Here is a 72,089-nt window from a genome sequence, read left to right as displayed (position 1 = left end):
AATCGGCTTTTGTGATCCCAATGCCAAAGCCGGGGGAGCCGCCGACAGACTTTGGTAATTGCCGGCCTGTGACCCTTACGCCAACATTGTGCAAGCTTACAGAAAAAAGGGCTTGCTACACGACTGTCGTGGTTGCTTCAGCACCGTGGTTTCTACCTCCCCGCCGAACTGCCTTTCGTACTTCCCTGGTATACAGAAGATGGACTGGCTGTATTGGCGTCAGCAGTTTTGGCGTCAACTCGCAGACAAATGTACGTACTGTACTGGCCCTGGAGGATGAAAAAGCGTACAATAATATCAGTCACACTGCCATCATGGAGCCGCTTGGCACGCTGCATTTCCCCGTTGGAGTGCGCAATTTTGATAAATCCTTCCTTGAAAACCGACACTTTCATATACGCCTGTGTGGTGAGGCCGTAGGATCATTTGTGCCTTTTCGTGGCTTACCCCAGAGATCGGTATTACCGAAAACATTCTTTATTATTCCTTTTATCCCCTTCACTTGGTGCTTACATGATGTCTCTGAGATTAAGTTCATATTGTACACTGATGACATAACGTTGCGCAGCACATACAACGAGCTGATGATTTAAGCAACAGCCCTACAATGAGCCATAGATATTACGTCAACTTATGCTTCTGCAATTGGTCTTGAGCTTTCAGTGAGAAAAACCACTTTCGTGTCAGTCGCCAACCGCTGAGGGCTCTCTAAACTCGGTCAAACTCCAACTCGTCTCCATGTATCCAGAACTCGAATTCAAGGAAGTTCGACCGTAAAAATCTTGTCCTTGACATTAGACAAGTCAGGAACAGAAACTGCTTGGCTTTCTCAGTATAAAAAACAGTTTATTGAAGCGTTGCGTCTGATTAGACGCATTGCTCCTAAAACTGGTGGAGCCCGCTCTGATTTTGCACAACAGTTGGTGTCGCCTGTTGTGCAACCGCTCCTCGTTTACCAAGTCAAATTCCAGCATTTGACCTGTCCCCTCACCTCTTTCATTTCATTTCTCCATTCTGCCTGCTATCTTTTATTTCCGCTGCCCCAGCTCAGGTGCTTCAGTATCGATGGCAGATGCCGGGGCTAGCAAAAATCTTTTCCTTCCTTTTTGCTAATATTTTTAATAAAACCACTACCACCACCACCACCAGGGCTCAAACGGATCGCCTTGCAGCTGTTATTCGAAAGGCAATGAGGGTCATCACTTGCCTTCCCGGCATCAACCCGATCGTGGCGCTCCAAGAACATGTGCAGCTGAATACACTAGATGAGCGGGTGCTGCAACGACGAGATGCTCGCCGGCTTAAGTCTAACCTTACACACACAATGTGTGCACTCAGAGCATATGCTTCATCGCACTCCATTCCACAGCCGCTCCCGCCAGTTCACTCTCCCTGGAATTTTGTGCAGCTAAGCGATAACAAACCAACTGATCTGCGTCGGCCATCATCTACCCGTGCAGCATCGTCGTTTCGCGACCGAATTAGAGAACAAGACGCCAATATGCCGTATGGCTCCATCGTTATATACGTTTACGCAAGCATCCACGCCTTAGAAACAACGACAATTTACTATCCTTGCAAGCCTGCGCTGAACAAAACGCTAAGTGTCCGCCTCCAAAACCTTCTTCCTCCTTCTGTGCGAAGGTGCTTCAGGCTTAAGATGCACTTTGCTGTGTGGGCGCCGTTCCAATGCTACCTAGGCCCGTAATTGTCATTCGCACCGACGACCTTCACGTCATATGCCTACTACGACGCGTCAGTCGCACCTCAAAAATCTGTCAAGGCATCCATCGTCTAGCGAAACGCATCCCGCAGCAATCCGTATTGATTGGGTCCCTCTTGGGCTACAAAGCCATGCAGATTTTTCGACATACCTTTCGACCCAAACCTCGTCCTTGCCTCGAGTCTTCACTCTGCAAGACACCACCCTCATTTTAACAAGAAAAGAACACCTTTCACGCTGCACACGTGCTCTAATACTTCCGTGTGCGTTAACCGTCCCCCGTGGGCTTACATTGCAGAGGAGACAGCGCACCGGAGTATACTGGTCGGGTTTGTCCTAACTGCAGCCGTGACACGCAAGTGGCCGCAATCCTAAGATTGATATCCCCGCCCCGGGTGTCCAGTCTGCAAGATCAGAGATAGTGAGGGGAATACTCACCACCTGCGGTGGGTTGGCCCGGGGCTGAAGCCCACGAGAATTCGACCCCTGGTTGCAGAGGGTCTCTCACAGAACCCGGATTCATATATCGCTTGAACACAGGAACCACTTCATCGTTACCTCCTGGATTTTATCGAATCAGCCAATCTTTTTTCTTTTATTTGAGCATCCTCATCAATCCTCAGTAGAATTCTTTATGCCCTGTGGCAACAAACATCGCGTTAGAAAAAAAACAAGTCCGAAGACCAAGAGATCGAAACCAAAAAAATGATAACGAAAACTGGTTTCGGAGGAAAGGTAATGACGCAGTAAGTCTCAAATATCTCAATGGACACCCGAACCGCACGGCAAAAAAAGGAATATAGGAGGGAATGAAAAAAGAAAGCGGTGCCGTAGTGGAGGGCTCCGGAATAATTTCAGTCACCTGGGGATCATTAACGTGCACTGATATCGCACAGCGCATGGGCGCCATTTGCTTTTCACGTGTATCGAAACTTGGCCGCCGCGGAAGGGTTCAAACCCAGGAACTAAATAAAGTCGAAACGTTGATCAGCGTATTAAGGAGTTTCCTCTTGCCGTTGTTATAGTTTGTGCAGTCGCCTCATTGTTGCTCGGCGTGCACTGGTGCATGAGTTATTATTATTAATACTGTACGGGTGCTCAGGCGAGAGACAATGGTTCATTTTTTTAGGCAGAAATTTTCCGACAATCGTCACATGGCGCGTAGCAAAGAGCGTGCCCAGTCTAAATATACAGGCACCCAGGCCTGTAACAAGAAAAATTATAATTGGCTTTTGGGGAATGGAAATGGCACCGTATCTCTCTCATATATCGTTGGAGACATGAACCGCGGCGTAAGAGAAGCAATAAAAGAGGGAGTGAAAGAAGAAAGGAAGAAAGAGGTGCCGCAGTGGAGAGCTTCGGAATAAATTCGACCACCTGGGGATCTCGAACGTGCACTGTCATCTCACAGCACATGGGTGCCTAAGCGCTTTCCCTCCAGAAAAATGCAGCCGCCGCAATCGGGTTCGAACCCGGGAACTCCAGATCAGTAGTCGGGCGCCCTAATCACTGAGCCAGCGCAGCGGGTCCAGGCCGGTAAGCAATAACTGATTTAAGAGATATAGCGTGCTAAAACACTATGCCTCCACTTAGTTAAAGTCTGGAAAGCGCTGAAAGAACATCCACAGGGACCATTTTACAATTTTCTTGATACGAGAGGCGTCAGATTATCTTAGCGTTCTGTAGACAAATTGCTTCTTTGATATATAATTGTAATTGTGACCTATTCAGAACATGTGAAGTAAGTGCTGAATATTTAGAAAATGCGCTACAACTTTGCAACAAATTGAGTATGTTGGCCATATTTATTTATTATGTTTGTTATTTAACCATACTGCAGGCCCTTTTGAGGCCCATGTAGGAGTGTTTCTAAATCATTCTTGTTTAAGGACAGCATTAAATACACATAAACAAAACAGTACATGTTCGAAAGCACATGTTTACCCTGGTTGGCTCATGATTTTTTTTTGCTGGGTCGTCGGCACGTATAGCGGCGATGATAGACTAAGGTTGAGCACTGATCGAGGTTAACTTACCTGAAATGTTCGCGCCGCTGATCGAAGTCGATGAAGACGACTTTGTGAAATGTAGTTTAACCGCAGCCAATACCCCGCCGTGGGCATGTGCCACAAAACTTGAGGTGATCATCATCGCAGTGAGGCGACACCGGCTCGGGCTATAGCATAGTGGCGATAGCATAGATAGCATAATGGCGACGATAGCACAGATAGCATAAAATCCTGAACACGAAGAGTCTGTGAAGGCAGCTCTAATAAAGTTGCGGCATGGCTGCGGTATCGAAGCACGCCTCTTCACGAATAGTGTCCAGCAAAGATTTTTTAATTGAGCTTTGTAGAAGCTGAGTTATCTGTAGTTAAAATTTGAACTTCAGCGTCTTCGCGCCTTTCCCTCTCCTCTTGTCACGTTTTGCACGCCTGAAGGTAGGCCATCCTTCGCCGAACCACTCTGGGAACGAAGATTCTAGACCCGCCGGAGCTAAGCGGCTTATTGGCCGCGGCCACAATAGCTGCCTGACGTCTGAAAGAATCTAACCAATGGCCACCTCTCGCCTTGTCTACGCAGATGCGGGGGACGGAGAAGGGTCCGATCATGAAAATGTTGCCGGGAAGGGAGTGACCCGCCGCGGTGGCTCAGTGGTTAGAGCGTTCGACTGCTAATCCGGAGTTCCCGTGTTCGAACCCGATCGCGGCGGCTGCGTTTTTATGGAGGAAAAACGCTAAGGCGCCCGTGTGCTGTGCGATGTTAGTGCACGTTGAAGATCCCCAGGTGGTAGAAATTATTCCGGAGCCCTCCACTACGGCACCTCTTTCTTACATTCTTCTTTCACTCCCTCCTTATCCTTTCCCTTACGGCGCGGTTCAGGCGCCAAAAGATGTATGAGACAGATACTGCGCCATTTCCTTTCCCCCCGAAACCAATCATTATTATTGTTAAGGGCTCACCAACTTTGAGGCGCAATTTTAAGTCGTCTGCTGGGCGTTGAAGAGTATTATTTGGCTCTGGGTTTCATGTCAACACAGTGAAGTGATTAAGTGAGTTAATATGCTTTTCTTCTGAAGGTGTTTCAGAGCTCCTTTAATTCAAAGCTACCTCAGTGACCGTCAACAGCATACAGTTAAAAATAAATTTACGTCTACGTCTCAAACTGTTTTAACTGGCGTGCCGCAGGGTTCAGTTCTTGGGCCCATATATTTTCACTTCACATAAATTATTTTTCTGCTCCGGCTCCGGCTATAGCATAGTGGGGATAGCATAGGTAGCATAATGGCGGCGACAGCACAGATAGCATAAAATCCTGAACACAAAACGGCTGTGAAGGGGTGCTCTAATAAAGTTGCGGCATGCCTGGGATATTGAAGCACGTCACTTCACAAATAGTGTCCAGCAACGATTTCTTAAATGAGCTTTGTAGAAGCTGAGCTATGTGTAGTTTATAATAATAATTGGTTTTGGGGGAAAGGAAATGGCGCAGTATCTCTCATATATTGCTGTAGTTAAAATTTGAATTTCAGCGTCTTTGCGCCTTTCTTCCTTCTCTTGTCACGTTTTGCACGCTTGAAGGTAAGCGCTCATTCCCCCCCTTCCCCCGAAAACGGAGCTTCTAGACCCGCCGGAGCTAAGCGGCTTATTCGCCGCGGACACAATATCTGCCTGACGTCTTAAAGAATCTAACCAATGGCCACCTCTCCGCTTGTCTACACAGATGCGGGGGACGAAGGACGGTGCGAGCATGAAAAAGTCGCTGGGAAGGGCTCGCCTACTATGAGGCGTAATTTTGAGCGTCTGCTGCACGTAGAAGAGTATTATTTCGTTCTGGTTTTTATGTCAACACAGTGCAATGATTAAGTGAGTTAATATGCTCTCCTGGGAAGGCGTTTCAGAGCCCCTTAATTCAAAGCTACCTCAGTGACCGTCAACAGCATACAGTTAAAAATAAATTTACCTCTACGTCTCAAACTATTTTAACTGGCGTGCCGCAGGGTTCAGTTCTTGGTCCCATATTCTTTTCACTTAACATAAATTATTTCTCTGCAATTTTAAAGAACAGTCAAAAGTTATTGCATGCTGACGACACCGCTCTAGTGTTCACTGCAGAGAATCTGCATGAAAGTCATGACAAAATCTCTGCTGAGTTAGAAAATGTTTTAGGTGGTTCGCATCTAATCAACTGAAACTAATTCTTAATAAAACGAAGTACACAATATTTCCTTCCTGGAAAAAACACTCGAAAATTAAAGAACTGAATGTATCATTACGCGGATCAAATATTCAACAAGTTGTCTCCAATATGTACTTAGTTGTATCTGATGAATTTGAGATGTACCTGAATAACACGCATTACATTTTTTTTTCTTCGAAGCTGGCTTACGGATGTTTTATTTTACTTACAGGACGTGAATGTTTACAGTACCCCGTCCTGCGCATTCTTTGCGTTTTCTTTATTCAATACCACCTCAGTTACTGCACTGAGCCATGGGGAAACCTTTACTGCTCACCTCGAACCTGCATTCCGCCTACAAAAACGCGCATTAAGAATTATAATTTTTTCAGGGAGCTCTCACTGTACACACTAAACACGAATGACACGAGATGGGAGGTTAATCCTTGTTCGTCCACTTTAAAACACCGGATCGTGGTGGCTCAGTGGTTAGGGCGCTCAACTACTGATCCGGAGTTCCCGGGTTCGAACCCGACCGCGGCGGCTGCGTTTTTATGGAGGAAAAACGCTAAGGCGCCCGTGTGCTGTGCGATGTCAGTGCACGTTAAAGATCCCCAGGTGGTCGAAATTATTCCGGAGCCCTCCACTACGGCACCTCTCTCTTCCTTTCTCCTTTCACTCCCTCCTTTACCCTTCCCTTACGGCGCGGTTCAGGTGTCCAACGATATATGAGACAGATACTGCGCCATTTCCTTTCCCCCCAAAAACCAATTATTATTATTATTAGACGAGAACACCGGTAAAACGGTGCTCATGATATCATAAACACCGAAGCAACACCAGCTGGAACTGACGGTGTGCTAACGAGGTCCGCAATCGTTCATCAGCCGTCTCTAACGGAGTGGTTGTCGCCATTCGGAACCTTCCAAACGGTGTAGAAAAAAACACCGCACGGCAACTGATGGTGTCTTTGACTGGTCACTTTAGATCGCGCTCTAGAGCGCTCTGAGAGGCCACGGCACATTCGGTTGGTCGAAACCAGCCGCTCTGACTACATTCGGCTGGTTCTTTCTGAGCGCTCGCCTCCAGCTCAGAGTGCTCTGAGGCGCTCCGAGAAAAAAGTAGGAGCGGCTCCAAGATGAGTCCACGTGACAGAGCCACTTCCGCCATTTTGCGAAAGCAGTGCGAGGCCTCGGCGTCCCCTGCGCGTAGACAGAAGCAAGTGTAGGCTTTTGAAACAGTAGTAGCGTCCTTACTGTGTTGTGTTTTGCGGGTGCCGCGCTGTTTGAGGCAAAATGTCAGAGACGATGCTAGGAACGCGGTCTGTGTTGCTGTCGCATGACTACAGCGATTGCAGCAGCAGCTCAGACGAGGACGACAGTGCTTTCCACAAGGCGATGTTCGAAAAATGAGCGTCCCGTGGGACAGAAAGCCGGGGTAGCGATCGATACGGACTAAGTGGTGACCGCGAAGCGAACTGTGTGCGGCCACGTGCGGCTAAAGGCAATCAAGGGACCTTACGTGCGGCTACTGTTGACATCAGCAGCGGTGCCGCGTAGTGGTTCCGGAAGTTACGTCCTCCTTCTGCCTCCTGCGCTTCCACTGCTTCCTCTCTAAAAACTCGCTGACCATTTGGCTTGACTAGTCTCGCTATGCGCTCAGAGCGAGAGCAGCTCCCACTCTGCCAGATGCTAACCGGATCGCGCGAGCGACAAGTAGAAGACACCATGAGACGGAGCGAGGTCGAATTGTTGCTGCTGTTCAAAAGAAAGCGCCAGTGGAACTGTGTACTTTTGTCTTTTCGCTTAGTTCCGGAACGAAGCAGCAAGTTTTGGTTTCAGTAGAGATGCAATCCACAGCAGGCGGCGCAAAGGATCAGAAGACGGCGAGAGAGTCGCGACTCGTGAGTGAGGACGCTGTGACCGAAGCGGCTTAGGCGCTAGGCCTAGCAGCGCCAGCGGGGCCGCCTAGGATTGCGTCGCAGAATTGTGCGCGGCGGGATGTCTGGAGCCTCGCTTGGAACGGATATCGTGAGCGGTGACTGTGCGTTTGCCGCTGCTGCTTTTCGGTGCGTGACGGAGAAAGGAAAGATGGATACTTAACCGAGTTCACCGAAGTGGATATCGTAAACGACGGCTGAGCTTCCCCTCGCTCTGGTTTGCGAATGGCGGTGTGGCGCCGTTGTGAGCGAATTGAGACAAGCGCTGGCTTTGCCGCGCCCTTAGCCAGCGGGAAAGAAATTTCTACCTCGACACTGCTGCCCGGAAGGATATTTTTGAATCCCTGCCGTCTCACATCCGTCTCGCCGTCATGGTAAGTGATTTTGCGTCTTAAATATCGTTGTACGATAAAGACTTGAGCAGGCTTGCGTGGAGCGCTGAAGCACATTTGCGCAGTTTTCTTAACGACGCGCTACCAGTGTATGGGTTGTTTTACATGACTATGCGCCAGCGCTTCAGCTGCTGCATTGTCAGTCAATACCACTGCCTGCGTTATAAGTTCGACTTCATTCCGCAAAGCACCGCACGAGCGCTCTGTAGTACAAGTCTGCTTGCGTCTGCACTGAAGTACACCTTGCAAGCAGCTGTATGTTTTCGGCATTGTTAATTTATTGCCCTCCGAAGCATTTGTGTCAGTTTAGTTTGGATACGTGCAGCATTTTTGGCCACTCTTAATTTCATGCATGTTCGCAGAACGAGGTATGCGGCATCGCTATTAACATAAAAAAAATCAGGTCGGTTTTTCTAAAATGCCATGGTTCCCCACAAAAAACACAATTTTGCTCATTGTGCGCGTTGCAGCAAATTTATGAATGTGCTCAAAGCTTCTGAAGTGCATACTTGAATTCTGCCGTCATAGATTCGGCCGCCACATTTAGAATTCAAATCTGATTATTTGTTGCTTTCAGTCAACGGCGCAATCTCTTTGTCACTGGAACACGAGTGAAAGCGAGAAAGCATTGGCTGTCAGTTCTTGCCTTATGTCCTGCGGTTAGTTGCGGCATAACTTCGATGGGTGCAGTATAAACGTGCTGTCACTTTGTGAAAATATTACAGCTGCTTTAATTTCAAAGCATCACATACTTCATTGCCTTGCTCACCTATCACCATTTGAGTCAGTGATTCGAACGACATACATTTTATTCATAATGATTTGTTTGGTGTCAAACCTGACTGGACATTGTTCTATACAGGTTCTAATCTATGAAGAACTCCAAGGTTGCATCAGTTTAATCTACGAGCAGTACCAAACAGTTCAGAGTTAAGTCGCAAAGAAAGATGCCCCCTGCCACACTTGTAGGTATTTTTGTGCAAATGATTGGTGGATATAGGCAGGAACTGAAATTTTTGTACGAAAATAGCGGCTCAGTATTTATCTGAGCATCTGATGACTACCTTTTAGGCACACAATTGACTCAAATTTAGTCATTGATGTCACGAACCTGAGCAAAGCTTGGGTTTTGTGGTTATTTATTTTAGAATGAGGCTGGCACAAAGCTTTGGTGTTTCGTTATCTTGCAAAGGGGCGGGATGCAAACAGTGACAGTAAGAAGCTGCTGACCCCCAAGGGATGTTCGTTAAAATTCAGGCATAGTTACTTGCGCAATTAAAAAAAAGACAATAGCAGGAATAAGAAGCCAGTGTAACTGCTGCAAGTATGCTCAGTTCTTAAAATAGAGTAATTTCATGACTAAACCAGATACAGCGTACTGACTCGCTGCTATTTTGAGATTTGCATTCTACTGTCTCATTTTCACGCGTGTTCACTACCACTATTTTCAACTAACCAATAATCCAATGTTGAGACGGTTGCGGTTTCTTTAGACTTGAACAAAATTATGGAGAGGCGATCACCATTATTTGCTTTTGCGACTGCGTTTTTTTTTCATTTTATTGACAAATGGTAATGAGGTCTGGATACGGTGCAGCTATTTTTTATTTTCAGTTGGAAAAGAGTTTTGTGTTGTAGTCTTCGATGGCATCTAATCATTGTGGAGTGCTACTTCACAAGCTGTGTCTAATGGCGATATACACTTTGAACAACACCATACCAGTTTTGTATTTTTAGGTCTTCATTATACTCACGCAAATATGATTCATGGGGAGTACTGATTGTTGCATCCCGGGCTGTTATAGGTGCTCAAAATGTGATTCCCTAGAGAACATTGCTTCTATGATGCTCAGCAATAATTCCTGCAGTCGCCATATGTATCAAATGTCACGGATAAAGCAAGAGTGTTAACTTTCGTGTGCAGCTGTACCTTTCGAATACGCACTTTGTATCACGCTGCCTTATGAGCAGTGGCTCACCATTGTTTCTTTAGCCTCTAGTTCGATTACAGTTAGGCTGTTGCTGCACTGGTTGCAATTAGATGAGATTGAGCAGCTCAGTTGCCTTATAGCTAGAATATGGCTTTCAAATCTTTGGCAGGGAGGCCATTGCAGCATTTTGTTTAACTTTTGCATAGTTGTGGTGGCCCACTAAATGTGATCATGGCTCTAATGGACAAATCATATATACAGTCGCACCTCTGTAATATGGGCACTTTGGTTTCCGAGCAAAATTCTCTCAAAGTGATTCATCCTTACTAACGAATCATGAATGAAAAAGTTTTGATACAAAACTTGTCAGCAAGGTCTCCTGCACATAGTGGTGGGCAATGAAGTTGAAGCTAGACAGTGTTGATAGCTCCAAGTACATTAGCCTGGTTACCATTATCTTTAAAAATCGGTCAGTGACATGTTTGAACCTCGCATTTTTTTTACATTATTCTTGAAAAAATTGAGTTGAGCATGGTTTTTCTATGTAAACTTTCTCATTTTGAGGAGGGTAGACCACCCCCTCATGAATTCTTCCTAGGATATTGTAGTCATAATGTGCATTATACTGAAATGCGACAGTATTTTTTGCACATCTACAAGTGTTAGAAATGTCAGTGATATTTCGTTTTTAATTTTGCAGGACCAAGCACTTACAGCATGCCTCCTCACCTATCAAGGCGCAGTTTTCCTGTTTATTAGCCATCATCCTGTAGTGAAAACCTCATCGCTTCTGTGGGGATCCTGCTGCTTGCAGCCTTCTGGGTGTTCCGTTTGGAAATTCTAAAGAAGGCACTATGTCTGCTGACCTTTCTTGAGAGTGCTTTTAGATATTTGGCTTAAAATAAACCACGCTTCTATGGTTTTGAGCTCATCAGTTTTTAAAAGCCACTTCGTCTTTCCTTCACAGTTGCCTCTTTTATCTGCCTGTACATGTTTTACATGTCTAGTTTTTTAGTACTGTTTGGAATAGTGGTAGTGGAACCTTATCAATGTTAACATGATACAGTTGGCCAGAGTGAAGAAAAAGGAAAACAATATCAGCATGAATCTGTGAGAAAACTGATGTATAGCCTTTGTCAAAAAGTACAGAGCCAAAGGGTTTGGCTTCTGAGTCGTGTAATAAGGCCTCTGAACATCCATGGATGTCCAACATTCACGGTGGTCACGGCAAGATTTTCTGTACCTTCAAGAGATCTAGAATGCTAGCGATGCACAACAAGGCTCAGAAGCGAATTCTTTGGGCTCTAAACTTCGACAAATGCTGTACTCGCGTTATGTGACAGCATGCAAAAGACATGACAAACAGGAATACCAGCATTTCGTTGACCCTAATATTCATCACCCCACTGGTTTCTTTTCCCTACATGGGCTAGTCATGGTTTTTATCTTTTTGCATCTAGCTCGGACAGCTTTCTGGGAGCACTGTCAGCATTTTGTAATTTTTTGTTTTTAATAGACTTCCCGTTCTGCCACATGACACATTTGCTAGCATTTATACATATCCTTTAATTAAAAAAAATGATGGTAATAATGGATTTGGTGAACAATTAGGTTTTCAAGCAAATATGTGCTTAGACACAGGTCTTCAGAAATTCAATTACTTACTTAATCACAAAGTTACTAGTCCTTAGTCTGATCAGTTGCCAATGGAACTTTTCTGAAATTTTTCTTCACTGCGTCCTAACGTGAACGTCATTAATTCCTTTCTCGCGATCACAGAGAATGCCTGTGTCCTGAGCGCTTTGACATTAGCCCATGTGTTTTTGCTTTCCTTGTAGTGCGCACAGTCACGTAATACCAGGTTGACTAATTCCTTGTGTTTCAGCATTAGTCATTACTTGTTAGCTAGATTGAAAAGCATGTGTGTATGTGTTTCTGTATTCTAATTTTTTCCATATAAGTTATGAGTGTTGCATTTCATTTCCGTCAGGCTCCTTCAAATGGGTGGCTAACATATCTCTCAGGGCACATAAACTTTCTCTAGAGCATATGCCTCCATATATTGAGTGTAAAGTTTTGTGTTGTGTTCTTTTTATGTGATTGTGTTAAATTGAATGTATTGTATACGTTTTCTAAGGTTATGTTCATCCTATGTGTTTCTCAAGAACAAACACAAACATTAGAGGTTGGATACCTGTGATATTTTACTGTAGATTTAGTGGGCTGCTTTAGGATGTCTGTTTAGTATTTCTTTTACTGTAGTCTGTAATCTGCATCTTGAAGTCAGCCACTTGGAATTAGCCACTGGGAATTGTCTGGAGCATAACATTTTTTTAGCTAATCTTATCTGACAGCACCAGTTAGCCTGAAGTGTAGCGAAGAAGTTTTCATGTCAACTCTTCATTGTTTTTCAAGATTTGCTATTGCATCTTTTTGATTACTTTTAGGTGGTGATTTCAAGTTAGTCCCTATCTCTTATACCTGTCCAAGAAATCTGGTTCCAAATGTTGTTTATTGTCCTCCATTTAAAAAAATAAAATTTTAATGTACAGGTGTTTGTGACCTTTTCTTTACTTTACGCAGGCTCTTCAATTTCTTTTCAATTGAATAAGCTTGACATGTTAAGCAGCCTTTTAATGCTGTGGTGTTAATATTTCAGATATATGTGTAGGTTAGTAACTGACATTTGTGATAATCCAGTGCTATTTGTAGCGGTGGTCTGTGTAATTCAGTATTTTTGAACATTCAATGGAATGAATGTAAGTCGCATGCACAAGTTAAATTGCGAACAGTTTTTTCAGGACGTGCTAGTAACAATGTTCTGTAAAGTGCTTAAAACTACAGTCTCGAAAAAAAAATGTCTAACAAACTAGCTGAGCTACCTTGCACTGTGAAGGTAAAATCCAAGAACTATATTTTTGTTTGAAAATAAAACCACAGAGCACAAGCTATATGCAATGTTTTTGTGTACTCCTTACTGCGAATCCTGCTTTCATCGACTTTGAGGACTTATAGACTGAATGAAAATAGTGCTCGAAAAATATTTTCAATGCGCGAGTGGAGCACGGAATTCAAAATTTTCTTTAAAAAGGTCCATTATGGACTGCAAATTTAAGTAACAGTAATGAATGGATTTTAAGGATACAATATACAAAAGCATTGTTTTTAAAAACTTCTAAAGGCAGAGAGATGGCAAACATTATTTGTCCAATGTGGAGCTCCAGGCTGCCAGGAGGAGTTGAAGACAGCGGTCCGATGCACTTTGTATCTAGCGTTCTTGCCCTGTTCCTTACAGTACTACTTCGTGACGGCATGGACGGAACGGGGCTGGTTGTTATATCTCAAAATCGAAGTTCGATTAGGCTTTGTTCATGATTACAAAGCGCATTCGAACCTGCTTATTGTGATTAACCAGCACCGTTCTGCCTATATAATTAGCAGTTCTAGTAGCCCTGAAAGAAAGAGCAAAAGTGCAATATAGAAAAACGGACCGCTGTCATCACCGCCTCCTAGATGCCGGCGATGCAAAATCGGCGCCTGCATAAACACGACACCGCAGCCACCGCTCAGCGTATCGCCGAGGTTGAAACCTCCCATTGCAAACCGGAAGTGCATCTTATTTTTTGGTGTAAAAATTTACACCCAATCTGCTCCCTTCGCCAACCGTAAGTCCTCTGTATTTTTTGGTGCTGAAATCTACCCTAAGTATAACGGTGTATATCGAACCTCGATTTGGGAGGACAAGCCAAAAACACCCATCTGTGTTGATTTGTGTTTAGTGTGTAGCATGTACTTGTACAAATCTCTTCATGATTTGCCACTAAATGCACTGTACGAATTCAAAATTGCTGAGATCATTCACAGGATTATAGTGACTAAAGATCCACTTCCCATCACTGTTTAAAATTCCATCATTAAACACAAGAGCTGACACAAAGCAAAATTTTATTCTACCTCCATGTCAGAACCTGTTCAGAATAAGGATCTTGGAATTTAATGGCGCAATTTATCTTGAATTCTTTGCCACTGAACATAAATAAAGCCCGTAATTGTACTCCGGCTTTAAAGAGTTTTTTGTTTTAGAAATATGGTGAGTGATAAGAGACGTTATATTAATTATAGTATGAACTATACACGTTATGCGTTAATGTGTTATGTATTGTCATTATTGTTTCCTTTGTTCGCGTACTACATTTATTTTGTATACTGTATGTAATATGGGCCCGTTACAAGCCAATGGCTATGGGTACATATATTTTGTTTGTATTTCAAAAGATATGCAATAAAAAAATAATGAATTAATTCATGCCACCGCGGAGCCGAAACCCAGCCAAGCAAAATCTATTGCTCCACCGTCAAGGTCACAGACGCCATAAGATTCTTGGGTGGGTTTGGACCCTTCGAAACAGTGCTTTCGGCGTAAAGAGACATTTCTTAATTTCATTAGTAACACGAACTCCGATGTACAACTAACAATCATCGCCTATGAATTCTTCGAGACCATGGGACAAAATCCTATCTCGAAACCACTTATTGCTGTAAAACTCACACAAGCGCGATTCTGTTGCAGGTGGTTTATATTCCATGAAACACGCTTAAGAGGAATGCTTTCGCGTCCGATTATTTCTAAAAGACAGGGAAGAATATCTTGCCGTGCCAAAACAGCGAGCAATAATTTTACTTACGCAGCAGAGTGCATTAGAGCATTAAGCAAAGTCTCACGTTCAATGAACATTCGCTCTAGTGCATATGAACCATGGCTACAGACACACGTTCATTTTGGACTCACTTGGAAATATGACAATTGAAAAGGCTGTCTTATTTCTACGTGAACACCTCAATCGCACCCAGAGGCATGTTACGAATTGTAAATTCTAAATTTGTTTTTGGGGAAAGGATATGACGCAGTATCTCTCTCACATCTCGGCGGCACCTTAACGGCGTCGTAATGAAACCCGAACGCGGCGGCTGCGTTTTTATGGAGGAAAACGCTAAGGCGCCTTGTGCTGTGCGATGTCAGTGCACGGTAAAGATCCCCGGGTGGTGGAAATTATTCCGGAGCCCTCCACTACGGCACCTCTTCTCACCTTTCTTCATTCACTCCCTCCTTTATCCCTTTCATTACGGCGCGGTTCAGGTGTCCAATGATATATGAGACAGATACTGTGCCATTTCCTTTCCCCCAAAACTAATTCTTAATATTATCGCAATGGAAAGGATAAAGGAGAGACTGAAAAAAAGGAAGAAAAAGGTGCGGTAGTTGAAGGTTCCGGGAAAAATTCGACCGCATGGAGATCTTTAACGTGCACTGGCATCACACTGCCCACGGGGGCCTTTTGCGTTTTACGTCTATCGAAACGTGCCCGCCGCGGTAGGGTTCAAACCCAGGTACTAAATAAAATCGAAACGTTGATCAGCATAAGAAGGGCTTTCCTTTGCCGTTGGTAAAGTTTCTGCAGTCACCTCATTGTTGCTCGGCGTGCACTGGTGCATGAGTTATTATTATTAGTACTGTACGGGTGCTCAGACGAGAGATAATGGTTCATTTTTTAGGCAGAAATTTTCTGCCAATGTCACATGGTGGGTAGCAGAGAGCGTGCATAGTCTGAATAAACACGCACCCAGGCCTGTAACAATATTATTAATTCGTTTTTGGGGAAAGGAAATGGCACAGTATCTGTCTCATATATCGTTGGAGACCTGAACCGTGGCGTAAGGGAAGCGATAAAGGGTTGAGTGACAGAAGAAAGGAAGAAATAGGTGCCCCAGCGGAGAGGTCCGGAATAATTTCGACCACTTGGGGATCTTTAGAGGCACTGTCATCGCACAGCACATGGGCGCATTAGCGCTTTGCTTCCATAAAAACGCAGCCGCCGCGGTAGGATTCGGACTAGGGAACTCCAGATCAGTAGCAGAGCGCCCGGACCACTGAGCCCCCGCGGCGGGTCTAGGCCGGTAAGAAATAAGGGATTTCCGAGCTATAGCGAGCTAACACTATGCCTCCTATTAGTTAACGTCTGGAACGAGCTGAAAGCAAATCTACAGGAATGATTTTACAATTTCCTTGATACGAGAGGCGTCAGATTATCATAGCGATCTGTAGATAAATTACTCCCTAGATATGCGAATGAAATTGTGACCTATTCAGGACATGTGAATTTAGTGCTCAATAATTAGAAAATGTGTTCCAAGTTCGCTACAAATTGAGTATTTTGGCCATGCTTATTTATTATATTTGTTATTAACCCTATTGCAGGCCCTATTGAGGCCCATGTAGGAGAGTCTCGAAATCATTGTTGTAAGGGCAGCATTATATACACATAAACAAAACAGTACACGTGCGAAAGCTTATGTTGACCCTGGTTGGCTCATGATTTTGATTGCTGGGGTGTCGGCACGTATAGCGGCGATGTTAGACTAAGGTTGAGCTCTGATCGAGGTTAACTTGACCTGACATGTTCGCGCCGCATATCGAAGTTGATGAAGACGACTATGTGCAATACCGTTTAACCGTTTACAATACCCGCTGTGGATATGTGCGACAAAGCTTGAGGTCATCATCATCACAATGAGGCGACACCGGCTCCGGCTATAGCATAGTGGGGATAGCATATAGAGCATAATGGCGGCGATAGCATAGATAGCACAAAATCCTGAACACGAAGGGGCTGTGAAGGGGGCTCTAATAAAGTTGCGGCATGCCTGGGATATTGAAGAACGCCACTTCACGAATAGTGTTCAGCATAGATTTTCTAAATGAGCTTTGTAGAAGCTGTGTTATCTGTAGTTAAAATTTGAATTTCAGCGTCTTCGCGCCTCCTCTTTGGAAACGGAGCTTCTAGACCCGCCGGACATAAGCTGCTTATTTGTTGCGGCCACAATAGCTGCCTGACGTCTGAAAGAATCTAACCAATGGCCAACTCTCACCTTGTCTACGCAGATGCGGGGGACGGAGGTAGATGCGGTCATGAAAAAGTCGCCGGGAAGGGCTCGCCAACTTTGAGGCATAATTTTGAGTCGTCTGCTGCGTGTAGAAGAGTATTATTTCGCTCTGGTTTTCATGGCAACGCAGTGCAGTGATTAAGTGATTTAATATCCTCTACTCAGAAGGTGTTTCAGAGCCCCTTTAATTCAAAGCTACCTCAGTGACAGTCGACAGCATACAGTAATAAATAAATTTACCTAACGTCTCAAAATGTATTAACTGTCGTTCCGCAGGGTTCAGTTCTTGGGCACATATTCTTTTCACTTTACATAAATTATTTCCCCGCAGTCTTAAAGTACAGTCAACAGTTTTTGCATGCCGACGACACCGCTTTTAAGTTTACTGGAGAAAATCTGCCTGAAAGTCATGACAAAATTTCTGATGAGTTAGAAAATGTTTTATTTAGCTCACATCTAATGAACTGACATTTATTCTTAATGAAACGAAGTACACAATTTTTTCTTCCAGGAAAAAAATATTCGAATTTTAAAGAACTGAATGTATCAATACGCGGAACAAAATTTCAACAAGTTGTCTCCTACATGTACTTAGGTGTATCTCTTTAATCTGAGACGCACCGGAAAACACGCATTACACATGGTTCTTCGAAGCTGGCTTACGGATGTTTTATCTTACTTAAGGCACGTGAATGTTTACAGTCTCCATCCTACGCATTCTTTAGTTTTCCTTTATTCAGTCACCTCATTTACTGCACTGAGCCATGGGGAAACCTTTACTGCTCACCTCGAACCTGCAATCCGTCCAGAAGAATGCGCATTCAGAATTAAAATTTTTCAGGGAGCTCTGACTGTAGCATCTACTTCTACAATTCTCATGTTTTGCCACTAAATGCACTGTACGAATTCAAGATTGCTGAGATAATTCACAGAATCATAGTAACTAAAGATCCCCTTCCGATTACTTTGTTTACAATTCCATTATTAAACACAAGAGCTGCCATAAACCAAATTTTAATCTACCTCCATGTCAGAACCGGTACGGAAAAAAAATATCAGAATTGAACGGCACTCTTATCTTGAAATCTTTGCTACTAAACATAAAACAAGCCTGTAATTGTAGTCTGCTTTAAAGAGTTTCTTGTTTTAGAAATATTGTGTTTCATAAGTGACGTTATGTACATTTTAGTATAAACTATTCATGTTGTGCGTTATTGTGGTATGTATTGTAATTCTTTATACCTTTGTTCGCGTACTGCAGTTATTTTGTATACTATTTGGTTGTGTACCCGTTACTAGCAACTGGCTATGGGTGCATATATGTTTGTTTTATTTCGAAAGATATGCAATAAAAGAAATAATGAATGAATACACGCCGCCGTGGAGCCGAAACCCAGCCAAGGAAAATCGATTGCTCCACCGTCAAAGTAACAGATGCCACAAAATACTTGGGTGGGCTTGGACCCCGCGAAACTGCGCTTTCGGCGTGAAGAGACATTTCTTAATTGCATTATTAACACGAACTATGCATTGCATAAGACCATGGGTGAAGGCCGATCTTGAAGCCAGGTATTGCTGTAAACCTGACACGAGAGCAATGCTGTTGCAGGTGGTTTATATTCCTGAAACACGCTTAAGAGGAATGCTTTCGTGGCCGATTGTTTCAAAACGACAGGGCAGAATAATTTGCCGAGCTGAAACGGCGAGCAGTAACTTTACTTACGCAGCAGCCTGCAATAGAGCATTAAGCAGTCTCACATTCAATTAACATTCGGTCAAGGGTATATGAACCATGGCTTCATATCTGACACCATGATTCCAGACAGGTTCATGTTGGAGTCATGGGGAAATATGAGTCAAGAGAAAAGGCTGTCTCAAATTTATTGGAACACCTCAACCGTGCCCAGAAGCAGGATAGGAATTGTAAATTGTTACTTGGATTTGTAAATAGGAATTGTATTCTTCAGCGGACCCCACTCCAACAAGCTATACCGCCAGCAGTGGGCACCACTATGCCAAAGGATGGAGGAAGATAGTTCGTAGAGGCTGTTTGACACCCTGCGGCGCATCACCGAACCACAGATCGGCAGAGCGGTTTGCCGATCGATTCGCGCCGCCCAGCCCCGCAAACGCCTCTAACATAGCTGCTCATGAGAGCCCCAGAAGCGACGCCAGTCCCTCGCCCGTCGACTCGGAAGGTCCATGTGATGCGCCGTTCACCGCGGCGGAACTGAACAAAGCGCTGCAGCGCTGCCGTCGCCGCTCGGCGCCCGGACTGGAAGGGGTGACATACCAGATGCTGCGAAACCTGGATGCGCAGCAACGACAGATCCTCCTGCAGCAGATCAACCTGGTGTGAGAACGCGGGGAGCTACCGGAGGATTGGTGAACGGCGGTCGTTTGTCCCATCCGAAAGGCATTGCGCCTACCTACGGAGCTGAGCGGATACCGGCCAGTGGCAATAACATCGGTGGCAAGTAAGCTCATGGAGCCTATGGCGTTGCAGCGTCTGAACGAGCGGGCTGCGGAGGCTGATTTGTTTGACGAGCGGCAGACGGGTTTCCGTGGGATGCGGTGCACGGCTGATTCTATATGGGACGTTATCACAGCGCTGGAGCATGCCAGGACGGCAGGCCAGGTTGCGCTGCTGCTGCTACTGGATGTCTCGGGCGCTTTTGACAACGTTCACCGCGCACTTCTCGCGGAGCATGAGGGGGCTGGTGGGAGCGGGCGCCTTTTCCGATACGATCGTGGCTTCCTGAGCGGGCGAACCATGCGCGTACGAGTAGGGGGTAAGCTCTTCAAGCCTCGCCCGGTGGACGTGGGCGTGCCGCAGAACTCTGTCCTATCACGATTTCTGTTTAATGTGGCCATGTCGGTGGTGCCGGCCTCCCTCCCCACGAGCGGCCGACACCATGTGTACATGCCCACATATGCAGACGACATAGCTCTGTGGTGCCGGGGACCACCGGGGGTGCCTTCAGAGAGCTCTGACCGCAATCGATGCCAGCTTGCGCGGCCTTGGTCTGTCGCTGAGCGCGGACAAATCGGTGGCCATGGCCTGCGTTTCGCGCTCGCGCGCGCACCTTGAGCCACTGTCACTGGATGGGACTCCGATTCCTTGGCGTAAATCGGTGCGGTACCTTGGCCTGGACATCGACTGGCGCCTTTCCTTCCGCCCCGCGGCGACCAAGGCCTGTCTGCAGATGAAGAGGATCTCCGCCGCCGTGCACAAGCTCACCGCTCGAGGCCAGGGCGTCTCCCAGCAAGCCGCGCTGCGGCTGTACGATGCCGCAGCTTTGAGGGTGGTGCTCTATGCGCTGCCGCTCGTCACGGTGCTCAAGCCGTGCTGGAAGAAACTCGAGCTCCAGCACCGCAAGTCCCTGCGCGTGTGCCTAGGCCTGCCCAAAAACTCGCAGTGCGCCGCAACATTAGCCGAGGCAGGAGTGTGGTAAATTGAGCTCAAAACAGCGGCCAGGGCACTGAACCACATCGACCGGCTTCTCCGCGCACCGCACGGCGGCTCGTTGCTGCAGCATATGCGCTCGCACACGCGCTCACGAATGGGCGTGGCGCTGCTCGAGTATGAGCAGTTCACACAAGGCCCACCCCCCTACCGCTCCGGCGCGCCCTCGCCTGCTGCCTCGGAAGTACAGCGAGAGATCGTCGCCATTGCGAGAAAGCGGAGCACACCCCTTTGTGCTGTGCAGCAGCTGGCCAGAGCCATCATACACGAGGAGCTGCAGGATCATCTCCTCGTGTACACCGACGACTCAGTGGCCCGCGACAGCTGCTCGCTTGCTGCGGCAGCCACCATCCCCGCCGTGCGACTGCACAGCCAGCAACACGCAACCTTCCCGGGCTGCTCCACCACAGCGTAGTTGATGGGAATCCGGCTCGGGCTGGACCTGCTGCTCACCCTCGGTCCTCCGCCGCCCAGGAGTGCTCTGCTGTGCGACCTCCGCGCCGCCCTCAGCCGCCTGTAATCTAACGGCCGCGGTACCCCACTAGTGCGGGAAATTCGCTCGCGCATCGAGCTCCTCGCGCAAAGAGGATGTGCCGTGCGTTGACAGTGGGTGCCCGGTCACTGCGGCATCGCCGGCAACGAAGACGCTGACGACCCAGCGACCGCTGCACACCAACTACCTGCCAGCGATCTGCCTCTTGCGCTGGAGGACGTGCGTGCAGCCATCCAAGACCACCTACGAAAGCAGCACCCCGACCCACGCATCGCAGGAGGTGAGCGCATCGACAGTATCACCGGATGTCGCGCACTTACTTGGTCACAACGTGCAATGATCCTCCGCGCGCGCATTGGCTGCGTGTGGCCCGGGGAACGACGGGTGCGTCACGGAATCGCGACGAGTGATGTGTGTGACGGATGCGATGCTGTGGAAACGCTAGAAAACCTGCTTCATCACTGTGCCGCGTTCGCCGATTCTCGTCGCGATGTGCTGCAGGCATATAGGGCGCAGGGCGTACTACCAGACTACATCAAGACGCTATTGTGGCCGCAGGGCAGTGCGCGCCCTCGTGAGAGAACTTTGATGAGCCTCTGTGCATTCCTCTAACACACGGGCTTGACGTCCCGTCTGTTCTCCGTCAGGTAGTTACCGTCATGCAGTGACCGAATGCTCCGCGAGTTCCACCTTGAACGTTTGATAACTGGACGCCCCACTCCAGTTGTAGCCAACGCAGTGCTGTGCGCGTGTGTGATTTAATTCCTCTAAAATGAACTAATCACAGGCACAACCTGGACACATTTCTTATTTTGTAAATAGTTTGTACATATTACTTCTCCCCTATCCTCTCTTCCTGTCCTCTCACCTCTTTCATTTCATTTCTCCATTCTGCCGGCTATCCTTTATTTCCGCTTCCCCTGCTCAGGTGCTTCACTATCGACGGCAGATGCCGGGACTAGCAAAAATCTTTTCCTTTTTTTTACTATTATTTTAATAAAAAAACCACTACCACCACCATCTCCCTGGAAACGTTTGAGGTCGAGGGAGTGGCAGTTTCTATAGACAGATATACTGACACACACACTGTAGTAGGCATTATTTTATTTGTTAAACATCTTGATTTCTTTGAAACGACATCGCACGAGGCGTCTGGCAGTGAGCTGTTGTTGTTTTGTAGCTGAGGCATAACTAGACTATCAGTGGAGCGTTTCGCGGTACGCGCGAGAGGACAGTTGTGGGAATGGGCCGTTACTATGGCAACCGGGGAGAAGTGAGTGTGCCGCGCGTTTCGTCACCTCTTTCTTCCTGGGTCCTTCCTTTATACCTCACCTTAAAGGGCGATTCAGGTTTCAGCCGAAATGTCAGAAAGATACGGCGCCATTTCCTTTCCCCAAACACAGATTTAACCTTACGGCCGTGGTCCGCGGTGTCAGTCTCCGCGGATGGATGTATTGATGAAAAGAGCGTTTATTAGAAAAACGGAAAGAAAAAAGTCTTCAAGGGTGGTCTCCTACTGGTCCAGGAGTCCACGGATTTGTGCCTCACATATGGCCCGATCCACTCGCCATTTCTGGTCGTCGGGCTGAGCAGTCCGTAAAGCAGCCTCCCAGGAAGAATGAGTGGGATTGGGGATGGGTGGTACTGCCTGTGGGGAAGGACATTCCCAAAGGTAGTGAAATAGTGTTGATCTTGGCACGTCACAGGGTTTACAATGAGGAGGGAAGGTGGGGAGAAAGCATGAGAGACGGTAGGGTGAAGTAAAGCAGCCCTTCTGCAAATTTCGCTATGTAGCTGTGGATAAGGGCGACAAAGTACTATGGGGTGGTATAAATGTCATGCGGCTTAGTTTGTAGAATGCGGTGATTTGATGACATGTATAAAGGACCGATCGGGCCTCTTGCGCAGGGATGGGCGCCTGATCGTCCGGGGTCCGGGCGGAGAGATCTCGGGCCAGCGCAAGAACGCGCTCATTACCGGGGATCGAGGCATGCCCAGGGATCCACGACAGAGTCTCCAGGGCAGGCGTCGCATGGATAACACCTACCGTTCCGCTGAATGCATCAAAGTGCACCGGCTTGATAAAGGAGGGACTGAGAGAAGAAAGGAACGGGTGTCGTAGTGGAGGGCTCCTGAATAGTTTTAACCACCTGGGTGGTTATGGCGCTCGGCTATTATAATTGGCTTTTTGGGAAAGGAAATGGCGCAGTATCTGTCTCATATAACGTAGGACACCTGAACCGCGCCATAAGAAAAGGGGTGCAGGAGGGAGTGAAAGAAGAAGTAAAGATGATGATGGTTATAGATTTTATGGCGCAAGGGCACCTACGGCTTAAGAGCGCGATGACTTTGGGTATTTTCCATTTCTCAAGGTGGGATCAAAGACCCATTTGCCAAGCATTTCACCCTGAAGAAGCCGAGCACCAGACCAGGGGAAGCTTGTACCCATTTTTTCACCGGTGGGTACCCGGCGGCACTGGGGATCGAACCTCGCACCTCCCGCAAGCCAGGTGCGCATGCCGCCGGCTCCTGATCCGGAGTTCGCGGGTTCGAAGCCGACCGCGGCGGGTGCGTTTTTATGAAGGCAAAACGTTAAGGCGCCCGCGTGCTGTGCGATGTCAGTGCACGTTAAAGATCTCCAGGTGGTGGAAATTATCCCGGAGCCCTATCCGCTATGGCACCTCTTTCTTCCCTTCTTCTCTCTATCTCCATTCTTCATTCCTTCTATTACGGCGCGCTTCAGGTGTCCGCCCATATATGAAACAAACTGCGCCATGTCCTTTCCACAAAAACCAAAGATTATTATTATTATTAATATTATTATTATTATTATTATTTATATATTATTAATATTATTATCATTATTATTACTAACGTGCACTGACATCGCACAGTGCACCGGCGCCTTAGCGTTTGGCATGCATTGAAACGCAGCCGCCGTGGCCGGGTTTGAAAGTGGGTACACCGTATCCTGGAACGCAAGGTTAGACCTTGTGTATCTGAGAGAAAGCAACCAGTATAAATACTGTGTAAGCAGCATTGAGACAACAGCGTGTTACTTTGCCGATAGTCGGAAAGTGTATATCTTTGTCAAAACAATTTAATAAATAATGTGTCTCACCGAATACTACTTCAATGCTTAAAATTTAATGTAAACAAGCTCGACCACATGCGTAATCAGCGAACTACAGCTCTCGCTACGTATATACTGGCATAGCGGAGGTAAACCACTGCAAATTTTTTGCGACTGAAAGAAGGAAGGAAAGAAAAGTGCACGGGCCGGCCCACTGGCACAAGCTGAGTCACAATCGCTGACAGGTGGAGAGAGTAGGAGAGTTGAAAAAGATGACAGAAAATATTGAAAGTTAGAATGCGCGTCACAAGAGCGCCATCTGAAGATATGACGACGGTTTTGAAACAGATACCCCGGTGAAAAGGAGCCCTCGCATCAAGTGCGAGACCTCCAATATCCCAGCCCCATAGGGCCAGGAAGCCACACCCTGGCAGTGAGCATTGTATATATATATATATATAATTGGTTTTGGGGGAAAGGAAATAAAAGAATGAAAAGGAAAGTGCACAGGCCTGCCCACGGGCTCGAGCAGAGCCACGATCGCTGACACGTGGATACAGTAGGAGTTGACACAAATGTCAGAGGAAAGGTTGCACGAAAAGACGCGCGTGGCAACAGTGCAACCTGAAGAGATGACGGTGGTGGTGGTAGTGGTTTTATTAAAAATAATAGTAAAAAGGAAGGAAAAGATTTTTGCTAGCCCCGGCATCTGCCATCGACACTGACCCGCCGCGGTGGCTCAGTGGTTAGGGCGCTCGACTACTGATCCGGCGTTCCCGGGTTCGAACCCGACCGCGGCGGCTGCGTTTTTGTGGAGAAAAAACGCTAAGGCGCCCGTGTGCTGTGCGATGTCAGTGCACGTTAAAGATCCCCAGGTGGTCGAAATTATTCCGGAGCCCTCCACTACGGCACCTCTTCTTCCTTTCTTCTTTCACTCCCTCCTTTATCCCTTCCCTTACGGCGCGGTTCAGGTGTCCAACGATATTTGAGACAGATACGGCGCCACTTCCTTTCCCCAAAACCAATTATTATTATTATCATCGATACTGAAGCACCTGAGCTGGGGCAGCAGAAATAAAGGAGAGCAGGCAGAATGGAGAAATAAAATGAAAGAGGTGAGGGGACAGGAAGAGAGGATAGTGGGAGAAGTAATATGTGCAAACTATTTACACGATAAGAAATGTGTCCAGGTTGTGCGCGTGATTAGTTCATTTCAGAGGACAAAGACCCCGGTGACAAAGATCCCTCGCATCAAGTGTGAGAGCCCCTAGTTCCCAGCCCCGGAAGGTCAGGATGCCGCCTTTTCCCCCCTGGCAGTGAGCTTTGTTGCGACTGAAGGACGAATGAAAAGAAATGACACGGGCCTGCCACTGGCTCAAGCTCAGCCACAATCGCTGCCACATGCAGGCGGTAGAAGTGGTAAGAGATGTGAGGAAAGATTGAAAAAAAGGACCAGCCTCGCAACAACTGCGTAATCTGAAACGACGACGACGACGGTATAGCGATACCCCCAGTGACAACGACCCTTCACCACATGCGTGAGAGCTCCTAGATACCATACACGTAGGGCCAAGCAGCCACACCATGGCAGTGACAGTTGTGCTGTTGCGACTGAAGAAAAAATGAAAACGAAACTGCATGGGCCTCCCCAATGGCTCAAGCTGAGCCACAAGGCTGGCAAGTGCAGACCGTGAAAGAATTGAGAGATGTAGCACGAAATGTTCGAAGACAACACGCACGTCGCAACAATCGCATCAACCCTGGCAATGAGTTGATGTTGCGACTGAGGGAGTAATGAAAAGGAAAGTGCATGAACTTGCCTACTGGCTCAAGCTGAGCCTCAATCGATGCGACGTGTTGACCGTAGAATTGAGAGATGTGAGCGGCATTATTGAGCAAGATGCGCGTCGCAACAACTTTATCAACCCTGGCACTGAGTTGATGTTGCGACTGAGGGAAGATTGAAAAGTAGTGCTCGAGCCTGCCCACTGGCTCAAGCTGAGCCGGAATCGATGCCACGTGCAGACAGTAGATTCGAAATATTAGTGGAAAGATTGAAAGAATGGCGGCGTGGTGCTGCTGCTGGTGTTGATAGGAAGAACAGGAAAGTGCACGGGCGTGCCTACTGGCTCAAGCCGAGCCACGCTCGCTGCTGCGTGCTGCAAGCAGGAGAAAGCAGAGGAGAGAAAAGAATTAAAAGGCGTGCGCTAATAAGCCCTGGGCCAATCACGGAGGCACTGCAATATCGGGCCGACCCGTGGTAGAATGCTTCAAGCCAAGCACTCTGCCGTATTTCAAAAACAAGTTTAATATCTTGGGCCCAGGTTCCCGCAGCAGATATTAAAACAGGTATCAAATATCATAATGGAAGATGCGTGGCACAACAACCGCGCTTATATAGCCCTCGACTTCTTGCTCCTCCTTTATGTGATGGATGGATTGATATGGCTAAACCCTTTAAATCGGGCGGTGCACCACGCCACCCAGCCATGCGTTGTGAAATTTTACTCTTGCCTCACATTTCAGTCACCAATCAGACAACATTTGCTTGCTTACTTCTACCCGCTTAAAATTAACATTTCTTTCACTGTCCCTAAACACAATGCTTTGAATAAATCAGCCCCGCTGCTTTCTAGTGCAGCGTAAAGCTCTTTACAGAAAAGTATCAAGCATTGAGCCATTTCCTCAATCTTTTCACAGGCAACGCACAACGTATCTACCTCGTAGTACATGATTCTATGTCTTAGTCCGCAAAACTCCCATTCTTTCCTTGAACAACAAAGAGCTTCCCCTACAATTATCTAAGATTATCACAGATTGAATGCTATCTTACTGCTAGCTTCTATGTTCTCGAACGAGGCCCACCCAATACACTGATTTAGTGTATTGCCATGAGCTCCCGGGTTCGAACCCGACCGCGGCGGCTGCGTTTTTATGGAGGAAAAACGCTAAGGCGCCCGTGTGCTGTCCGATGTCAGTGCACGTTAAAGATCCCCAGGTGGTCGAAATTATTCCGGAGCCCTCCACTACGGCACCTCTTCTTCCTTTCTTCTTTCACTCCCTCCTTTACCCCTTCCCTTACGGCGCGGTTCAGGTGTCCAACGATATATGAGACAGATACTGCGCCATTTCCTTTCCCACAAAAAAGCAATTATTATTATTATTATTATGAGCTTCCACACTATCCTCCCTACGCAGCCTTGTTTGATTTCTAACCTTGCTTGCGCATGGTCTCATGCACAGGTCCGCATTGCCGAAATTCAGACTAGGAACCATTGCTTCTTTCCAGATCCCTCTTACCACTTCATATCTTGTAATTTTACACTTCTGTATTTTTCATGATAGCTGCATTGCTACTAGCTTTGTTGATTATGTATTTTTCAACCTCTATCAGATACTCAGCACCATTACTTATCCACACCTCAATATAAATGTACTCATCGACTATTTCTAGCGTGAACTCCTGCAATAACGCTCGAGATTTAAAGAGCTCGTGTCGCAGAAAAGCCGGTATCGTCGGCGTCTTTGGCTGTGAAAGAAAAACAACGAATCTTGGTGGACACCTGAACGGCACCGTAAGGAATGGGATTTTTCCTTCCGTTACGGCGAAGTACGGGTACGGGTGTGCAGCGAGAAGTGTGAGAGAGGCGTCGTTTTTTTTCATTAAAACCAATTTTAATTTCCTTCTCTTACGGCCTGGTTCGGGTGTCTACCGAGATGTGTGAGACAGGCATCCTTTCCTTAATTTGTCCAATAGGCCACGCGTCGCGCCGAACGGGTGTTGGCGTTCGGTGGGCTCCTTGGCAGAAATGCAACACGCGTTCGCGTCTGACTCAGACGAAGCTTAAGCGTCCTCCAAATTTCCTATGCTCGCCGCCCTCAGCATTAAATATCATGACTGCAGATTTTTCCTCACTAAACTTGAAACCTAATCAATATTCCTCTGTACCGCAAAAATCTATCAACGTCTGCAAATCTTCCTTGTTGTTAGACATTAGCGCTCTCTCATCCGCGTACATTAGTCCCACAATAGTCCATGACACCGGTACATTAGTCTCGGTGTGATGGCCGCTACAGAAGCGACATGAGCGGCTATTACACCCACTAACTCGACTTTCATCTTTTACCTTTCACGTTTACCTTACTGAGCACCTTGGTGTCGAGCCTTACTGCCCCCGTTATGCTAATCGTTTGACCTCAAAAGGCTTTCGAGCTCAAACTCGCGGCCCCACTGACGGTTCGAAAAGATTGCGTAGTGGTGGTGGTGGTAGTGGTTTCATTAAAAGTAATAGCAAAAAGGAAGGAAAAGATTTTTGCTAGCCCCGGCATCTACCATCGATACTGAAGCACCTGAGCCGGGGCAGCGGAAATAAAGGATAGCAGGCAGAATGGAGAAATGAAATGAAAGAGGTGAGGGGACGGGAAGAGAGGATGGGGGAGAAGCAATATGTACAAACTACACAATAAGAAATATGTCCAGGTTTTGCGCGTAATTAGTTCATTTTAAAGGAATTAAATCACACATGCGCAGTGAGTTCGTTTCAAACGTTTTCATCACCATCACCACCAAGACCACGGTCTGCGGTCTGCAGTGACGCTGCTCCATGAATTGGTCCTCGTGCGAACACGTTGCGATTGCGATTTTAGAGGAAAGGCGCAGTAACTGTCTCAAATGCTGGTGGAAACCTCAACCACGCCATGAGAGAATGAATTATTGGAAAAATTTATTGTACCCGCCGCGGTGGCTCAGTGGTTAGGGCGCTCGACTACTGATCCGGAGTTCCCGGGATCGAACCCGACCGCGGCGGCTGCGTTTTTATGGAGGCGAAACGCTAAGGCACCCGTGTGCTGTGCGATGTCAGTGCACGTTAAAGATCCCCAGGTGGTCGAAATTCTTCCGGAGCCCTCCACTACGGCACCTCTTCCTTTCTTCTTTCACTCCTCCTTTATCCCTTCCATTACGGCGCGGTTCAGGTGTCCAACGATATATGAGACAGATACTGCGCCATTTCCTTTCCTCACAAAGCACCGCTAGGGGGCCGGCGAGTGCGAACGCGCTTCGCATCGGCTCTGCACAAGCACGGCGATTTCGTCCGGATTTCAACCCACGCAGTGCCCATCTGTTCACTGCACCGTTCGTAAAGGTGAGCACTACCATCTATTCAAATTTGGTGGCCGTCGGTTCCCCCTTAGTGGGCCCACGGGGCGAAAACCGCCCTTTGTCGATCAGCTGCCGCACTAGGCCTCGCGCCACTGTGCGCTAAGCCTAAGCCGCTCGACCTCTCTTACATCGCCAGCATGGCGGTCCACTTGATCGTAGAGACAATCAACCCGAAGGACTACGATCCCAGGGACAGGAATCATATCCTGAGCTTATCCGCACATCAGAAAGGAGCACCTAAAAACCAGGGCCAGGCGAAAGCCACCACCGGCTCACGACCTGAAGATTAAGATTCAGTACACCAATCATCCCTGCTGCGCGCGACGCGACTCGTGGCGCAAAGGTCACAACGCCAGCTGCGGTTGCTTGGGGATGCCTACAAGAGTGTTTCGGTCAAACGGGGGACTAAAACGACCTTCAATCGCGCCAGCTTCGCCTGGCCTTGATAATTGCAGCCAAGGACCTCAGAGTCCCGGACGCCACCAACTTGCGTATCCACCCCCTAAACAACACCTGCACGATGAGTACCCCGCATCGAGCCGACAAGCTACGCCTTGTCGCCATCAAACAAATCTCAATTCGAACCCAAGCCTACACCGTCACCGCCTACATCGCCCTCCAGGATGGTGCAGTAAGAGGAGTAATCACTTACGCCTACTGGGAAGAAACCCCAGCACAGATTCTTGAAGACCTCATCACGGGCAACCCTGGCGTCCCCATCATTGATGCACGCCGCATGGGACAGACCCGTTTGATCCTTATCACTTTCCAGGCGGGTCCGGCGCCCCGAACCCTCTACTACGGAGGCGACTCCACAACTGCACTTTATATAGAGGACACCTGGATGCTTGCACAAACTGTAGAAAACCAGGGTATCGCGCGGATGTGTGTACCCTTAAGCGTACGCACAACAGTTCAAGATGTGGTATCCCGCATCCCCGAGAGGACACTCTGACATGCACTCCAGCCTTCATACTCTGTGGAGGCGTCCACATGACGGGTACTAAAGATTGCAAGGCGAGGAGACGGCGCTCACCGCAACCGCACACATCCCGCACACCGGAGCGAGACGCGGACCGCGTCAGCGTTCATCGCTCTAGCAAGTCTCGCTCATCGTCGCGTCGCCGCCAGGACCAACAGCCTCCACAACTTTCCTGGGCAGACAGAGTAGCAGGCAACAGGCTCAAACTTACAAACTAGCCCTCAACCCCCCCGCCCACACAGGTGGACCCCCGTGACCGGGAGCTACAGGCCCTGCGAGAGGAGGTGAGTCGTCTTACCTCTCTCATCAAGACCCCCACCTCTACCCCTCTAATGCTTCCGCCAATAGTCCCTCCCACGCAACCCACGCTGCTAGCTCAAACACCCACTGAAAACACGAAACAATCGGACTCTCAAACCCCCACCTCACCCCTACCCAAGAAAAAACGCACAACAGAGCAACCACCCGTCACCCAAACTGACCTTCAATTCCTGGAGGTCCGCAAGGATGCGGAACTCGCCGAAATGAGCGCGCGTCTAGAGGAAAAAATTTAATCACCTCGTCGACCACCTGTCCCAACGCGTCGAGCAAGAAATTGAAGCGGCATTTACGCGCACGGTGCATACCCTTGAAATGAGCCTCACACGGTACGACAACCGCCTCCAAACAATACAGCAGGTCCTTCCCTCGCTGCACCTACCCAATCCCCACATCAATCCCGCCCACCTACCCCACAGAACCACCTACTCAACCCAATTACCCTCACTCCATCCAAGCTAGAGTATGGCGGGGCGACCACCTAATTCCTTATCAATTTTGCAATTGAACTGCCGCCGTTTCCGGCGCAAACGCGCACCCCTCCAACTCCTCCTCCCCACACTTCCCACGCCCCACATCCTCCTCCTTTAGGACACATATGCCCCTGCAATACTTCCCAGCTACACATCTGCTCACTCGGACGCAACGAATACACCCAGGGCTTCCACACTCATACATCGCTCCATTACACACCAAACGTATCAGATCACCTCGGAGACGCCCTGCGTGGTCACAGAAATCATACCAGATGCACACTCCACACCATCTATTTTTATTGCAAATATATATCACACACCGTCTCATCCGATGGCTTCATTGGAAACGCTACTGCGCGATCTCCATCGTATTGCAGTAAAGCATCTATTGATTATCGGTGGGGACTTCAACAGTCAGCATACTGACTGGGGCTACCGCACCACCACGGGACGAGGAAGGCGACTCTGGTCCTTGGTACAACAGCTCCGTCCCACAATACACAACAACTTTAACACTCCCACGAGAATTAGCAAGTGTCAGTGCGGAAACCAGCCCGGTCTTGACACTGAGCCGCAACCTTGCGGTTATTACGTGGAACACAACACATCGCACAATAGGGAGGGATCATTACATCCTCTCCGTTACAGTACTATACAAACAAAGAACGACCCTTCACCTAACACACACACTCACCAACTGGGATGCGGTCCGCGCTGCACGGGTGGCCCTTCCTGACGCCCCCATTTACAGACATCGACCAGTGGTTGGCATCACTCATTAACGATGTCTCCGCACATACTCGAACGCTTGACACCACACCAGATACGCCCACCCTCGACACTCGCCTGGCCCACCTATAGGAGGCCCACCAAAGCATCCTGGAGCGCTGGAAAGGGCAAAAGCTCAATCGGACCCTTAAAACACGGCTAGCCGCACTGCAAACACAAATTACTGAGCACTCTGAAGAGCTCTGCCGATCCAACTGGGGACATATTTGCGACAGTATGGCTGGCAATCTGTCCTCCAAACACAGTTGGCAACTCCTCCGTCACTTAATTGACCCCACGCAATCCAAAACAGCCACACAAAACCACGTCACACGCCTTAAAAACCGGACCGACCTTCCCCCGACGCACTCATCGACATACTTAGGAACACACATACAACTCCCGGTACCTCAAACCTCTTGCCCCCTTATGCCGGCACTCCGAATGCGAATCTCGGCTCCTGCGCGCCCTGGCATGCTGCCTCGGAGGTACAGCGAGAGATCGTCGGCATTGCGGGAAAGCGGAGCACACCCCTCCTTGCTGTGCAGCAGCTGGCCAGAGCCGTCATACACGAGGAGCTCCAGGACCATCTCCTCGTGTACACCGACGGCTCAGTGGCCCGCGACAGCTGCTCCCTTGCTGCGGCGGCCACCATCCCCGCCCTGCACAGCCAGCAACACGCAGCCTTCCTAGGCTCCTCCACCACGGCGGAGTTGATGGGAATCCGGCTCGGGCTGGTCCTGCTGCTCACCCTCGGCCCTTCGCCGCCCAGGAGCGCTCTGGTGTGCGACTTCCGCGCCGCCCTCAGGCGCCTGGAATCTAACGGCCGCGGTACCCCACTAGTGCGGGAAATTCGCTCGCGCATCGAGCGCCTCGCGCAGAGAGGATGTGCCATGCGTGCACAGTCGGTGCCCGGTCACTGCGGCATCGCCGGCAACGAAAAAGCTGACAACCTCGCGACCGCTGCACACCATCTACCTGCCAGCGATCTGCCCCTTGCGCTGGAGGACGTGCGTGCGGCCATCCACGACCATCCCCGAAAGCAGCACCCCGACCCACGCATCGCGGGAGGTGAGCGCATCGACAGTGTCACCGGCTGTCGCGCACTTAAACGGTCACAACGTGCAATGATCCTCCGCGCGCGTATTGGCTGCGTGTGGCCCGGGGAACGACGGGTGCGTCACGGAGAGAGAGAGAAAACTTTTATTTCTTTCCAAGAGGTTCGCGGGGATGAAGACTTCCTGGTCGTCTTGCTTGGGTGCTGGCGACTTGAGTCTTCAAGCAAGAGTGGGCCCTCAGTCCAGGGCTCCACTGAGTTGTGCCGCTTCAGTTGCGTGCTTTACCAAGGCCCTCTGGACCTCAAGCTCGCTGCTGAAGAGACAGCTCTCCCATTGCTCCGCACTCGGTGTTTGTTGATTGTGGAATGCTATGTTTCTCTTGCATTCCCAGGTGATGTGATAGAGTGTGGGCGTACTGCCGCACCAGGGGCAGTCTGGTCTGAATTGCGTTGGTGATATCTTGTTGTATGTGTGTAGGTTAGGGAAGGTGTTCGTCTGTAGCCTACGCCATCCTACAGCCTCTTCCCTATTTAGTGCTTTGTGTGGTGATGGATATCTCTTTCTGATTCCCCTATATAGTTGTAGGGTCTCTGTGTAGCCCCCCTCGCATATGAGTAGCCGTGACTCCGAGACGATCGATAAGCCTGCTCGGTAAGTGAGCCCTCGAGCTAGACTGTCCGCCCTTTCGTTTCCTGCTACGCCTGCGTGGGCTGGCACCCAGATTATATGTTGTATGGGTATTCTTACAGCTGAGGCTGCCGCCTCGCTGATTATTCTGAGGGCAGTGCCGCTGATATTGCCCTTCGTATAGTTTCTGCATGTTTCTTTCGAGTCCGTTAGGATATTTAGGGAGCGACCTTTTCTGTAGCCTTCGGCTATCGCTAGCGCGACGGCAATTTCTTCGGCCTCTGCTATCCCTGACACCCCTACTGAAGCGCAGGTGATAGTTTCCCCTGTACCGTTGACCACCGCTACCGCGGCTGTGTGTTTCTCTGCTCTTGCGTACATAGAAGCGTCTGTGTATAGTGTGCTTTCGGATTGGCCTAGCCTTCTGTTTATCTGTTCGGCCCTGGCTCTCCGCCTTTCTTCGTGTAGGTTGGGATCCATATTTTTAGGTAAGGGTCCCACGTTGAAGGTTCTTCTGAGGTCGTCTGGAACTTCTGTGTATCTGTCAGCCAGACCACTTGCGTTCCGACCTAGCCTTTTTAGGAGCGCCCTTCCTGTGGGGGAGCCCCTGAGCCTCGTCAATTGCGCACCCATTTGAGCCTCTGCTAGCTCGTCAAAGGTGTTGCTGACTCCGAGCTGGAGTAATTTTTCATTTGACGTGTTCCTGGGTAGGTGCAGAGCGATCTTGTAGGCCTTCCTTAGTATACAGTCGGCTTGCTCTCTTTCCGCTGTTGTTGTTGCGTGGTAGGGCAGCGAGTATGTGACCCTGCTGACGATTAGGCTGTTTACGAGTCTTAGGGTGTCGTCTTCCTTCATTCCGTATCTTCTTTGGGATACTCGGCTGATCATTCTTCCTACTTGTTCCGTGGCTTTCCTGAGCAGGGTGATGGTGTGGCTGCATTTGCGGCTACTCTGTAGCCACATGCCCAGAATGCGGATTATGTTTTTCTCCGGGATCGGTTGTCCCTCGAGGACGACGTCCAGTGGGGCTTGGGTAGGGTGTCTCCCTATTCTGATGAGCTCCGATTTTTCGGTCGAGCATTTCAGGCCCCTCTCCTTCACGTAGTCTTCTACGCAGGTGGCGGCTTCCTGTAGTCGGTCTTGTTTTTCTCCTAGCGATCCTTGGGTGATCCACACGGTTATGTCGTCGGCGTACATGGCGTGTTTGATACCCGGGATCTCTTTGAGCTTTCTTGCCAGTCTTAGCATTGACATGTTGAAGAGCACCGGCGATATGACTGAGCCTTGGGGTGTTCCTTTGCAGGGTGTGGCGAAGACGTCACTTCGCAGCTCGGCTAGCCCTACGGTCGCTGTTCGGTTGCTTAGGAAGGCCCTGATGTAGTTATGGGCTCTCCTTCCGCAGTTCGTGTCGTTTATGCCTTCCATGATGGCGGCGTGGCTTACGTTGTCAAAGGCTCCTTTGATGTCGAGGGCCATGACAACGTTTTCTCCGCTTCTCGGCATTTTTTCAAGTACTTCCTCCTTTAGCTGGAGGAGTACGTCTTGCGTGGACAGGTGGGCTCGAAACCCGTACATGCTATCAGGGTAGAGTTGGTTTCTCTCCAGGTGTGACTGAATTCTCTTCGTTATTATTCGTTCGTACATCTTGCCTAGGCACGATGTGACGGATATCGGCCTGAGGTTTTCCACTTGTAGTTTTTTACCGGGCTTCGGAATCATCACCACGACCGCGTGTTTCCATTCGGCGGGTACTGTTCCTTCCTGCCATAGTTTATTGAGGTACGCGGTGAGCTGGTCAATAGCTCCGTCGCTTAAGTTTCTGATCAGTGAATTGCGGATTCTGTCTGCTCCTGCTGCCGTGTTTCTTGTTGCCGACCTGATCGCATCGACCACCTCTTCCCTGGTTATGGGCCTGTCCATGACGGGGTTCTCTTCGCCTTGATATTCCTCTTTGTAACACTCGACCTGGTCGTTGCCGTAGCATTTGACCCGGACCTCCTCCAGTAGTTGTTTATCTGTACCGGTGTATTGGTGCACCAGCCTTCGTATTGCTTTGCCGCTCTCCGACTTGTTTTTGCTTGGGTCCATGAGGGACTTGAGGATCTGCCACGTTCTGGCCGTGCTCAGGGTGCCGTTCAGCGCGTTGCTAAACTGCTGCCATCCTTGTCTGGCCAGCTGCGTCGCGTACTCCTCCGCCTGCTTGGTGATTTCAGCTATCTTGGTCTTGAGCTTCCTGGAATCGTGACGAGTGATGTGTGTGACGGATGCGGTGCAGTGGAAACACTAGAACACCTGCTCCTTCGCTGTTCCGCGTTCGCCGATGCTCGTCGCGATATGCTCGCGGCCTATAGGGCGCAGGGTATACTACCAGACACCATCTAGACGCTATTGTGGCCGCAGGGCAGTGCGCGCACTCGTGAGCGAACTTTGGTGAGCCTCTGTGCATTCCTCGAACACACGGGCTTGACGACCCGTCTGTTCTCCGTCAGGTAGTTACACGCATTGACCGAACGCTCCGCGAGTTCTACCTTGAACGATTAATAACTGGACGCCCCACTTCAGTTGTAACCAACACAGTGCTGTGCGCGTGTGTGATTTAATTCCTCTAAAATGAACTAATCACGCGCACAACCTGAACACATTTCTTATTGTGTAAATAGTTTGTACATATTACGTCTCCCCCTGTCCTCTATTCCTGTCCCCTCACCTCTTTAATTTTTATTTCTCTATTCTGCCTGCTGTCCTTTACTTCCGCTGCCTCAGCTCAGGTGCTTCGGTATCGATGGCAGATGCCGGGGCTAGCAAAAGTCTTTTCCTTCCTTTTTAGTTTTATTTTTAATAAAACCACTACCACCACCACCACGCGGGGATTACGGAAGCAGAAATCAGAGCGGCCCTCCTGACTCTCCGCTCTAACTCCACTCCAGGAGTTGACCGTATCTCATATAGCATGCTCCACAATTTGGACGATCAGTCAATTGCCCAGCTCACGGGGTACTTCAGCACATGCTGGCAGGAGGGCACCCTTCCGTAATCCTGGCGTCACGCCAAAATCTTATTCATACTCAAGCCCTACAAACCCCTTACACCTGCAAATCTTCGTCCCATCTCAACAACATCATGTCTGGGCAAGATTTTGGAGCATGTCGCACTCGCCCGACTCACCCAACATATGACGGAGCAAGACATCTATCCGCACAGCGTGGTGGGCTTCCGTCCCCACCTGTCGGCAAAGGACGCCATGCTCCAGCTCACACAGGATATATTTCACCCCCTCATACCGGGCCCTACAAAAGCTGTCCTCGCCTTGGTTCTCTCAAAGGCCTTTGATCGCCTAGACCATAAAGCGATTATAGTGGCGCTGTCCCCCTTGAACACAGGTGAACGTATGTACACCTCTATTCAGGCATTCCTTACTAACCGCACGGCCGGAATCACTTCGGTCCACACACATCCCGCCCATACACCCTTAGTGGGGTTGACGCCTACAGGGATCTGTCCTCTCCCCTTTCCTCTTCAATGTCACACTCATCCCCCTAGTCCGCAAACTACTAACTATCCCTCACCTTCGGCGTACACTCTATGCTGATGATATCACTCTGTGGACCACCCATGGTAGTGATGGAGACGGAGAGAACACTCTGCAGTCGGCAGCTACCCTCACCCAAACACATGCGCAGAGTATCAGACTCTCATGCTCTCCGGAGAAGTCGCAGCTCCTCATACTCCACCCCACAACCCGAAACTGCCCCAAAGCCCCCATGACTGTGAAACTGGAAAACCGGTACATCCCGGAGGTACACACCCTCCGGGTACTGGGCGTCCACATCCAGAACAACGGAAAAAAACACTCTCACCATCCAGAAACTCAAGCAGACGGCGGTGTCGATATCCCACCTAATCGGCCGAGTTTCTGGACACCACCGGGGCATGAAGGAGCATGACCTATGTCGCCTCATTCATGCCTTCGGACTCAGCCGCTTTCTCTTCGCGCTCCCCTACCTGAAACTCCAGGTCACAGAAATCTCCACCCCGGATGCCATGATCCGAGCAGCATTTAGGACAGCTCTACTCCTACCCCTAAATACCTCAACCGAAAAACTCCTCCAGCTAGGCCTACACGACACGTTTGGTGAGCTTATCGAGGCCCACCGACAGACACAATACATACGTCTAGCGAGAACCACCACCGGCAGACACATCTTACACACCCTCGGCATCAGGATTCCAGCCACGGATTCCACACAGCTCCCGGTCCCCCACCACATTCTCCGCGAACTACATATTAAACCTCTCCCTAAAAACATGCTCCCCACCTACCACGAACCCCGCCGCAGAGCTCTCGCACGGGCGCTCCGCAAAAACTATGGCATGGAACCGGATGCCGTTTGGGTGGATGCCGCATGCACAGGCAAGGACGCGGTTATAGCCGTCACGAACCCCTCCCTACAACCGATTGCTACCCTTCACATATCCCCCACTGCCACTTCGGAAGAGGCTGAAAAGGCTGCTATTGCCCTAGCCGTCACGCGCACGTTGGCCCGGTATATACTATCGGACTCTAAAACTGCCATAATAATTTTCGCCCGCGGGAGAGTTCACGTCCCTGCATTTCGCATATTGAGCTCCCTCGCCGCACACCCGCCCCGCCACATGGAGCTCATATGTGTGCCTGCCCACTCTGGGAATCCAGGAAACGAGGCTGCCAACGCTTTAGCCCGAGGTTCTCTGAACCGGGCACTGGTGGCCTCCGATCTGAGGTTCTCACGGGAGCGCATGCATTCCTTCATTGAACTGACGCAGGCCTGCAAAGCCGAGCGTCGGCTGTACCCCCCACCCCATCCCTCCCTCGACAATTATCATCAGACACTTTGGAGGCGGCTCCAAACACACACCTTACCCTCCCCTTATATACGCTCGCGCTATCACCAAGTCGACACAAACCCCTCCTGTACCCTCTGCTACCACCAAAAAGCCACTCTCGATCATATCCTTTTCCTCTGCCCGGCGGATCTTCCCCCGCGGGGCCTGGAGCACCTTACCACTTGGGAGGCGTGGGAGACCCTAATGCGCTCCGAGGACCCGGCCAAGCAGGCCATCGCCACAGGCCGGGCTGCCAGCGTCATGAGCCTCCGGGACTTGAACGTTTGAGTGCAGTGGGGCCGTGCGGGGGCCCAAAGACCTGTGAGTCCTAACCTCCCCTGTATGTAATAAATGTTTACACCACCACCGCCTTTCCCAAAAACCTATTATTATTAAATTTTATTGTAAACTGAGAAGGAGCCCCAACATCGCCTGGCACGCAGCCCTGGGATGCGAGCAGGGCATGCTCCGCAGAAAAAGGACAAGGAAAGATGCATTGCTTCTTCACGGCCGCAGCCGCTAGGCGGGTGGCTTGCTGCTGGATACCGGGGTCCTCGCACCGCGGCGAAACTTCTCGGGCTTTGCTACATTTGACGATTAAGCTGGCGCCCGAGGAATTGGCGCATTCCCAAATTATGTGATGTAGGGTGCTTATTTCACCGCAATTTTTCCACTTGGAATCTTACTGATCCCGGCTTTATTTCAGGTAGACCCTGACTCAGCAGATGTAATTTCCAGCTGGTTACCGCCTCCAAATTTATGCCTCATTATTGGAGAGGGACCGATCTGGCGGTGGAAATAACCTTGTAATCTTTTGTGTAATTTAAAGTGTTCGGTAAGTTCGTGGTATGTATTGATGCAATCTTTCATACCGTTGCATCCGGGCAGTTCTACGGCCACTCAATAGTAGAGATGTCGAGCGAGCGCGTGTGTAGACTCGTTGCCAGGGATAGAATCGTGCGCAGGTATCAATATGATGAATATTTTTCGATCAATTGCGTGTGTCTTCCAGCGAAATTCTACGTTTCTGTAAAATCAACGTAGGCATGTGAACACTTTATTGATGATCCTTATGGATGAGTACAGCTTTGAAGGCACTTTTAAAGTTCTTGAAGGACTCAGGACTGAGTGCAAAATTGCGAACAATCAGTGTGTGCTCTGTGTACCCAGCCAGTAACGGCCAACGGACACGTGGAAACGTGATCATATCCCTTTGTTCTCTCCCTTTTCTCTCTCTCCGTTCCCCTTCCCACGTGTAGGGTAGCATACCGGGCGCTGCCTAGTTAACCTCTCTGCCTTTCCGTCTTTCTCTCTCTCTCTTTCTTAAGAATGAGTCACTGGCTAGGGTTGGTCTGGCTCTTGATCCCGGAGTACTCCAATACGGCACCTTTTTCTTCCTTCTTTTAGTCGCTCCTTTATCCCTACTTTTGCGGTGCCGTTCAGGTGTCCGCCGAGATCTGAGACAGACACTGCACCATTTCCTTCCTCTAAACACCAATTTCAAGGTTTCGATGTTGTGCGATGTCAGTGCACGTTAAAGATGCCGAGGTGGTCTAAATTATTCCGGAATCTTCCACTACGGCACCTCCTTTTTGCTTTCCTGCTTTCACTGCCTCCTTAATCCCTTCCCTTACAGCGCTGATCAAGTGCCTGCCAATATTTGAGACATAGTGCGTCATTTCCTTTCCCCAAAAACCAGTTTTTATTTTTAATGTTTCGGTGCAGGCGAAACGCTAAGCCACCCGTGTCCTGTGCGATGTCAGTGCACGTTAAAGATAGCCAAGTAGTCGAAATTAATCCGAAGTCCTTCACTACGGCACATCTTTCTTTCTTTTTTCACTTCCTCCTTCATCGCTTCCCTCCCGGCGCTGTTCAGGTCCCCGCCGATATGTGAGGTGGATACTGTGCCATTTCCTTTTCTCAAAAATGAATTTTCAAAATTTTCCGTTTTTATTTCAAAACGAACACGGTGATAATACCACCTATCGTGCCCCAGCATAAGCTATATTCATTTACGTTTGTTTCTAGAACATAGATGGCGCTGAGTTCTACACCTCATGGCAGTGAATTTGAAATGCATTTTATGGTAGATTGCAATTTTTATGTCGTCCCGTTTGAAAATTTGCATGGTCATAATTACACGCATCACTACACAAAGACACCTCATGACGTCAAATACCACTGCGCATTCAATAGGTCCAATTTTTATTTATTTCTGTCCAACAAGCCTTCGCAGCGTGCTCTGCCTATGCTCGTGTAACAATCTAAAGACCTTGGTTCTGTTTCCTGCATCTCCACACGATTAATTTATTTGCCGACTCTGGTGTTTCGCGTTAACACGCAAAAGGTCCGCAACGCCGACTCCTGTTTTTCTGCGACAAGACCTTCTCAATGCACCCGAGAGATCAGGAAGGGGACCTGGAAGAGCCCCAATGAGGAGAATAAAAATAAAATCGAGCTCATACTATGCGCTCAACCTGGCATCGGTCAGAATGAGCACATCCCGGAGAGGTGCGCTGTAGCGACCACAGGGTGGTGAGGTCTGGAATTAGCTTTGACTTGAAGTGGGACCGAAAGAAGGCAGTGAATAAGTCCGGTAACGAGTTAGCGGTAAGAGGGAAAATAGTGGAAATCAGGATATCGCTGGAGAACAGATATTTGGTCTTAAGTGAGGAAGACTATCTTAATATTTATACAATCAACGATAATCTGAATACAATCATTACAGAATGCGCAGCACAAGTAGGTAGGACGGTTGGGCAGGATACCAGCAAAATATCTCAGGAAGCGAAAGATCTGATTAAGGAACTCAAAAGCACGAGGGCGCCTAACCCTACAGGAAGGACAGAACTAGCAGAACTATCAAAGTAAATAGATAAGCGCAAGGTAGCCGACATAAGGAAGTACAATTTGTATAGAATCTAGCGTGCTCTAAAGAACAGAAGTAGCCTAAAAGCGGTGAAGAGGAAACTACTCGTAGGTAAAAACCAGATGTATACTCTAAGAGACAAGGAGGGCAATGTGATTAGGAATGTGGATAAGATAGTGAAAGTTGCCGAACAGTTGTGCACGAATCTTTATACTAGCCAATGCAATCAGAACGTTAATGAGAGAGACAGTACAAGTACAAGTCGATTGTTCACTATCGGAAAGATCGACAAATTTTCATGAGCGCTCCAGATGGCCCTAGACTCTTCCACACAGTGGAGAGGAGCATACCTCAGGGAGTGCTGCTCAGCCCTCTCTTGTTCAATATTATCCTTATACACCTAAAAATAAATTTTCTCCAAGGAGTACACATGACGATCTATGCAGACGACATCAGCATCTCGAGCGCGTCACGTTCACGCCATATTAACACAAGCGGCTACAGAGAGTGTTACTGCACATACCGAGGCACACGGACCCCCGAGGTCTTTGCCTCTTGCCAGCAAAAATTGTTGCTATATCTTTTACCAGAAAAACGATAGCTCGATATCCGCTCCTCCTAGGTGGACCGTCGCCATCTTATGTACGATCACAGCGATTCTTAGGTGTTGTCATAGACAGTAATCTCTGGTGGTCACCTAAGCTCAAAAAACTGCGCGAGAGGATCAGTGCGGTATCGCATGTTTTGAGATTAAAGGCGGGAACACTGTGGGACAGCAACTGCCGGTCAATGGTTCTGCTCGAAAAAACCTACTTTGAAGGAACCTTGCACCCGCCGCGGTGGCTCAGTGGTTAGGGCGCTCGACTACTGATCCGGAGTTCCCGGGTTCGAACCCGACCGCGGCGGCTGCGTTTTTATGGAGGAAAAACGCTAAGGCGCCCGTGTGCTGTGCGATGTCAGCGCACGTTAAAGATCCCCAGGTGGTCGAAATTATTCCGGAGCCCTCCACTACGGAACCTATTATCCTTTCTTCTTTCACTCCCTCCTTTATCCCTTCCCTTACGGCGCGGTTCAGGTGTCCAACGATATATGAGACAGATACTGCGCCATTTCCTTTCCCCAAAAACCAATTAATTAATTAAGGAACCTTGCGCTACTGTCTACCGGTGCTTCAAAGATTACATCCAACAAGCAAGAAAATTCTCAAAGTCATGCGAAACATCTCATCGATATGCCTTAGCCTCCCAAAGGGTTCCTCTGCATCAGGAAAAGAGGCAGAAGTAGGCTGTCTCACACTATATGTGATTGCCGGCGAGGAAAGTATGCGCACCTTCCTCCGCCATGTCATTCAAGGGAAGAAACACTTCCTACACAGTGTTCACATAACTCACAGCAACTCTGGCTTTAACTAAGGTGTGCAGCTCCTGCCCCTACCCACTATTATTCAGCCACAGAATCTACTACCTTTGTTTTTTCCTTCCCGGACACTTTCGCCTCTAAAGATGAAGAAGTTCATTCCAGGCGTTGATGCAAAGAGCCCATGCCACAGGCAGCGCTACTGCAAGCTACTCTAGCCTACTTAGCCGAGGATTATACGCAGCACACTCACGTCTTTACCATTGGTTCTTCTACTGAAGAAAGCCCTTCCTGTTTCATTTATGTGCCCTAAACCAGCCATGTCTTTTTTTTCCGGCTGCAGCGGAAAACGTCCTCAACGACAGCTGAGCTTCACGGCATTAAAGAAGGTGCTTCCTATATTTTGCGCCTATCCTTTGGCCAATAGGTCATCTTCACCGACTCAAGAGCGACCTACAGATACCTTCCAACATACTGAAGAACACCAATCATCAGCCTATTTCAATTTACATCGAGTATCTACATTATTTGGCAATTGAAACAGGACACTGCATAATAATTCAGTGAATACTAACAGTCTGTGGAAATTTGACCAATAAAAAAGCAAATGAAGCGGCCTGTAACGGCCACCAACATCCGCAATACTTTCGGACCTCTTTCACAAAATATGATGCGTCCCAAACCACTAAAATATTTTCTTCAGAAGAAATGTATGGGCTCTGGAGCTTGCCGCCACATCACTACAGTTTCTTTACTCAGTCGACCCACATCTCAGATCAGGACTCCGACCTAAAACTCCTTTTTTAAGCGAAATTTATTGGTGCAGGGCATCAATAATGGCCCAAGGTGTGATAAAATATGTAGCAGTGATTAAATTAATGGAAAGAGGCTAGCTTATTTGATGAAGTTCAGTAGTGAACGTTGGTACGGTCCCTGCGTCCAGGGAATGTATGAAGCAGGGTTTCTTGGTGAAAGACCCGCAACCTTCAGGTGCCGGGTCCTTGTAGGCTTGAGAGCTGGGCAGTCCTACAGTAAGTGGTTAATGTCGCCTTCAATGTCCTCGTGTTTACATATCGGACACCTTGGCTGAGGAAACAAATCTCGGTACTGAGGCCACTTCCGAGTGACGGCAGGTGTGAGACAACCCAGACCCGTATCCTCCTAAGCACAAACTCCTCTGTACGGATAAGACCGCGGGGTAGAGTTACCGCACACGGAGGGATGAAAGCATGTGTGCGGAGCCAGAGGAGTTCTTTTCTTGATAAAAGGAGGGTAAAATTGTTCAAGTGAAGGAGCCGAGGCAGTGGTGAGTCTGGATTCACAAGTCGGTTCGCTAAATCTGTCTAGCTTTGAGAGGTCAGCAGATCCCGTGGGACCCACTCAATACATACTGGCTGTGGGATGCGTGTTGTTAGCCGGTGTATGTCCAGACATATCATTGGACAGCGGCTAACACGTCGTAGCAAACGAAAAACTTGAAGGGCGTCAGTGCGGATGAAAAAGTGGGCCGCAGGAAGCATAGTTATGACGACGACGGAGCAGAGTGCTTCTTGAACTGCAATGAGCTCAGCACAAAAGGACGAAGGGGGTTCCGTAAGCTTGAAACCTAGAGGATTGATTCAGGGCAGGTCTGCACGGGCAGTAAATAGCTGTTGTTGCTTCGCAGGCTTGTATGCTTGTGTCTACGTAGACAACAATGGATCCTTCAGGCAGGCAAGTATTTCGGTCCTGAAATTTCTGGCGAAGCAACGGTGCCGAATTAGCAGATGGCCGGCGATTATCTGTTGGCTTGTTGTCGTTCAGCTGTACAAACTTCCACGGGGAAGAACTGGCGTTGGCGGCTCAGGAATGAAGTGTCACGTTGCATAAGTCCTCAGTGCATACGTGGAGTGCGATAGACTGGCCTTTTAAGGCTTCGGACATCACGGCGCCGCTGCAGCAGGTCATCTATGATATTGCGCTGCGCATTCTCTTGTAAAGCTAAGATCGGTGTGATGCGTGGAAGGCACGTAACGGTCCTTATAGGCTCTCAGTTCACGTCTTGAAGGCGAAACCTTAGAACTCTTGTAAGATGTTAAAACTGGGGTTTTATAAACAATACGTGGCTGCAGAACTGCCCTCGCCAATTTCCGTGCAACGAACGAGCCTGCGCCACCCGTTTTAGGAGGAATTCTTCTAATCGAACCCATAGTCTTAATAGCTTCCCTTTTTGCCTGAGAAAGCCATGCAGTCACTGATCCTGATTGGTCAGTCATTAAGCCAAGGATTTTTACACTCGGACTTTCCTGTAGTGGGGTGCCTGTAAGACAAAGACGGATTGGACTTGCAGCAAGCTTACGGCGTCCCCAGCGGTTGGCGACTGAGGTCCCACGGATGATGCGTAATTACAGGTAACATCCAAGGCAGATTGAAGGGCAGCCTCCTGAGTACGGAGAACTTGGTGAGTACTCCACACCGTGATGTCATCAGCGTACTGAAGAAATTTTATGCCACGGATGTCATGTAAGCGCCAAGCCAGCTGGATGAAAGCAATATTAAATAACGTCGGCGACAATACTGATCCCTGGGGCACACCGCAGAAAGGAACAAATGATCCGACCGCTTCGCCGCTTACGCGTATTGCAAATTTTCTGGCTTCAAAACTGATACGACAAAACTACACACTCTTACAGAGGGAGATGAAGCATGTCAATGGAGTTCAGAATGGCTGCATGAGCGATGTTGTCATATGCATTTCCAACGTCCATTGCTAAAACGGTACGCGCATTGCGGCTGCGTGTTGATGACAAGACTGCAGATTCATAGACAGTGAACCCGTCCTCTGTACCAATATATGGACGAAAACCGATTTGTGCGATGATAAAAGCCGTGCTGGTCAGCCACTATGACAATCGTGTTGCTAGCATTTTCTCCGCCAACTTGCACAGGGTAGGAGTTATGGAGATAGGTCGCAAGTTTGCAAGGTCCGTCGGAGGCTTTTCTGGTTTCGGGAGGTCGCAAGTTTGCAAGTTCCGTTGGAGGCTTTCCTGGTTTCGGGATTTCACAGCGGATTTCCGGCTCTCGGGCACGACGCCATCCAGCCATACTTTGTTTATGGTGTCTAGTAGTTGAGGGAGTGCGGCGCTACTCAGGTTATTGTACACCTCGTACTGAATATTGTCCGCGCCGGGCGCTGTTTTCCGTTTCCCATCATCTATTGAAGCCAGCAACTCAGGCATAAAGAACGGACACGCAATTCCATCTGTATCGACATCAGACAATTTGATATACATGCGCTAGGATACCTGCCGTATTTAAACTAGCGGCTGAAGAAGGCACAGCTTCGTATTTTGGCAAAAACTTTCGCACCGATTCTTTGGCGAAATCATCTGGCGTAAAATTAGCCGCGAAGCATGTGGTTGCTGCTGCGCCACTCGAACGGCGACCGCGTTCCATTGTAGTGAATGCAGAGGGTTAATGATTGTAGAGGGTTAAGTGGGCGGATGAGATTAAGAAGGTTGCATACATAGGGTGGGCGCAGCTGGAAAAAGGCATTGGTAACTGGAGAGACATGTGAGAGGCCTTTGCCCTGCAGTGGGTGTAGTCAGGCAAATGATGATGATGATAACTTTGAAGCTTGTTCTTGTCAGGATATTGATGAAGTGTTATTCAATGTAGATTTCTAACCCGACTTGCGTACAGCAATTATTTTGGCACAGGGCCAATCATCAAGATCTACTATTGCTTGTAAGTACGTTGCGTAAATTGTATCCAAGTGTTTAGAAACCCTGTCAGCGTATCGGAATAAAAATACGTTTCAAGTGGAATCGTGACAAAGTGATTTCTTGTTGTCGAGATTTTGTAACAGGGAATGGATTCCAGCTTCACTTATCTTTAGTTTCATCATCGGGTGTTTCACTGTGTATGCCGGTAGGGAAGCATAGGATGCTGTTGTGAAAACGAATTGGAAAAACTTAATAAATTCATTAGCGATGTCTTCAGGCTGACTGAGTTTCGCTTGAACTTATAGTAGAGGAAAGAGTTGACTGGTCTTCTGATAAGTGGCGCCAAAACATGAGAGCTGTGGGCCATAGAAGAAGGCAGCGTCACATGAGAGAGGCGGGATTTTGCTTCTCGAACCTTGCTTTGTGAACTGGTGACAAGACTCTCAATGTTATTCTTGTCTCCCCTTTTTCGCCGACGTTTCGTTTTTCTTTTAAGTTCAGTTATATCGCGCGTTATCCATAGGCGCTTCCTGTATATCCGCTTTTTTTCTGAGGAGAACGAAGTTCGAAAAGCTAACACATACAATTATTTTGGAACGCGATCAAAATTTGACACATCCTACAATGCGCTGATTTCAGCGCAGCTGCACACAAGTGCACCTAAAAATGCAAGGTCATTTACCCGCTCATAGTCTTTGAAAAGATCGGCGATGTGTTAATTTGTTTTTAAATGTGGCTGATAAGGGGTATGACAGTACAGGCATTTTGTGGTCAGATGTGACGTCCGCCATGCGCACTGAACAAAGTGAAAGTGCATTGCTAAGAAAGAATAAGTGACGACGTAGTGAAGGCGAAAGAACTGTGGTGTTATCAGTTACCAGCTGATCTAAAGAAAAACTCTGCGTGGTAGACAAAAGTGATTCCGCGCTTTGGGAACATTTTCTATGTTGTAAAAAGTCCGTCCCATTTATTCGTGGTAGATTAAACTCACCCGAAACAATATTCTCAGACCTTAAGTTGATGTGCTGCTACAAATAATCGAGCAGTTTTTCAATATGTTCTGAGAGAGTGTTTAGAGGTCGATACACGCTTCCTAGTAGTATACATTTACTGAATAAAGTATTTTAGCCCACACACTTTCGTGCTCGTCAATGCCTTTCAAGACTGAAAATTTTGTTCTGTTTTTAATAGCTATAGCTAAACCATTCCCTCGAGATCGTCCGTCTTTCGCAGCAGTTTAAAAGATGTGGGGACAACTTCGGAGTCACGCACCCTTGCTTGCAAACACGTTTCTGCTATAATTACAGCCTGAGAATTGTGTATAATAATTAGGTGCTCAATAATACCAAGTTTTTTTAATTCGCTTTTTGCATTAAGACAATATTCTTAGGTTTTGGTTTTGGTTGGTCTATTATTATTGCTGTTACTGATATTTTTATCATTAATATTTCATTTTATTGCTCCAGCAGGAGAAGAATGTGTGGAAGAAATAACGCCAACCTATATTTTTCCTCATCATCTGGGCACTGAAGCTGATACAGGCTGCGGTGAAAACAGGTGTGCGGCAACGTTTTCGTCACGAGCAACCGGTTTTTGTAACCTTTAATTAAGCAATCGTTGTGGGCACACAAAAGCGCTATGTTGGCCAGAACACAATATCGGCAGAATATACGCCAGCTGCGTGTTCGTTCTGTAACGCGATAGGAAACCGACTTCCCATGAGACAGATGGAACCAGTGCCATCTGCCGATAGAACAGAGAATGAAGACATCATCTGCCGATAGAGAGATTACTGGGGTAGTCTCAATTTCATTATAATGCTGTTCAACTATAGCGAGTGCTTCACCTATATTGTTCTGCCCTTATTAAAATTAGTTTTTTAGTGTGATGTGCAATTACTAGCAGGCTGGTTTACTAATATTGAGTAGTGAACTTTTAACTGTTACTGTTAGTCTCATTATTTATTCACAGGCGTGTAGCCGACCGTATGTAATATCCATACAGTATTTAGAACTTCAAAAACGCAGTTACCCTCGGCGCTGTGTGCCAACAAATAGTGCCAATATCGCGCTAAAATAAAGCGCGTTCGTGAAGCTTACATTCAAAGCAACCCTTCCACTGCACTCATGTTGTCGAAATAGCCAAAATGTGCTCGTTTACTACTGAAAAAATGTAATTATAAGAAGACTCTTAACCTGCCCCTTTAAGGATGCCAATCGATAGCGTTTATGGCTCCCTTCAGCGGTTTCTCTTCGCACATAGTCAGTGCTCTTCGTTCAACTTAACAAATTTGTCACGATTATTACCACACAGTTTCCGCATTTCTGTCGTTGAACTCTTCCACCCTGTAGTTTTCGCAGATGTTGTTTCTGATACACACACATATATTAGTACTTACTGCACTACACACATAATCATTCGCCACCAAGGAGCTTCCACAACGACGCAGGTTGCAGACTGAGGAAACGTTATACTGCTCGCGCGCCATCTGCAGGGTCAGCGGCATTCATCAGATCGAGGGGGTATTCCGGTGGCCTCCGCATGCCGGTGCCACTACGTCGCATTAAACCACAAAGGATAAGGCGTGAGTTTCTCGACAAAACGCCGATGGCGCCTATTCCGCTCAATGTGAGCCTTAAAGCTATCCCTTTAAAAAGTAGCGGGGTCATCCGTGCTACGCCTAGGCTACCTCAGTGCAGAAAGGCACGCGTGCTGGTGCGTGTTTTCTCAACAAAAGCGTTTTTGCGCTCATTTCTCTTCGTGCTGTGTTATCGGTTCTCTTCAACCGTAAACGTCTCACCTGTCGCTTTCGAAGTGGATCGCTCCCTCGGCGACTGGCAGCTGTACTTTCACTAGGCTTCGCCCGTGTCGACGCCTTTTTGTTAGATCGTAGCAATAGAGTTGCTGTGTAAAATTTCTAGAGGTGAGTGAGAATGGTAGATTCATCTTGATGTGCTTTAAATTTTTTGATCGTTTATCGTCCCAAAGCTACTCAGGCTATGAGGGACGCCGTAGAGAAGGGCTCCTTAAACTTCGGTCACCTGTGGTTCTTTAACATGCACTAACATCACACAGTAAACGGTCTCTAGAATTTCGCCTCCGTCGACATCGACCGCCGCGGCCAGGATCGAACCCGCGTTGTTCAGATCAACTGCCAAGCGCCATAACTACTGAGCCACCGCGTCAGCTTACCAGACAGTGAGTCATGACTAGTGCTCAGCATTTATAAGTTCTTCTAGAGTTGTCAAGTTTCTCAGGGTGCGAGACTTCTTTAGAAGGACCTGCCTCAATAATTCCTCCTATTGTTCATGGCAGAAAATCTTAATTATTGTATGGAAATTGGAAAAACATTTTCATAGCATTAAAGTGTCAGCTTGAGACCAATTTTCGCGCTTCAGAGGATGACACGGATACGTCATTCATAAATTATTTTTCCGGAAGCATTTCTTCGATCAATTCACTCGTATACTTTACGTGCTTTTCTTACCTTTTCAAAGGTCTTTTGCCGTCAGTGAAAGGAATAAAGTGCCAAGTAAAATGCTCATGTGACATCTGAGTAACACGTCGCAGTTAAAACATGCGAAACGTTGAATAATTCCTTAAGACATGAAAGTTGCTCAATTAAGCGAATTACTCACACCAAGCGCACTGTTTCAGAAAACGTCGTGATATATCGCGGAAAATATCAACACACGGCATTACTGCATCGCTAGGCCTCAACATAGTGACAACCAGATATTTATTTTCAGTTTCGTGTTAGTTTTCTTTATTGAGAAAGTAATGACCGAGGAGATATTGCTATCGTCGGTAGAAGTGTTGGCTTGCCGTCTTGGATGACGCTTCGGTTATTGCGGTAAAGAGGATCAAGAGCAGTAATACGTTCCTTGTCGCCGACGTATACAAGAAAAAACCCCATGGTCGCACAAACCTTTCACAATGATTTCTTTCATAGAAAGTCCTAGGCGCATGTATGTGCGTCACAAGGGAGCGCTCCCTTGAGTGGCGTAGTGCCTCATAGACGGCTCGTAGACTGGAAATTGTGCTATTTTTGAAAGAGTTTTTGTTAACAATAAAGTTGGCATAAAATTTGAATGGACACTACAGTAAACCTAGATTGATGTCTTAAAGTCTCCAGATAGTATATGCCCACTTTCACCGGCAACATGAGCTTTGACAATAAAGAAAATGACGTCAGAGTGAGAGGTATGTTGCGACAGCAAATTGTAATTTTGACAGTGTCTGCACGTTACGCGCGTTTCTTGAATGCTTTTGCAATAGCAATGCAATATCTGGCCGAATCCCCATCGAAATAACAGGAATGCAGCGCAGAGAGTGCCGTCCAGATAGGAGACTGTGAAGCGTCTCTCTCTTCACGAGGAGAAATTTTATCAGCAGAACAAATGGCCTATTTGCTTTTGGTAAAATAATAGGCGATCAGTGTATAGTCGGATACAACTTAAGAACGCAGCGGCTTTTCTCCGTCAAAAGACCACCTTTCAGACAGTGGTGTCCCCCGATTCTAATGACCGCGCTATCGTGACAATATAGGAGGCGGCGCCAGAATGGAAAGAGGTTCTATCGCCGTTCATAGTGGGAAGGAATTATCCTCTTTCATCTACCACTTCCTGCTTTATCACACCAGCAGAGTCACGAGAATCGGCCGTCGCCATTGGCTGGCAGGGGGTCCCTTGAGGTGAAAAGCTGCTCTGATCGTAAGTTGTATTTGACTATAGTAACAAATGCATGAAAGGAAAAACAAAACATTAAGATATTCCATTTTCTAACGCTAAAGGAAGAGTACTTTGTGGGGCTATAAAGATGAACGAGCTAGAAGCCTCCATTTGGAGCACGCGTAAGCTAGCGTGCTTCGGGAACTTATGAACTCGTGGAGCACAAAATTCTACACTTGTCGCAGATAAATAGGCAGTCTTCACTCAGCTTTTAATAGCACATATGAATAACATGGCCATACGTAAAAGAGGCGAATTGCTGATTGGCGAAACTCTAAAGCGATTATTACCACTATAGAAACTTCTAATAGTTCACTAAACCTGAGCAGTTTCGCCTCTCTCATTTTTATGCTTGACGAGTGCATTAACTGGCGATGCCAGCTATGTAGTCTTGTTCTTGTTTTAAAATATGCGTATTGTTTCACAAACTCATATCATGCAAGCAGGGGGCCTATACAGGAAACACAAGAATGTATTAGACCGACAGCGGTGGGTATTGGAGTTTTCTGAAAGGTTCGCTGCCGGCCAGTCATCCGGCTTCACTCAAAACTCCCGAAGTGCGAAGGAAGTCCCAAGCAGGAACGCTCAGAGTCACTTGTGCTCTTTAGGGCTCGTCTGCTCGCCCCTGTCAAGGGGTAGCATTTTTATTCAGGAGAACGAATCAGTGCCTTTGTCAAGTGGTGTGGACATTAGAAGTGTAAAATGCACCAGTTTCGTCCTCGATGCTCAAATCCACGCTGCGCGAATACCACTAGGTGTCTCTAAGGTGCCACTGCAGGTCCATACCGTTTTATTGTTTTTCAAATCAAATCAAATCAAAGCAATTTATTTTCAGGACATGTCCTGCAGGGAAAGAGACGAAAGGATCATACAACCTGAAGAGGTCTCTGTCATTGTTTTGTTTGTAGAGCGTAGCAAAAAGGGGCACTTGACATAGAAATTTCGGTTTTCCATTCCATATAAAAAAAAAATTATTTACACTATACCTACAAAAAAACAAGCAATACTCATTCCCAGCAATTCTGGACAAAAGAATTTTTCAGCACGAAAGTGTTTATGAACGGAAGTTTTTTAGTATAATGTAAGATTTCACTAAAACAAGCAATATATCTGCACATCACCCGATGGCAGTCTTTCATTTTTTTCCCACTGATGTTTTTCTATCGTCAAAATTGTCCCTCATTGATCTTCTTTGGCAGCTTAACTGTTAGATGAGATCACTTTAAACACTTTAAAAAAATAGTTTGCTACAGATCAGAATAATGTACCAATAATTTCAATATTCGCAAAACAGTACCTTAAAGTTTTGCATTTTTCAAGACTTTTGCCCGGGTAAGCTGGAGTTGTACGCAAGTACAGTAGGCAAAAAATCATGCGCCCCGAAAAACTTCGTAAGAATTTCAACGCATTGCAGGTATTCATTGATCACTGACGCAGCAGTACACAATGCGCATAAAAAACAGAAAAAATTTAACCAGAAAGGTTTGATTTGATTTATTATGTTTAAAAGCCCAATGTGACTCAGGCTATGAGAACGCCTTAATAAAAATCTCCGGAAATTTCGACCACCTGGAGTTCTTTAACGTGCACTGACATCGCACAGCCCACGAGCCTCTAGAATTCCGCCGCCACCGAAATTCGACCACTGCAGCCAGCATCGAGCCGACGTCTTTCGGGTCAGTAGCTGAGCACCATAATCACTGAGCCACCACGGTGGGTGTCTAAATCAGAAAGAAAATGCTCGTATTAAATTTAAATCTATATGAAGCAATTTACTTACCGCCATGCCGTAGTCACAAGAAAAGTCCTATACACTCGTTTTAATTAAGCATTGCTATCTGTCCAACTTAATGTGTCCATGTTCTGACTACGAATTCCCAGCTTCGCCTCTTGGTATGCTTAAGCCCTCGCAGACCTAACTTTCACTTTCATCCGCATGCGGGGAACTGTCTTCCACAGAAACCGGATATGAGCGAGCTTTCGAGTTTCTTAGTGTTAACATCACTGAACGTTTTGCTTGCTAGAACTGAATAGTCGGACACGGCATCTGCTTATACAGAAGTGAAAGATCACCGAAGACGCATCGCAGTCACTAACGAAGATTTCTTGAGTTCGTTTTTCTCCTACCAATTTCTCTATATTCTCGAGCCGATCGTCATTGATATCCCGTCGAAAGTATATTTGATCACAGAACCTGCATAGCGCTCAACACTGGGACGCAGCAATTGCAGGGTCAGGAAAGGGGGACTGACAGTATAGAAATAAATTAGGAACTAGAAAATTAGAAGCAATTAGGTTGACCTGAGCAGCATCAGTAGAGTAAAAAAGAGCGACGAATAAAACAAGTAGACAAACTGCAGCTTCACTAGGAACTGAAGCTGTGACATCCAGACTACTAGCTCTCCTGTCTACAGCGGGATATTTCTTTTTGATTTGTTGCCGGCAAACACACGTTAGCAGGAGTACCTAAAACACCGAGCTTCATCTTAATGCCCATAAATAGCTATGAATAGCATTACTCTTTGGGCAGGTCTACAAAACAATTTTAAATTACTAACCTCTTCCTTACACCACATCGTCTCGCCTAAGCAACTATTAGTGCGCCAGCACTAAAACCCCCATTTTCAATATCCGCAGATATTACTCTGTCCGAAGGCTCTGGCAGGTAGCAGCCCACCTGCCACCCTGGGCCAGTGAAAATCTTCCCAGCAGCTGTGGGAACCTGCCAGCAGGCTTTATGACCAACTATGCAAAATACCTTAATGGCCGCGAGTGGGTTCCGAATCCCCAGCGGCGCGAACAGATCAGCTTCGCGCCTCCATTGCATTACACCACTATTTCATTGCTGGAGCTGAACATCCCGCGTGTTTAACTGCCAGTCTCTCGCGCTGTGCTTCGGGTGTCGTCGTCTTCGTCAATTTTCATGCGTGCGCAATGGATACAAAACACAAGGTTATCGCATTTCCCTCCTAAGCCGCCTTGAATCGCAAATGAAGCCCAATTGAATACTGAAGTGCGAGTGCACGTAATTCGCATTTGTGCTAAACATTCTAAATCGACCGCCATTTTTTCTACTCCTTTCCGTCTGAAGGGATTTTCAGTTATCTTTGTCCTTGCAATGTGCAATGCCAATGAGTAATTACTCTCTTATTGCAAAACTACTCCACCTTTGGGGATCCCCCTAATAATCTGACCAACTGTGAAATGTGTAATCTGTCACGTAGCCGAGAGGGCCAGGTCTAGCTTTAGAGGGCAGAGATTTTGAAAATTAAAAATTGCAAAACAAGTTATGGAAATATTTAAGATAATGATCCACTATGTCGATAAGTAGCAAAATCTTTCTTTTAAAGTGTTTCCGGCGATCGCATCGAACAGTTATGACTGGCATAGAAAACCAATGTGGAACGGTTTTGACTATAGCAAAAACGTGAATAGAAAAAAAAAAACAGAACACTGCCGTCAAGTTTTCTGTGGATATATTGATTGTAATAGTGAAATCCCACATTATATGAAAAAATTGCGTTCATAAACTGCTTATCGTTTGAAAATGCTTTTGTCCAGATCTGCTCGGTATATGAAGGATCAGCGCATCGCATGGTTGCTTTTGTCCGCAATTATTGAATCGTGTTTGGCCTGGTTAAATATGTGCTAGCGTGGTGTTTGTCCGATTTTCTTCTCTGGCGAGAATGGCGCAAGCGGCTCCCGGTTCGCGTTCGTGCACGGTCGCATAAAAAGGCCGTTGTTGATTAACCGAGCGCTTTTGCGCTCCAGTGCCAAGCTCGAATTGCATTTCAAATATCAAGACGCTTGCTTTCCTTCCAATAATCAGGACCCTTTAACAGGCGCAGCGCTAGCTCTGCGCAACACGGCGAGCAGTATATTTGTTCAAGGCATGAAGCGAAACCGATGACGATGATAATGGCCTATGTCATTTCTGATTTTATCACCACCATATGTGTCGCTACTTGTCGCAGTAAGAAGCACCACGCGTTGACAATACGGCGACCTAAACACTTCCGTTTGGCGGGGCTTATGTAACGCAATGCAGTCTTCCCACCTATTCTCTAGCAAGGGCTGTCGATATCTAGAAACAATAATTACGCACCTTCTTTATTCCCTGCTGCGAAGGCCGAGTGACCAGTGTGTCAGTCGAGCAAGATATTGGAATCGAGCCGACGCGGTTTTCAAGCCCATCTTGGGGCGTTTAGGGATATTTTTCTCGCATATATCCGCCTATCGGAGAGAAACTCGGGTCAGCTTTGGTGTCAATATCACGGCGATTTTGGTGGAAGGACGTTCAACTGAGATGGAATACAATTTCAGCTAAAAGAATCTAACAACAGGAGAAAAAATGCTACATGATAGCATGTGGTCGCCGTCGCCAAACAACGCTGAAAATGTCCATTTCAGAGCACGCCCAACATTGTACCTAAGCTAATCATAGACGCATTCTTCTTCTTACCGGCCATCCCCGATCAACTGACACGTCTTCCCTATTTCAGTAACTAATTGAATTATTCTTTTCTATAATTTAACCTCTTAGTCGAGTGGGCGAATGCATCTTACACATTAGACTTCACATTGCTCTACAACGTTCAGGGCACCATCTGAAAGGTAAATGATTTATTATATATCAAGACAAGTATAAAAAATACAAACACATGGGATGGTCATTACTGCCCTAACGTACAATGTTAGCGAAATTATGCTTGACGAAAAACCTCCGCTGACGTGACCTGCGATTTTGCTTCTCAGCTGTGATTGCCTATCTCTGGTTGTGGTCATAACTACGAGGATTTGAGTTAAACGTCAAGCATTCTTAGGACGAGCGAAGTGCGCTAAAAAGGCGTAAGTTGGTTTTCCGCATTTATAATTACCCTTAATTAGCCGTATAATCTCGAATGCTATAGGCAAGATGGATCTGGCTTCGCGTACTTTAAAAATAAAAAAAATCTTATGTGTGCCGCACCATTAGAAGTTAATAGCTTGATAGAGGTTTTTAACGTCTAGGTTGCTTTGCCGACTGAAGAAGGAGACGCCTATCTTTGTTTTTTGATCTGCGTCGTCGGCTAGTACCACTCTAAATATGTGCAGAAGGATAAACATTCTCCTCAAATCAAAGGAAGCTGTATAACGCTAACTGTGCACACATTCAGTATTTTGAGAAGCAATATCCTGGAATATGTTCAGCACTTTTGCACACGTAGGGCTTCTCTGGCTTAAGAAGGTCACACACCACCCTGAAGAGGTCGTGTGTCGCAAATACTTCAAGGGTTTCGTTGTGAACGCTATAGAATTCAAACCATGGCATGTATTCGATGGTCGGGTGGTGTCCCCGCGTCCTCTTGCCCATCTCGTAAGGTAGCTGCTTGCCTCGGATCTCTGGCTGCACTTGTCCAGCACTGGCCAGTCGGTGCCCACTTTCCGCGCGCAAGGTTGGCATGCCTTGGTGGGGTCGTTGCCCGAAAGCATGCAGGCGATGAAATGTAGCAGCTGCGTGGGACGGTGGATGTAATTGACTGCACACGTCTGGACCTCGTTGACTCAGCATTTTTAGGGGCCGCGCTGACACGTGAAAATGACGGTACCATTGACGGCTTTCATGTGGGCATTGCCGAACGGCAAGAGGTCGAGGGTGATGTCTTCCAACCTGCCGTAAGTGGGGCGCAGTTGATTCAGGATGAAACTGTGACAACCCTCGCAGAGGCCTTCGTAAAAAAAAAGAGTTGTTTTGACAAGAGCTCCTCCTCCTGTTGGTCAATTGAGAGGCTTCGGTGGAGGGAATGCGCAAGCGAGGACGACGGCTGCAGAGATGACCGAGAGACGCAGGGACTGCATTTATGCTGTGTTGAGAACCCTGCTGAGCACGAGCGCTGACTTGGTGACCGTGCGTTCCGAATGCTCACGGATGGTCTGAAATGCTTTGTTCAGCTTGGGTGATTAAGACGCTGGCTTTCTGCGCTGATGCTGAAGGCGGATACGTTGTCAGGCCGTCTTTTCTGGATAAAATGGAGCGCTCTCCCTTGACAAAACAGGCTTTGGACCACTTATCTTCTTTGCGCTACATGCTGAGAATTTTTGTTACTACCTATCTATTTTTTTCAATTCTATTTTGTTTCCTGCACATAATCACAGCATCATATTCTGCGGCACTTAAGCACCTTTGCACTTGATATGGCTCAGGCGGCCTTTGATGTCTGGCTTTGAAAGAGCTTAGTGTGACAGATAATCTTATACATACGTAAAATATTCTACAAGTAGCTTTATGCTCCGATTAAGTGCAATAATATTATTAATTGGTTTTTGGGGAAGGAAATGGCGCAGATTATGTCTCATATATCGTTGGACACTTGAAACGCGCCGTAAGGGAAGGGATAAAGGAGGGAATGAAAGAAGAAAGGAAGGAAGAAGTGCCAGTAGTATAGGGCTCCGGAATAATTTCGATCAGCTAGGGATCTTTAACGTACACTTACATCGCACAGCACACGGGCGCCTTAGCATTTTGCCTCCATAAAAACGGATCTGTATGCAAGAGAATGTACTATCATTTTTTTTAGTCTGAAACGGCACCAAACATTTAATGTTAAAGAGTAAACATGCAACAGATCTTACTTTGGAGCGTAAATCCTCCCGATGATTATGCCACGGGAAGTCACTATCGATATGAATGCCGAGATACTTAATTGAGTTTGTATTTTCGAACGGAGTACACTTACAGGATAAGGAGTTTTGGGTATGAAGATACACTGGAATGACCGCGGTTTCAATCTTTAGGGGTTTTTGAAGCATATATTTTATGTATTTTTTTGATTGACGGTAAGTTTGTTTTTAAAAACCTAGACCATAGCTCCGTGCTCCAATTGCTGCAGATATTCAACAGCCATTTTGTAATTAACGTACTTTTGTTAGAAGGACGATATCGTCCGCACACTGATACACTTTAACTTTTGGTATTACTGAAATTAAATCGTTCACAAATATGTGAAAGGGAAGAGGCGATAAAATTGACCCTTGAGGTACTCCAGCAGCAAGGGATAATTTGCTGCTATAGTATTTGGCTCCTATAACAATCATTTGGGACCTGCAAGTGAGAGAGTTTTGAAGTAGAGTATATAAGGGGCCAGTAAGATATAATTTGCGAAGTTATATGTCATGGCGAACTGAATCAAAGACTTTGGATACGTTCGAGAAACAAAGCACAGCTAAAGAGATTGTGCTCAGAAGCAGAATAGAAATCATCTGCAAATTCTTCCAGGAGCGAAATATTATCCTGGCCTTGCACGGAACCAAATTTTTGGCCAGATAAAATGGAAAACATTTAAATGAAAGAAGTCGTAACCTCAATAAAATACTTTTCTATAACCTGAGATATTGGGGGCAAAATAGATTTAGGCCAGTAGTTTTCAATATTAGACTTCTTTTCTGCCTTATGGAGTGGTCTAACTAAAGCAGTTTTTAGATCTTGTGGCACAGGTCGGGTACCTGGAAACCCATTTAATATGAAAAGCACAATATCTCAAAGCGGCTCAAAGCTTACAGGTATTCTTGTACTCAAGTTACTGGAAAAAAGGAAATGCAAATGAAACTGGAAAAGATTCGGGCAAGGTGAGATTTCGAAAGCCGTGGTAAAAATTCAAATGCTCTAAACGAATCACCAAGCGTCACATCCTTCCGAGGCTCCGATAGCGCCTAGGTTGAAGCCTGACTCAAGAAATTTTGAACAAGTCAGCTGTTTCGACAAGGATTTCTTGAAAATGTTCAATCACGGATTTTGAGCTTTCGGATTTCCCTCCGAGATGGTTTATCAGCGACCAAGGTTTGCTTGCACTTTTGGATGATTGATTGCAGTTTTGTAAAAAAAGCGACGTTTTGCAGTGCGGAGAAGAGAAACTACTTTATTTCTTGCAATCTTATATTCAAATTGGCGGTCTTTTTTGTTGGGGGTGCGTTTACTTTTTTTAGAAAGCCAACCTCTGTGAGATATGGCTTGCATAATATCGGAATTGATCCATCGGTAGCTTTTCCTGCACTTTTTATTCCTGGTAAATGTCCAGGGCAGTTCGAAATGTGCTAGTGGCTAACAAAAGCTATCGTACACTTGGTCTGGGGGCCTACCGTCAATCAACGAAGACCAGGTGAAATTCACAATGAGACTGTCACGTTTATTTTGATACACAAAGTTAATCTGAAATTCTGACGTGGTTCTGACCTTATCACTTGAATGCTGCGTGCCAACGAACGATACACTTCGGGATACGCTGAGACAGCATAGTGGTCAGATAATCTTTGAGTGATAACACAAGAAGTTAGCGAATGGTTAGGCGCTCGAACCGCTATATGGTCTAAGCAAGATGTCACAAAACGGCCATTCAAAATTTCCTCTCATCTCGGGGCAATCACTGTTGACGTGAAACGATAATATGGTAAAGCGGACAAATAATCTGATACTTAGGTGTTCGTTGGACATAGGATGTTAATATTGATATCGCCTGCCAGATATTCTTGATGCACTGATGACCAGGTCTTCAATGCTTCTTTCAGTTCCAACAAAAAACGAGTAGCACAATTTCTTGCGGGCCGGTAGACCGCTAACAATAACAGTTCATAATTTACACAATAAACCTTTACGGCGAGGCATTTCGCATGCCTGAAAGTAAAGTCTACCAGTGATGTGTCATATTTTGAATTTACAAATTTAGCAATGCCGCCACCTCTACGGTTAGTCAATTTTATGCTGCAACACTTGTATCCATTTAACGAGAACATATGTAGGAAATTTTCTTACACGTTGATTTCTGTGACCACAAAAGCATCTACAAAATCAAGCAAAGATTCAGCTAGCGCTTTAATTTCTCCCTGTATTTACGTAGACTCCTAATGTTTATGTTCAGAAGTGTAAAATCGCGGTGTGCCGTGCATATAAACGATTTCTCGAAAGAGGTGAAATCAGATAACTCACTGAAAGTATCTGCCATTCTGCCTAAGCAATTCTGTTATTATCAACTTTGAGATTTTTTTTCCGTAGATTTTTCCTCCATTCAACCAGCAGTACTTGAATTCATTTTTTTCGCTGCCATGCGCGTGCGCCAGAACAGGTCCCGATTTTTTTTATTCGATAAGTGTGCCATGAGTGATAAATTGAAAAAGGAAAGGGGGGAAGGAATTCACGGGATTGAAAGTTAAAAGAAGGAGTGAAGAACCGTTGCGCTGAGGTAGTCGCACAGGTTGCTAATAACATGGTTGTCCATAGTCCACTTCACGTAGTCACTTTCGCGGTTCCACCGCAGGCCCACCTCCCTGAGGAGCCGTTTTCTGATAGCAGCCGTCGCTGGGCACGTCCATAACAAGTGCCGCACATCACAAATGTCCGGTGCAGCGCTACAGTGGGGGCACCTGTCAGGTGCTGGCAGATCTTTGGCACGCCACCGATGACGGACAGATGGTGTCAGAGCCGCCCCTGTCCGAATCCGGCGCACGGATACCTCCTCCTGCCGAGTAAGACTACGGGGGAGAGGGTGCGAACACGGAGGAATTAGAGCGCGTGTTCGCTGGCGCAAAACTTCGGAATCAGAAGCATGGGACAGGAACGGATCAGGGGGAAGAGGGGAAGGTGGCGGATCGTCTAATGTATGAAGATGAGTCATAGCATCCGCTTGAATGTTATGTGGATCCTGGGCATGGCCGCGAATCCAGTTTATGCGTACAGGACATGGATACTTTGCGCAGAGCACATGAATTGATTGTGAAATCTGGAACGTTCGTCGAACAACCTTAAGCTGTTTAAGGGCGGCGCGGGAGTCGGCGTAAATATGAACTGTATTGAATGTTGGAACGAGAGGAAGGGAAGCAATGCATTATAAATGGCTTGAAGTTCCATTGTAAGGGGAGTGCACGTATCCGCAGTATACGTCGCGCGAGAGTAGAGATGCGGATGAGATGGTCTATACACAGCAGTAACTCCCCTCTCTGCAGAATGTGATGCATCCGTATATAATATGCACCCTTCAGGCAGATACGCTGCTGATACCGACGGGGAAACAGTGGGGCGATTGTCAGTGAGCTGGCAATAGGACCGCGGTGGAAGTGTCTTTAAACGATGAAGTTCGAGAGACTGTTTTCGAGCTCTATTTGCCACCCGTTGGTCGATGATTTCACTGAGTGTATTAAGTTGTGCGAACTCCTGTAGCACCGGTATGGGTGCTAAACGAGGCAGATATGTTATGACGCGCATAGCTTCACGATTGATAGCATCAAGGGTGTCCCACTGTCTGCGGGTGAGACGTTGAAATTGTGCCTGATATACTATCCGTGGCTGAAGGATAGAGCGCACAAGCTGGCGGGCCATATGAGCGCGTGCGCCACCAGAGGGCATAGCTATGCGACGAATTAGACCTAGAGTAGCGTGAGCCGATTTACGGGTGGCTGCCAGTTACGAGGTGCCAGTCCCAGATGTATGGAGGAGAAGACCAAGAATACGAACAGCTTCTACCTAAGGAATCAGAGAATTATGTACCGTAAAATTTGAAGGGGAGCTTTCCGTAAGCCGGCTTTATTTCCAATTCGAATGAAACATGATTTAGTAAGAGAGAGTGTTAGACCCAGAGGTGGGAGGCGAGATGTCAATACATCCAGCGCGTGTTGAACGAACGACTGATGAATAGACGCATCTGGATGACAGTACCACAAGGTTATATCATCGGCATACGCATGCACGCGGATAGAAGTAATGGACTCTAGGGCTTGAACAAGAGGAATTAAAGCCACATTAAATAATGTGGGGGCGAGAAAGGAGCCCTGCGGCACTCCTCTATTGGAAGTGAAGTTACCAAAGGGCTTTCCGTGGACACGCACGCAGAAGGTTCTATTTGCTAAAAAGGCGTGAATAGAGAGGAGGAACCGGTGAGGGAGGCAAGAATGGCAGTGTGAAGGATGTTACCATATGCCTTTGTTATGTCTGTAGCGATTACGGTTCGTACAAGGTGACTCTGCGGAGAGTGGTAAAGCACGTCAGCATCCAAAGTAGCAAGTCCGTCCTCCGTTTCAATTTGTGGGCGGAAACAAATTTGGGAATCTGGGTAACAATCATGGGATTCCAGCCACCACGACAATTGGGACAATTGGGAGGGAGGTCCCGATGCATCTTGGTTAGATTGTCGTTGAAGAAAAGGTTCAGGTCTGAAGCAGTCACACAAAACTGCCGCAGTTTCTTACGCGCCTCAAAGCACTCCTCTTTCTGATACTGTTCAGAAAAGGATAAGCACAGTTCGGTTTTCTTTTTTGCTAGGCAGCCGATGGGCTGCTTGAATGTCTAAGATCGAAAAGTTCAACTCAAGCTTATTCGCGAGGTCAACCAGTTTTTCCTTCAAGTTCTTATTTTCTTCTTGTTGCAGTCATTCAATCTCCAGATTACACACTTTGTTATGTTGCTCATTTTCGTTTTGAACTTCAGGTAGAGCTTGTAGTTCCTCTGCCTATGCTTGCACCGTTGCTTTCAATGCACCCATTTCCACCTCGTACGCTGCAGCAAGTTCTGTGCTAGCTTTCACCTGCTCAAGTGCCGAGTCATATTGGTTTGACATAAACGTGACTGATTCTTCAAGTTCTCTGACAGTTTTAGAGAGCTTCGTGAATTCTGCCTTCAGCAGCAAGAGCGAGTCAACTTTCTGGCGCAAGACTGGTAGTGATGCTAGGCTAGCTTTAAACTCTCGGATTTCACGCAGCAGTATCGGTGCAGATTCACTCATTTTCCCTGCAGGAGCCGCTTCTGACTGAGAAAAGGCGCGGTTTTTTTCAGTTCCACACGTTTTACAAATCCATGAGTCCTTTTTCGCTCGTCCCATGCCCATGTATTCAATACTAACACCGGAACATGCTTGTCCTAGGGGGTGGCTGAGTTTACACTCGAAACAACACAGATACCGTCCATCGTCCGGTAGAACTTCATGTCATGCAATGTAATCGGTAGTCTTCAAAATCTGACATAGTTCGAGCCAAGCACGCTGCAGTCAGCGGCAACAGAACCGATAAGCAAAGGTAAATTAAACTCCAGTACCTGATAGAATGCAGAGCATTAGTATAATCAATCAATCAATCAATCAATCAATCAATCAATCAATCAATCTTTATTTTTTCGGTGCCCAGGAACAACCCAAAGGTCTTGGTGCTGGTACACCATTCACACGCACAAAATGTACGTTTATTTCACTACAAAGGAAGACACTCAGGGGAGGTAATGCAGCAGTCAAGGCGATAGAAAAAAAAGACACATAAACTAGGCGTGACAGCAAGCATGAAGCAAAAAAGCGAAAACAAGGAAACAGCGAGAACAGCGGTAAATGAAAACAGCTAGAACACGCAACAGACATATAAATAACTAATAAAACAATAAACAAAGAGAATGAACACAAGAACGACCGATAACAGCTAAGTACAGTATATATCAAAATACAAACAAGAATAAAGCCAATACTATTATGAACGAATAAGAGATCTCTGAAATACAAGCTAGAAATACAATCATACACAATAAGAAATGTAATTAGTGAACGCGTTACAGACAATCAGGCGTGAGTACACAGTATTAAAGAAATAATATTAATGAAAACAAGTACACGTGATGTACAATTAAGGAGAGAAAGAAACAATATAATACCGGTGCAAACGCACAAGTGTAGTAAAGACAAAATGCATGAAAGGGGAAGTTATGTATGAGAAAAAGAGTGCTCAAAGTGGAAAGTCACGGACATTCAATATAAAGGAAGGGAGAGAATTTTCGAATATATAAAGGTGAGGACAAAGAGAAACAACTTTTGCATTCTGTCCAGAGGGGAGAGGGAGTGCAGGAGCGCAGAAACTTGGAATGGTCTGAATTCCCTTATGCTCTGTCGCGGTACACGCAAAAGGATACGCGCTAGGAGCTGAGGGCATAGAATGTGACCATGAAGAAGTTTATACAAGAAAATTATATCTGCCCTCACGCGAGCAGCTAAGAGAAGGAAGCTGCAGTGAGTTACTCCGTCTGGGACGAGAGCTGGAAGTTTTGCAAGAAGACCGCTGTTGAAATATGCGTAAAAACTTTAGCTGAACTCTGTCGATTTTTTCACAGTTCGACTGGCAAGTGCCGTTCCAAACAACAGACGCATATTCCAAAAGCGGCAAGCATATGGAGAGGTAGAGCTTTAAGAAAGGGAGTTGGGATCGAAACTCTCTCGAAAGCCTGCAGATGAAGCCGAGTGTACGCATAGCCCGTAGAGCAATGCGTTTTGTATGAGAGGAGAAGCTGAGGCTACGGTCGAAAAGTACGCCGAGGTCATTAATTTCATCAACCCTGGGCAGCGGCCTACCATTCACAGAATAAGAGTAGAGAGGACTGTGCGTTTTACGCGTAAATGAGACAACCTTGGTTTTAGATGAATTGAGAGTGAGCCCATTCTTCAAGCACCAATCAGAGAAGGCGGATATGTCCGATTGCAATGACAAGCAATCATGAAGAGTATGTATTGCCTTGAACATTTTTATATCGTCCGCATAAAGGAGAAACGAGGAGTAATAATAATAATAATAATAATAATAATAATAATAATAATAATAATAATAATAATAATAATAATAATAATAATTCATTTTGTCACTGTCGGTAGCAATTACAGGAGAGACAGGCCGGTCTAAGCCTTTAGATGGCTTGCAGGACCATGCATAAAAAATACATAGTGGCAGAAAAGCTGACTTATGCGTACATAGACGAAGAAAGCAAAATAACAATAAACATGAAAAAGAGCACACTAAAAATTAGTCAATTAATTAAAAAAACTGAAAAGAGCATACAGGCGAAAAGTCTAACAAGGCGAAACAGATTGAACTAATCCTCAAACTAATTTTTCCTTTCATTCTTCATTAAGTCTCTCAGTTTGCCTCTAAAGCTGGCCATAAAGATTTCATCTGGCAGTTTGTTGCGGGTAGCCGGAACAAAAGCGCAACGCCTGCCCGCACCATACCTCATGTTTGACCGAGGAACAATGTAGCGGTTCCTGTTTCCTGTTTCCTGTAGTTTCCTGTTTAAATTCACTGTTCCAATAATGCTTAAGGACAACATTATCAATGAATACGGATTTGAAGTTTGGGAGCTCTAGTTCACGGATGATATTTTCAGCTGACGAAATGGGTGCGTTGTACGCAACGTTTTTAAGAATATTATTTAAAATGCTGTCGATCCTGCATACCCATCCTGCCAACCCAAGATGTTAATATGGTATCTTAATACACTGTACGCCAAAGCGTGGACAATCGTTTTTTTACAGATAAAGACACATGGTAGCGCCAGGTTAAGTTACTTTCGAAGGACACTCCTAGATACTTAACGCATTTTGCATATTCAATAGGTGAACATTTAAAGAAACACAGTTTGAAATATGCATGTAAATAGGAATGTTAATAACAGTTGTCTTCAGTGCAGAACAAAAACAGACGAGCCGTGCTTTTTTGGGCGTTGACAACAATTTCATTGTCAGCAAACAAGCTCATTGGATTGTAAATGTCATTTTGTAAAACATCAGAGGCCAATTCGTAGAAAAAATGAGTTGCCAGTAACGCTGTGTCATCTGCATATTGGAACACTAAACAATTGGAAATAGCCAAAGGGAAGTCATTCACAAAAATATTAAACAACAATGGCGATAAAATAGACCCCTGATGTAAACCCGCGTTCAGCGTCAATTTGCAACTGAAAACGCCCTATTTACCGCTAGCGACCACTTGATAACGATTGCTGAGGTAGTCTTCGAGAATGTGGGGAAAAGGCTCACGGAATCCTGACAAATACAGCTTGCCTAACAAGATCTGATGGTTCAGGGAGTAAAATGCTTTCGCAACATCAAAGAAGAGAGCACATGTGAAAACATTCTGATGATACGCTGAAAACATTTCATCCGAAAATTGTTCAAGGAGGGCAACAGCACCACGCCCAGACACAAAGCCCAGCTGGCGATCATTCAGGAAAGAAAATTTATTAAGGAAAGAAGACATAGAGATAAAAAGAAATGTTTCCAAGACCGGGGCAATAATAGGTCGGATAGAAATTGGCGCGGTAGTTTTCAATCTTATCTTTATATCCTGACTTGTGTACGGGCAAAACAACTGCAGTGTTCAGGCGTTCAGGAATTTCATCGCCCTCCAGAAAACCGTTCAGTATGCAAAGGAGAATATCTGCCAGAACATTACATTTTTGCGAAGGATGTGCAATGGTATCCCACCATATCCAGTAGGCTTGTTAGGGCAGAAACTGAAAACAATCCCTTCCAGATCACATCTCAAGATCCTAGGAAGAAAAGCGGACGCAGGTATGGACTGCTTTAACGAACTAGATCTAGTAGCTGGAGTAACAGCACTTTTCGACAATTTTACAAAGCGTCTGTTGAACGCATCAGCTAGTGCTGGCGGAGGCTGACTAAAAGAATCGAAAACAACATTTATTACAATTCATACCTTTGAGTATGAATAATAATAAGAGTAATAATTTTATTGCCGCAACATATTGTGATATATACAGAATTGGGCCTGTAAAGTCAAGAGGAGGCTTGCAGGATTAAGCGCGGAAATATCGATGAGGGAAAAGTAAAGAAAATAAAAATATCATGATAATTGTACACACACAGAAAAACAAGTTGTAAAGAAAATACGCAGTGTAAAAGAAAAAAGACTTTGGAAATCACGTGTTGTCTGCATCAGTTGGCCTTAAACTATCACAGATTTTGACATCCGTTTTAAGTAGCCGACAATACATGATCATGAAGACTACGAAATATTGTGGGGACATATGCGCCCGGTCTTGATTTGCAGTATCTGGTTGAGTATTGAAGTATGTGGCGCTAACCTTTACGTAGGGTTCTGGGAGCAACTGATTTAGTGTTGAAGGCAGGATGCCAAAAGTGTCAGAGTATAACTGTTGGTTCATATAAACTTTCAGAGGATGAAGAGCAAGAAATTTAAACAAGTTTACTTGAGAAGGAAAGGAATATTCATTGTCGGTACTTTTCAACATGCTTTTTAGGAGAGCGTCTACATGATCATGTCACCGTTGCAAATGGTAATAATAGAATAACATTGTTTTGCTTCTCAGGAAACTAAAAGTGCGGCCGCTGCCTGACTCTCGGTGGAGCTAGAATCGCGTCGTGAGGGGAGGGATGTAGGAGGTATTGAAGTGAATTTCAGATTTCGTTTTGCAAGAGGGCGACCGCCTGTTTTAACTTGAGATTGCTGGTCGGCTTTTGGTGTTCAACATTTGGCTTCCTTTTTGTTCCTGACTACAAAGATTTCTATTAACTTAACTTCTTCGCCAGAGGCATTCCTGATTAATCGTTGCAATTCTCATTAGATGGCATTACTGGGCTATCGTTGCGTTGGCTGTAACGAGTGGAGTGGCGTCAACGTACCTTCCAATCATGTGGAACTCATACATAAGGGAAGCTTTTGTAACGTGAGTCCAGAATATGACTACAGTCTTTCAATTGTGGCATCCATAACGGTGCAGTTTGCATCGTGCCTCGCCGACGGGTGGTTACTACTCCAGCACTTTAGGTGGCGCCTAGTAGTAATTTATGCGGGTAGCAGCGTTAACTGGCACACTTAATGGTGTAAATTAGTGCAACGATGGATGCACCAGGTAGGCCTTACTTACTTTACTGCGCCTTGGTCTTTGCTGTAGCACTGGGAGTAGCTCATCTGTCAAAAGAAAATCTGAACGACGTCATCGCGCCAGTGTCATGCTAAAATATTATGATATATGAAAACGGACTATTCTCGTGTTCGTAAAAAGGCGAATTTGGCACCTGTAGCCGTATAAAAATGCGGTCTTGAGAGAGGACTTGCAAAGAAGAGGAGATGGGGCGCGTACGATGCTCGGTTATATTTTTTTCTTAGGACACACTCAAGTGACACTATGTGGGAATTATTTCGTAATGTTGCGCATGTCACATTGGCTACGAATAGCAAGGAATACGTTAGCTTCTTCGAAGGTTTACCCACACGACCGCTCACTACGTACTAGTAAGAGAGCTATATTTTACGTTTACAAGGGTAAGAAGCTGTTCGCTGGCGCTACTGATTGGCGTTAAAAATGTTGCACTGAAATAACGGCGGTAGACTGTAACCCACTGACACAGGGCTAAATTTTAAGACGGAACAACTGTTCTTCTGAGTTTAATGTTACCTTTTGCGCTGATCAGTACATAGCCGCATATAACACCATAAAAATCATGCCCAGCGTTGCTAGAAAGCTACGCAGTCGCTGGTGCTGCTGTTGCTGACTAGAACAAAGGAAAGGAAAGTGCACGGGTCTGCCTACTGGCTCAAGCCGAACCACGCTCGCTGCCGAGTGCTGAAAGCAGGAATTATAAATGATAGGTGAGCAAATATAGAAAAGGCACGCGCTATTTTACCCCGGGCCGATACCAGAGGCAGTGCAGTACCGGGCCGGGCCGTCAGAGTGCGCTTCAAGCCCTCCGCCATATCCCAAAAATCAGTTTAATATCTTGGGAGCAAGTACCGGCAGCAGATATTAAATCAGGTAATCAGGTACTGCAGGTATCAGGTATCAGGGTCTGCTACGCATTCGGAACCCTTACAGCTGTGTCGTACCGAAAACTACGGCGTCACACACTAAGCTTGCAAGAATAGCAAGGTGGAGCCTATGAGTAAAATTTAGGTCGCTGTCCACCGATTTGTACACCACCCGCAACGTATATACCTGCCCTTTACTCGTTCGCTCAATAGCCGCCGCGTCACACAGCTGACAAGATAGAATTCTTGAGAGCGGAAATTTTGCCAAGGTCTCGAAGAAAACTTTGTCCGATGGCCTAGTGGTCGAAAATAATACAAAGGAAAATGAAAATTGGTTTCTAAATGACGCAGTAACTCACAAATCTCGTTGTACACCCGAAGCGTGCGTGATGAAAGGGATTTTTGATGGACTGAGAGATGCGAAGAAAAAGGACCTCACGGAAAACCGGATCGTGATGAGTAGTTGCTGCCATAGATGGCGCTGTGATCAAGTCGGTAGCAGAGCCCAAGAAATCTCTAATAAAACTCATGAGTAAGAGCTCACGCTCTTACTTATAGCAAATGTCCGGACCCCGTAGAGCATCTGATACGGGTCCAATTGGACTTAGTTTTGGAAATGTGGCGGAGAGTTTGAAGGATGCTTCACTCCCGCCGCCGGTTGGCCCGGTATTGCACTACCTCCGGGATCGGCCTTGTCTTTAGCGCGTCTTTACTATCATGTCTTTCTATCCCATCTTCCAACACTCCTACTATCTGCACGTGGTAGCGATTGTGGCTCGGCTTGAGCCAGTGAGCAGGCCTGTGCACTTTCCTTTTCTTTCTTCCTGGTAACAACAGACAAACTAACGCTCTTCAAACCAATAAACGTGCGAAAGCACATGTTTACCCTAGTTGGCTCATGGTTTTGTTTGCTGGGTTGTCGGCACGTATGCCGGCATGTCAGACAGGTTGAGCTCTGATCGAGGTTAAGATGATCTGGTATGTTCGCGCCGCAGATCGAAGCTGGTGAAAACGACTGAGTACAATGCAGTTTAACCCTGGCCATTCCCCCGCCGTGGGTATCTGCTACTAAGCCTGGGGTCATCATCATCATAATGAGGCTGGATCGGCTGCGAATGCCTGCGTTCCGCGGTGACAATAAGCAACGCAGGGCAGGCTGCTCACGCTCACGATCACGGAGATGAACGCCATCCAGAGCAAGGTCGTCCAGCACCATTCGGCGAATGCAGTCTGAGATCGCTGATCTGCGGGACACGGTGAGGGGCCTGACGGTGGCGCTCATCACCACCTCGGAGAACCTCGAATCTGTCATCGGGACCTTGGACGTGTCGCCGGCTGACCCACGCGTTCTAGCCTTGAGGGACGCCATGGCGCTCGCTCACCAGACGCAGAACTCTATGGCGGCTCCCTCCCCGCCATTTCTCGCCACCCCTGCGCTTCCTGCCGCCATTGCTACACCTGGGGAACCGCCTGTGATGCCCTGTCTCCCTAATGCTGCTGCTGCGGGCCCACCGCGGACACCTGCCGCCGAGGAGAGCATGTGCAACCCGATGGACGAGTATATTCTTGGGTTTGCGACGTTCAACGGGGTGCGAGGAGGAGAGGGGCTCGGAAACCAAAAGGGACATCGCGGTGGCCAAGCGGGGAGCTCGAAGCCCCCCCCCCCCCCCACCCACGCCCCCATCGTCAAGGTTCCCTCTCCCTTCACACTCGAAGGAGCAGGGCCTGCCCAGCACGAGCCCCATGGAGCCCACCTCCAGCCTGCTGCTGATGATGCTCCTGTTGCTGCGGGGGCGACGGCGTCCGGAAGAAAACCGGGTGTGACCTCACCAAATCCCGCCGCACGAGATCAGGCTACGGCTGGGCCTCGTCTGCTGGCAGCGAGCGCGCCAATCTCCGCGGCGCACCGCAGCAATGCGCCGCAGACAGCGGCGACGCTGATGCTGGGGCCAGCCTGGTCCCGTGGCGCACCATCAATACCAAGGCGCAGAGGCGTTGGAGAGGTGCCCTGGAGCGAGCCGCGGCTGCCGTGGAGGTCCCGTCCAGCCTGGTAGGGACGGTGTTGTTTCGGCCGGCGAACCGGGGCACCGCCTTCACCAGGGAACAGGGCTGGGGGTTGGCCGAGGAGATCGGATCCTGCCCGGGAGTTCTCGACGTCCGGGTAAACATGCGGCGGAATGTGGTGGCAGTGGACGCTAGGAGCAGCGATGCTCTCCAGGCTCTGTTAGCCACAGCCGTCATCCGCGGCGTGCCAGTCTGCGCCAAGGAGCCTCCTCCTCGGAACCAAAGCTACGGCCTGGACTTCGGTGTGGACGGGCGCAGGACGGTGGAGGAGCTGCTAGCGGCGGCGGGGTCAACAGTGCCGAAGGTGTCGGCGTCAATGTCGGGCAGCGCACTCGTTCTCTGTTTTGCGGCGCCGACACCACCGGCGTTCATCACCATATTCCAGCGCAGGCTCGCGGTGCGTCCCTGCCGTCACCGGCCGCTCCAGTGTGCCAAGTGCGCCAGCCTGGGGCATGCCACTGAGGTGTGTCGTGCTCCTGCGCGATGCATGCTCTGCGGCGTGCCGCACAAGCCTGGTACCTGCGCGAGCAAGCCCCGCTGCATTAACGGCGGCATTAACACGCAGCCATTGACCCAGCGTGCCCGCACTGGCAGCGAGAGCGTCACGTGGCCACTTTAATGGCCACATCCATGACACCGATGTCCCGGCAGGTTGTCCGAGCCGTCGTCCAGGATGAAACAGCGGCCCCAGCCCAGAAACATCAGCAGACGCCGCACGCGCTTTCTTATGCGCAGGCCGTCAGGGGAACACCCCAGCAGCAGCAGCCACCGAAGCAATGACAGCGCCGGCAGCGGCGATCCGGTTGCCCGGCGTGCCATACAGCGCGGCCCGAGCCTGCGGCCGCTTCTCATGGTCAGCCCCCAAACGCACGAAACGCGGAGATCGCGCGCCCTCAGCGCACTTTTCCCGGAGGGCTCCGATGGACACCGGGCTTGTTAGAAGCTGCGGGTGCTCTCGCACAGATAAGCCAGCATGATGGCGAGCCGCCGGAATCGCCCCCCCCCCCCCCCCCCCCTGCGCATACCATCCGACCTGCAGTGGAACGTGCGCTCACTTGTGCAGCGGTACGCCGAAATGCGAGTTCGCATCGCACAGGATTCACCTGAAGTTATCGCGCTGCAGGAGACGTACGTATGTTCACATGACGGGGAGCCCCAGATGCGGCTACCTGGCTACATTGGCTACCTCTCAGCTCAGCCTACATGTGCGAGGAACCCACCTGTGCCGCAGTGCCCTGTTGTGACACATCTCATCGCACCGGGAAATCAAGGTGCGCATTATATGCGCGGCAGTACGTCCAGCTCACCCTCGTCGGCTCGGCGGCGGCGACATCTGACACCCAGGAGTGCGTGGTGTTGACTCGTCGGTGGCCAGTCTTTATGTGCGTCCAGCTGTCGCGTGGAACGCGGTGTGTTTGCGT

This window comes from Amblyomma americanum, chromosome 4, assembly GCF_052857255.1.
Source record: "Amblyomma americanum isolate KBUSLIRL-KWMA chromosome 4, ASM5285725v1, whole genome shotgun sequence".
Taxonomy (NCBI): Eukaryota; Metazoa; Arthropoda; class Arachnida; order Ixodida; family Ixodidae; genus Amblyomma; species Amblyomma americanum.
Note: the sequence above shows the minus strand (reverse complement) of the source record.